Source organism: Ciconia boyciana, chromosome 5 (assembly GCF_034638445.1).
Source record: "Ciconia boyciana chromosome 5, ASM3463844v1, whole genome shotgun sequence".
Taxonomy (NCBI): Eukaryota; Metazoa; Chordata; class Aves; order Ciconiiformes; family Ciconiidae; genus Ciconia; species Ciconia boyciana.
Genome location: NC_132938.1, coordinates 40,146,849 through 40,218,937, shown reverse-complemented (window position 1 = coordinate 40,218,937; position 72,089 = coordinate 40,146,849). Strand labels below are relative to the sequence as shown.

General features: G+C 38.0%; 1 protein-coding gene and 1 long non-coding RNA gene across 5 annotated transcripts; one reads left to right on the top strand and one right to left on the bottom strand.

Annotated features, from left to right (window-relative positions):
• Positions 1-24,536: 24,536 nt before the first annotated feature.
• On the bottom strand, positions 24,537-35,623 carry LOC140651606 (uncharacterized). The gene is made up of 3 exons (XR_012042454.1): positions 35,497-35,623; positions 35,284-35,380; positions 24,537-24,639 (listed from the first exon to the last, which is right to left on the bottom strand). It is a non-coding gene; the product is annotated as an uncharacterized lncRNA (long non-coding RNA).
• A 53-nt stretch (positions 35,624-35,676) lies between these two features.
• Positions 35,677-61,546, top strand: NEIL3 (nei like DNA glycosylase 3). 4 transcript variants are annotated; one of them, XM_072862858.1, is made up of 11 exons: positions 38,730-38,861; positions 39,239-39,354; positions 42,881-42,903; positions 44,333-44,467; positions 45,550-45,763; positions 46,962-47,036; positions 49,407-49,573; positions 52,678-52,847; positions 55,956-56,358; positions 58,245-58,419; positions 59,271-61,546. In XM_072862858.1, the coding sequence occupies exons 4-11, from the start codon at positions 44,346-44,348 to the stop codon at positions 59,445-59,447; spliced, it is 1,503 nt and encodes a 500-aa protein (XP_072718959.1). In that variant the 5' UTR covers positions 38,730-38,861; positions 39,239-39,354; positions 42,881-42,903; positions 44,333-44,345; the 3' UTR covers positions 59,448-61,546. The 4 variants fall into 4 exon arrangements, with proteins under 4 accessions (XP_072718956.1, XP_072718958.1, XP_072718959.1 ...); XM_072862855.1 differs by lacking the exons at positions 38,730-38,861; positions 42,881-42,903 and adding an exon at positions 35,677-35,876 and having other exon boundaries at positions 59,271-61,539; XM_072862856.1 differs by lacking the exon at positions 42,881-42,903 and having other exon boundaries at positions 59,271-61,543.
• Positions 61,547-72,089: the final 10,543 nt, after the last annotated feature.

Here is a 72,089-nt window from a genome sequence, read left to right as displayed (position 1 = left end):
CGTGATCTTCTGACTAGTTATTTTCCCATCAGTGTCTTGTGGTTTGGATGAACTTTGGTCAGTTACAATAATTTATTTTTTTGTGTTCACTTTCAGAGAAGATTTGCATAAACAATCTCTTAGGTAGAAAGCAATTTCATGGAGCTATCACCACTATTTCTATCAGTAGATATTAAATGAACATGCACAGTATCAATGGTGAGAATATGCAAGCATTTATCAAGTAAGGAAACCAAGCTAGTTCTAATAGTGTGTAAATAATATGCAATATTTGTAGAGCTTCATGATTTTGAACTAAATGGAATAAATCAATAGGAAAATACTGTCAGTTGCTTTTAAATACAATATGATAAATAAAAGTTTACATTTCCATACATTTTATTACAATTAGATCTACATATAAAGTTACTATTTAGGTTTTAAAAACCAGCTTCCCTATTTTTTAATGAAAGGTACATTTCAAATTGAAATACAGATATATGTGAATACAAGCAACAGAAGTAACCTTATTTGGGACATTACTCAAAGCCTCTGTTTGCTAGGAAATGGGCAAGAGAACCTGAAGATTTATTACTCTATTGTCTAAATGAAGGTGCCTGTGCACTATTAACAATCTCTGTGCCATTCAGTCACCAAACAGTTTGAGGACATACGCTTTCATGCCTGGAATGCCAAAAGTACGAGAACTTAGTACAAAATGTGCTATATTAAATAAGTGAACGTATAAAGCTATTTCTAGCTAAAACTAGTCTATCATGATAAGAAAGTAACAATCCTACAAAAAATATTTTTCTTCTGATGTTTCAGAACGCCATACTTCATTGCTGTGAAAATGTATGCAATAGCAAAATATTTTCTGTTTTATCATACTTTTTAAAATGGAAGGATAAATATTTTTATATTACTACCATCTCCTTCTCTCCAGTCATTCTTCCACCCTTCTCTCCCCTCAATGTATGTTTTTCTTTCTATCACCAATTTGAATCACTCTCAGAAATAATTCAGAGGTATCCTCTGATTGAAAATTCTGCCTCAGACTACATATCTAGTCAGTATACGTGTATATAAATGAGTCTCAGACATGAAAGCTAGGGAGAGGGCTGTTACATTATTCATTTCATTTCTCAGTCACAAAGATGATGCTTTGAAGAAAACTCCATGGATGCTGAGAGTGTGCAAACTACTATGCACAGTAACATGCCCTCATGAGTCCAATAAAACATTATTAGGCGAGTTAAAGTGGACTGTTAGTTTAAGTGCTTTTTATATTGTAAAATCCATTTTTCACAATATAAAAATGTTTCTTAGAAGAAAGCTTGCATGCGCAAGGGAGTTTTTATATCAAAATGTTTCCATCAGGAATATGCCTACTGTCAAAGAGAAATAGTGAGAGGTAAGCCTCCATACAGGGTGCCTATGGGCTTTCTGGAACAGAATCTGTTGTCTCTTCTGAGAGCCTCTCCCACTCAGAAGAATGTGAAGAAAAATCAAAACTAGTATCCCCTCTGTGGGAGTAGCTGCTTAGATGTCCAGTTATGCTCTCATCACCTACAACAATCAAGCTCACAGGAACACTGGCAATCACACACTTCTCTGGATTTAATACTGGCCTCCCTTTGTTCAGTTAATTCAGTTCTCTTCTTCCATCTGAGCTTCAAACAAAGGTTTGGGAAACAAGAGCGAAAGCCAAAACCAAATTGAGTCCAAAGAGATAATAATCTCTCTTTCTTCATGTTAACTCTGATGGATGTGACAAAGTTCCTTTCTCAGCCCTCGCAAAGTCAATAAAAGATTCCACTGACTAGAACTAATCAAGCTTTACTAAAAATCGGCAGTTAATTAGACCCTGAGTTTTTCTTCTAGTTCAGACTGGTTTTGCATTTTATTACAAAGAAGTCAGAAGATACAAGGCCAATTGTGCTTAATCACTGCAAGAAGGACGAGGCTGGTGTATCACTTTATGTCAATATGTTTCTTTGTTATTGGGTGATTAAAAACCCTGAAATGTGGTATTGACACTTGCTGCTCAGTCCATCAGCTCTGAATTAGTACTTCCTTGGCATTCTCAGAAATTTATCTGGAAGTTAATATGCAGATTGCATATTTGAATGCATGCACACTGCATAAAAAATAATCTTGACCTCACTAAATCTGATGTTGATCTGGGGGTAATACTAGTCATATAAAGCAGAGTTTGCTTACATACTTGTTCTGTAAAAGGAAAAAAATGGCATTTTCCTCCCATGGAAATCAATCAGCTTGTTTTCTGTTGCAAAGTAGTATATGTAGGCCAAGATCTGAATAAAGATAAACAAACCTGTGTAAATCTATGCCTAGACCTCTATAGCATGCACATTATTTCCTATAAGAATAATTATATTTATCCAGGAACGCAAATCTTACTATTGACCTTCTATTTTACATTTTATTGTGTTTAGAAAGGCCCAACTGTGCCTATAAAATCATGTAACTCACACAGACCTTAGCTGAAGTTGCAGCACATTTGTTAGTAGAATGGAAAGTTTTCTACCTGTTCCAATGTATATTTTGCTAAATCTTTAGAGGTCACCTTTAGGGTAAGCTTTTAGTAAAGTCCAGCAGCTGAAAATCAGCTGTTCTCTTTTAAGATGTTTATTTTTCTGGATCAAGCATAATTTTCATGTCCAGTGCAACGTGACATGCACCAAGGCAGGTATGTTTCTGGGGGTATTCATGTTGGCTTAATGCTTTCCAGCATTTACATGCCAACAAAGAAAACAAAGGTTTTTTACATTTACAAAGCAAACAAAAGGACTACCTAATTTCACTTCATTTTGAAATATGGCCTTTGAATACAGAGAGTAATCTGGGATTTTTTTAAACCTGTTGCTCAGCTTGGGTTGGCAGCAAGTAACTGTCAAAAAATCAAGGTTGTCTTCTGTAGAATGTACTCTTTTGCTACTTTAGTTCTGGAATGTTTTTTCCTTGTACTATTGGAGAAACGCATACATTGCTATGACTTTTTATTGACTGTGCTTATGGAGATAAGGAGAATGCTTAAAGAGATGTATGAAAGTGTTAGTTCTCATATTTAATTTAATCACAAAGAAAGTAATGTATCATTCAGAACCAAAATTGACATGATACGTTAGATAGTAAGATACTACAACCAATACATTTAGTCCTAGACATGAAGAAATAATTTCAAGACAAATGTTTTTCATGTTTGAGCTGCAGCCTTTGCAAAATAAAGAATACCTTGGTTGGAATATTGGATCACTGGAATGACAGTATGGAATATCAGATCAAAGGTAGGTTCTGTTACTATTAGTAAGGAACCATACTTTACAGATATTCTTATTGCTCCCATAAGCAGAATATTACTTTGCATGAATAAGCTTATTAGCAATATCATCTTTCATCAAGTTGAATATTCATTATTCTTCTTCCTCTCTCTCCCCATATACATGCTTGAGGGTGAGGTTTTGATACTTGCTAGCCAAAGTACTTGGCCATTTAAACAACAGCAAGTAATCTGCTCCATACAAACCAGTGGGGTAGTCCCACAGTCCCACACAACGGGAAGGGAAAAGCACAAGAGAAATTGTGTTTCTGAGTCATAATTCATTTCCTGGTGTGCTCATGGACTGCACAGCTTCTCATTACCTCCTTGCACAGGGTGGATCTGAGAAATACAATTTAGACAACAAAGATTAGATCTTAAAATGTGATCGAATGAGTGGGAGTCAGTTCTAACTGAAACAAATGCAGCCTTCTGCATACAAGTTTAAAGTCCACTCTTTGAACTCCACAGAGGAAAATCCTACAAACATTTGCTTTAGATTTTTCTAAATCATCAAATGAAAAGCACCTGGTGGAAACACTTGACAAACTTCCGACAGAACCATGCTTGCTCAGAAACCTCTGGTTTCTAATCAAAGTTATACAAATTGTTCTCCATTAGCCCTCAGCACAAAAATCCCTAGGCTTCCTAAATCCATGGATTCAGAGATGCCCATTTGTGGACTACATGGGAAGACAAAAGTGAAGTCTTCCAGGGTCCTGAAGAATTTGCAGAAACGCACAGTTTGAATTAAAGGTGAGAGCATTTGGGCTTTTGGGTCCTGTATTTCTTAAGTATGACTCTAGGAACCCTAAAATGACTGATTTTTTGTCCCAGAGGAGGGTCTGGTTTTTTTACTAATAATTTAGATAGTTTCATTTAGGACTAGAAGGATATCAAATTTTGAAATCTCAAGCAAATGGAATTACCTTTCTCTAAACAAAACAAAATTCCTATTGTAGAAAGACTTTTTCTATTAGTTGGCAGTGAGTAGTTATGAAATTGCACACCCTGCTGATATGTTTCTAATAAGGGATTATGTCCTTCAGTTCAAAGTAGATAATTGCTAGATTGAAAGTGGTTTACATGGATGAGACATACTAGCTGGTATTGAAATTGTTCCAAATTATTATTTAAATTTTTTAAAAGGAAAAGGTTTAGTAAGTAGTCTTAAAGGTTTCAACTTCAACATTTCCTAAGAAAGAAGACATGTTGAAAGCATCTTTTTAGCTGGATCAGATTTGACTGTGGTTGAACAACCAAAGAATAAAGGCAAAATTACTGCAAAATATCAACTTACAATAAAACTGAATATTATCATAATAAATTCTGCTATCAAATATCTTTCATTTTACCTAGTATTCCATCACAGATTATGGTATCTGGAAGGTATTATGACCTATTAAGTTGTGAATGAGACTTTACTACAAAGTTTAGAGCAAGGAGGAAATACAGGTAATTAATTAAAGAGAACCAGCAAGTGGTTTTTTGCAATTATTAAGTGAAGGTCAAGTTAAAATAGTTTGGTTGGTAAGAGACCAGTACATAAGATATCACAATCAAAGCAGAATTCTATTCAAAATTCAGCATTACTAGGATATAATAAAAATTAACTTATCTGGGTTTTTTATGTCATCATTGTATCCTAGTATAGAAAGAATCCCAGAAGACAGTTGTATGCTATCATAGTAAAATAGTACATATGAAAAGACAAGATCAGGCCAGACAAGAAAACTCATCAGGCAAGCAAAGTTGTAAAGTCATGTTCGACATGGTACATTTTTAACTCTACAAGCTCCAGGAAACTGTGATGAGATTCCAGATTGTAGAGGCCAGACCGCCAATCTTCCCAAAGGACACAGGATATCTTATTTCTATACTGAGTGCGATTCAAAAAAACTTGCAGTGTTAAATGCAAGTTATCATATTCTAATGCAGGATCAGGCAAAAAAGAGAAGACTTATACAGCCTATTCTTACACAGGATTATCATCAGGTACATAAAGGAACAAGGGCACTTCAGCTCCATCTTTGGAGTTCTCCCCTGTTAGTAGCACCAGTTCTGCATGTCAGTGGATGCCGTAATTCCTTGCCAAATACTGTCACGTGAACTAGACAACAAACTAAGACAGCTTGGATTGAAAATTCTACTCGTCATACAAAGGTGACATGCTTGCAATCTTGTGACAAATTTTCCTATATTCAACTCATGTCTATAGATGGTCGGGTTTGAGAATGCTTTAAAGGCCAGGTTACTTTTTGACTAGTACCTTGACTTAATGCTCTTGCTGAGTAAAATCCAGTTCTTTGTCAACTGCACTAGCAGTTCCATTTCAGTACCGGATATCTGTACAATACACATAGTATTTATACTCTAAAAAGAGAAGTCTCAAAACAAAGGAATGCTGACAAATAGAAGATTAATGACATATTTTTTTCCTGGCAACATAATTCTTTGTTTTGCTAAAAATATTTTAAAAGATTAATGTATTTTTTTGTTATATCCATATGATTTTCTACAGAGAAGAGAAAACAGAAATGTCAAGGAACAGGAATTACTCGTGCTGAATGAATATGTCATATAAAAAAAGTCAGATATCATTTTAATATATATACATGTGATTCAGATCAGTCCACAAAAAGTGTTTTTGAATATATTAGTCCTAAACCTCATGTAATAAGTCAGTTGAAATGTACTTTTTAAATAAGAATTTAACAAAAAAAACCAGTATTTTTCATTTTTAAAGAGATTTACAAAATTTGCAGGAAGCATTTGGAAGAGAAACAAAAAAAGTAATTTCAAACAAAACAGTTTAAGTCTACAGAAAAAATTATTCTGATATGATGAAATAATAGGTTCTGCTTTCAGTTAGAGTCACCAGAGCAATACTGAATTTGCTGAGCTATGAACGATATGGCATTCAGGAACAAAGTTGTTATACTCAGTAACAAGCCAGTTTTTGCCTTACATAGGGTTTTTGGAGAAAAGATTTACATGTTCTAATTATCTCTGAACACTCATGAGAAAGCAGAGAGCAAGCAGACTGTCCCCACAGTTTACATGAGGAAAAGGTTTCTGTTTATCATAATGATCTCTTGAATCTTTTTAATCCTCTGTTAAAAAGAGCAAGACAGCTGCATTTGAAGCCCTCCTTCCAGCTGTGTATTGCTCAGTTGTTGCTTTTCCATGGAATTTGGGGATTGGTGTAATTAGACTGAAGGGAGTTGGGTCATGCTTAACAATTAACTCTGCTAATATAGCTGATGTGTCCAAATGTTCCTTTTGGGTATCTGTGTAAGCATTTTCTCTTGATAATTCTCTACTCTCCACTTCTTACAATAATGAATTGGCAGCTCCTTCCACTATCTACAGGCTATGCTTATCAACTTTTAAGTTAAATATATGAGAATGCAATTTCTTTGTTAATAAGCAGAGCAAATAATGATATTAGAAGAGTTGGATAAGGTGACCTCAGAAAGCAGATTATGAACTTACATTAGTGCAGACATCAACATTTCTAATGATTCATCAAGAAAGATTAAGAATTCTACACTGCTGAATACTTCTACAATTGCAACTTGATCGACTTGTCAGTGAAATGTAATTCAACTGTTGTATTACAGTCTTTAATTCAGATCATTTATGTTGCAGTTAGACAAGGTTTGATCCTGGAAGAAGCTAAGGCTTGAGTTAGTAGAGTTAACGGAACTCAGTACTTTACAGAATCAGGCCAGAGACAGCAAACTTTGTAGTTGCCAAAGAGGTAAGCACAAAAAGGGCCAGAAGTTGTTAGAAGAATGAAGTATATTTGAAAACAAGTTACCTTGCAAAAAAGGTAGCAAAAAATATACACAGAAGTTAAACAATTAAATGATGCATCATGATACCATCACCATCACACAGCACCAGTGAAGGGAATAAACAATTCTATTACAAAGCACAGCAACATAGGGTCAAGTGCCATTAGACTAATGAGACAAACGTTCTTTTCCTTGTTCTACTACTGAAACAAGATAAGGCTTTTCACCTCTTCTCTTTTTCTTCTGCCTTTCTGATATTATATCCTTCAGAGCTCTGTCCCTCATTATATTTTGTACAGTGCTTAACAGGACAGCTCTTTAATCATTATTATAATCACCAGGAACGCTTCTAATACAAAACCACCAAATATATGTGTTAGTTATGAATTCCATTCTTCTTGAGAAAGAGATATAAGCACACAGGAATAACCAAAATGTCTAGATTAAAAATCACAATAAAAATCTGTTGCTGCCAAACACCGGAAGTGCCTGACTCACTGAGCACTGCCCTGCTTGACCTATGCAGATAGCATTTCTATGGTAGGCTCTTGTTCAAACCCAGAACTGATATGCTTGGCAGAGATTAGCTCCTAATTTCCATGTAAGCCCGGTATCATTCAGGAAACAAGCACCATGCAAATTCAGAGTCCAGATCTAGCAGGCGTTTTCAGATCACACCTAGCACACACTGACAGGAGTAACCTACTTCCAAGCTTCAGCTGTGACTGCTTTTTGTCTGTGGAGAGAAACAACGAATGCAGTCACAGCCCTCATATAAGGAGTGAGGAAATCAGAGCCTGCAACTTCAATTGTCCAACTTGTGATTCTCTGAGATCTCTGCCTCCTCCCTGACCCCCACTTTGGAATTTCACCTGTCTCTGTAACACCACCAAGTTATTCTTCATAGGGCATATCTGCATTCAGGTTTTAGTTTAGACCTGTAGTACACTGTTCATGTGAACTTCCCTGTCAGCCCTACTTATTGTACCTTGGATCAGATCACAGAATTTCTTTCCTTTCAGAGGATGCCCAACTGGAAGATTCAGTCCCATTGTCATCAAATGTGCTTTGTGGTAGGTTCTTATGGGAAGCAACTACCACTGGCAAAAGAATCACCACTCTTTCCCTCTCTGTTTCTTACCTCTTGTTTTGTAAATTTACTTAGTTCCAGGGAAAATCAAAACACACAACAAAAGGCACAATAAAGTTGATAATAGTTATTTAAATATTCAGTAAACATTATTCGATAACATATCAACCTATCAGAGTGCAACATTTGTATCTATTTAGCATACTCCAGTCATTGCTAATAGCATCAGAAACAAGAAGTACTAGTAGGGAGTTTGAGCAAATTCTCATGAAAAGTGTACAGTACTAGAGGAACAGCATGGTGTAAAATTGTCATGGTCATCATCTTCATCCTTCATCACCTGCTGCACACTTTTTCTCTTGAATTAGCTCCCCCCATTAAAGGTGATGTATGCCTTCAGCTATAGACCCCACTAAGGAACCTTTGTGCCTGTCTCTGTAACATCCTCTTTGCAACAGTGTCCTCTCTTCCTGACAGCCCTACCTTTCCCATTGCTTTCTGCTGCTTTCTTTCCACCTACTAAGATACAGAGGAGTGTCCTGATTTAAAAAAAAAATTAACAAGAGGGAAAAAAAAAAGACAAGGCACCAGTGAAATCTTCTTGCTCTGCTAAAGCAAGATCTTACAATTCATCTCTATCAATGAATGCAGTTGTACATATTGATTAAGGACAAAAAATCCTTTCCTGCTATTAGCTTGTAATGAAGGAGGCCCTTCCCATCTACAGTGTTCTCATAGTGCATGGGATTTTCTTCAGCTCTTGAATCTTTCTAGACATGCTGTGAATAGCTTTTTGTCTTCATGAACTAGAGGACAGAACTGTGACATGGAAGAGGAAGATAAGGCTCCTCTGGAATAGCTCAGATTCTGCCTGTCTGGCCCATAAAAGTCTAGGAACATTTGTACTTCCTTTCCCATGGTCATAAACTCTGGAGAGAATGTGGAACTTGTGTCAAAGGGGAAGAGTACTTATTTAATGAGTTATGTTGCTTATCCTTATCCTTATTTAAGAATTTGTCTGAATCAGACAATTGCTATCAGAAACATCCTCCTCTGCTAAGAACCGTGGGGGTATTTTTGTCTTGTAGGCCTTGTTTGAGATGGGGAAAATCCTAATTTAAGACTTCCTGGACTCCTTTTCTTCTTTGTCTCCCATATACAATCTTGGCTCTGGACAGTTGTGATAAGGGTTCATATTTCAGTGCTCAAAAGGACCAAATTTAAACTGAGCTGTGTAATGATATTCCAAATAAGATGATAAAGAGTTCTAAGTTACAGCAAAACCAAATGAACAGTGAGAAACTCACTGCTGGACAGAAAGGACAATATAAAAGCAAACTAGAAAATAAGGTAGCGTAACAGAGGAGTAGAGAGTTAACACTTGCTCTGACTGATTCTTCTGTCTCTGCCTCTGAAACCTCAATTAGCAAGACAGTCCTCTCTCCGGGTCCATTGATTGCCACTAAACCACAATAAAATATGAAGAAAAAGCAATTCAACTTACCAAAGTTGGTTGTACAAACATTCTCTTCCCCTCTGTTCCTGGGAAAGTAGCTATTATGGATGGCAATGTACGGGTCACTACTCCCTTAGGGACACTGAATACTAGCAAGAGAGACTGGTTTTATACTGGCAGTATACTGGCAGTATTTAGCATTTGTCTGCATTTGGATAGATTCCAGTCATTGTTCAGTTTTGAATAAGTAAGTGTTAGGGCATTGGGTATGTAACAGATTATTTTTATAATATCTTTTTATGAATATGAGCTACTTTTTTGGATTTATATATATTTTAATTTTTTACTGACTGTAAAAGTTGCATCAATTTACAAAATGTACGTCAATGAAAATTAAATTCAGCACATAATGCAAAATTATACAAAGTTTTACAATTAGGTTCACTAAATCCAAGCATAGTGACAATATTTTCATGTGACTTTGTTAACTTGTTATTATTAGTTATAGAAAAGTAGCTCAAATTATCACTCTTTTTCATCTGCAACAAGTTTGCATGACATAATTCATTGGCTATTCTGAACGAATGTCATAAGAAATGCCTGCTTCATGCCAAGAACTCTCATGAAAGTGTGATTTGCCATCAGCTATTTCTGATTTTTTCAAGACCCAGAACTGCAGTGCAACTTGATCAGCAGTGATTAAAAGTTATGCTTCAGAAGTAGCATTTCTCTAGCATGATCCTTTCTATCCCTTTTCTAGACCCAGGAACATTCTTATTTCACTTGCCACTCTCAGCATGAATTTCTGTTTCAAATCTTTTGGGCTTTGCTACTCTGAGGAGTATATATGCACCAAATAAGGCAGCATTTACCAAAATATTCTGTATACATAACTGGAATTTTAAACAAAAGGAAAGCAGTACCTTGGGATAATCAGAAATATCTCAATCCCACATTTTGTGTTTTATTCTTTATGCAAACCAGTAAATTCAAGACAGAACATTCAAAAGCTGGAACAAAAACTGAGTCAAGTCAGAGTGAAGACTCATGGTATACACAAGTAACTCAATGACTACTGTAATTATCTCCAAACAGGCACTGTAAATGCAAGCATTTAAAAGGTTACACTGTTAATGCAGAAACATTGTAACACATACATATATATGTATATGTCTATATTCAAGACTCATTTATCAGTAAGAGTATGTAGAAAAATATGAGTTTTCTCTCATCTGGGATCAAACATTGTGGATTGCATGATTATAAAATGTCATTACTATAGGACAGAGTTGCAGTTTTTTTGATTGCTTAGCCAGGCAAATCAGTGACCATTGGTCAAGGAACATAATCTCTTAGATCTTCAAGTTCAAGAAAACATCCCTTTTTTCCTCCAGGAATAATGTTGTTGTTATTAGTACTATTCTCTACAAACTATTATTATTTTCTTACAGTAATACATAAAGGCTGCACTCAGGGAAACTCGATTTACGGCACATAGTAGCAAAAATGAAGGACAGACTATAAGCTTACTAGATAATAAATATGATATAAACAAATCAAAGGACAACCTTGTATTTTTTTCAGAAGTAAAAGAATTTTAGTACTGACACTCTAGAAATTTATCCATGTTGACGACAAGTGTCTATGCATATCAGCGTAGGGCTGTAAATTATACTGGCTACAGTTCTTCAATTTTTCTTTTAGTGGTATTTTGATAAAGGGGGTTTTTTTTGACAGATCACCCAGCCCACAATAATACAAAAGCTTACTGCAAACTCACTGCAAAATGTAAAGACCGTTTGGAAAACAGCATGTTTGGATTCAGCTAAACTCAGAAATTTTGTAGCATTGGTTGAAATGTTGCTGAACATTTTACTAACCGGAAATTTCATTGTGACAAAAAAGAAAAATTGCAAGAAAGCTTTCATTTTTTATTACTCCTTTTGCCTTCCACTTTTGAAATTTACCAAAAAAGAAATCCCACATTTTCCAAGAATCCCATTTAACAGGTTACTTTTCTTATAATATTTTTCAGGGATAATACAACATAGAAGAAGTACTGTAATTTTATCCCTGGTATTTTTCCCTTTAGTTGGTGATAAAGATTATGTCCACACCATTCCCAAGGGTCATTCTAGTATAAGCATCCCTATAAGCACCTCTCCATAAAGTGTCCTTCCGGCATTCACACAGCAGACCTTTTAGGATTTGTTCCAGTTCCAACTTTTCCACACCACAGCTATTCTACAACCTTATTATACAGTACTACATAAGGAGCTCTACCTTACCCCACCTGTGTCTTGCAGCAAAAGTGGTGGAAATCTTGGGCCAGGGCAGTACATCTGCATTAGCAGACATCTACACTGTCCTCCCAGGACCCTTCTACATTCTGGAAGCTAACAGCTTTCATGAGGTAGAGTGTCCTGTATCTGTCTTCATAGGGCTGGCCTGCTGGAATATCTGCATCAAACAGGACATTGTTTCCTGTCCCCATCCCAAGCTGACCCATGTCCTGCAGAGGTAAGGCACACCAGAATGCCTCACATGCAGGCTCTCTTCATCACCTGACAGGTTGTACAAGCCTGTGCCTTAAAGAGAATCTACAACCCTAACCTGGACTCTACAGAGCTTAACACCACAGCGGTACAGAGCAGACCACCTGCAAGGAACAAGTAGGAAGAAATCCTTCTTTAGTTTATGTAAGAGGGGAAGAGCAGTAGAATCTGGGGACCAAGTCAGGAGATACACATTTTATTCCTGCTAAAAGCCAGGAATATGCTGTACTGTTTCCCAGGCCAAAATATCCTTCCTCAGTGTTTACACAGAACAGGACCTTATAAACAGCCTCCAAAGAATTGCTTTCCAAGGGCCACAATATACTGCAGTCCTCCAACAAAAAGCAAACAAGGAACTGGATGAGGTGACCCTGTCTCCCTGTCCTGGGATACTCTGAAATTAGGTGGCCCAGGAGTATTGGGCTCTTGTTCCCAAAAGATGAAGACACTTTCTCAGACAAGCAACGTCAAAAGGAGCCTCTTCAGCAATCAGCAATCAGTGAACAGCATTTGACCTTCAGCAACATTGATTCCTACCACTGATTCTGCTTTACTGATGCTGCTGGATCAGTAAAAGCTTCAGATTGTGTCTATTACAGTAAACACCTACTTGCAGACCCATAAAATATTTTAAAGAGATATGCAAGTGCAGACATCTTTATTGTAAACTTATGTAAACATGTAAAGTAGTGAATCTACTTCCTAGGAGTTTCAAAACCATCCACATGACAAAAAATTCTGCTGTCTAAAGTATTTCGAAAGATTTTGTAACAAACCTTCACCTCTATAGACAAGAGCTTCATTGACCTTACTGAAATTATCTTAATTTATTCTAGATGTGTGTTAAATCCTTCATGCTCTACAGATTTATCGGAATAACTCACACAGGGAGAATGGCGATGTGAGAGAATGCTACACACCTGCACCTCAAAACACAGCTAGCAGAACTCACTAGAGCATCTGTCTGAGCAGTGAGCTTATTTAGCCCTTCATGGCTGATGGTCAGCCAGTTCACATAACTATTCTAGCTTATCGGACAAAAAACCAGCATATTGAATTGTAAAGAATGTCAAAGCTTGTAGATATTATACAATATTATTTTATAAGCTATGCTGTGTTTGGCAGGTGTCATTTTCTTAAAAAACTGCTGCGTAACCAACAACTTTTAAAAATACTTCTTTGTCTACCTTGTAGACTGTAAACAACTGTAAGATGAATACAATGCCAGGTAGAAAATTGATACATAAGAGAGGTCAGCTACTTTTAGAAAATCACACCCATAAGAGTATTTGTTTTTTAGTACACGCAGCCTAAGATTCTGGTTCAAGTTTCTCTTTTCCTTGCACAGAACTCTGTCTGCCACTCTAAGGGCCTATGAAACATGTTCCCCTCTCTGATTCCCTAGGAAAGAAAATGCTTTCACATATCTGTGATAAAAATGAATTTTAAAGTTCCCATATAAGTAACAGGGAAGGAAACCTCATTCTTTCTAGTGTTTGTTTAGCAGCTAGACTTCAAACATTCTCTGAAAAGCAAACAACTCCAGGAAAAGGCAAATTGAAACACAACAAGCACACTGAACAGATGAAAGGTTTTGAACTGCATCTGCAGATTAAATAACAGGTTAACAATGATGGGAACCAAACAAATAGTTGCAAATCCAAGATAAAGGGAGGAACCAAACTACACTAGGTTCATGACAAGTATTAATTCTTCTGCTGATAATTTTGTATGTTTACTGTTCTTATTTTATACATACTAGAAGGAGAAATTTCTTCTTTGAGCAATGGGGGATCATGAAGCTTCAATGTCACACAGAGTTTATTATTTTAACTTCTGTATATGAAACAAATAGCAGCTGAAAACACCTGCATTTTAAGGAAAATGAATTATTCTGTATCAGATAAATGAGAAAGTTAGAAAATGCTACAATATTGTTGGGTGCTATTGCTTTAACCTATTACAAATAATCTTCATCCTGACTCAGAACGTGTCATTGCCCAGAAATATTTATTGCATTACTGCATTGGAAAAACGAAGCAAGAGCTCCCTCTATGTAACTCCAGATGCATTACTTTGTTGTACTGTGTTACAGACACCTTTGTTTTATATTTTGCAAGTCTTACTGTGAATGTGAATGATGCAAACTGGCAACATTATTCAAAAAAATCAGAGTTCTCAGCAATAGACTGAAAAATTTTTTTTTCAGTAAAATTATAGAGAGTAATTACAGGCTAAAAAATGCAAGATGGTTATACTAAATGAGTTGGTAGTAAAGGCCCATTGAAGGTACAGGGCTAGAATTTCAGATGAAGCGTGCCTAGTTTCTGACACACAAACACTTCTGCTTGAAAATAAGTTAAACCAGACTAATAAGAAACATCTGAGGAGGCTCATTATTATTGCTACAGTCAGATGACAGTAGAATTTACCATTGTCGGCTGTCTTCCCTGCCTCTCTGTTGAAAGGTTCTGCTCCCACAGCAGGAACAACTCCTGAACCATCACAGATGGTTCACCATCTCACCCCATTCACCATACCAAATTATACTGATGCTGCTTAGGGTTTACTTTAATATCCTGGGTAGTAAACAGCAGTTGTTCAGAACTTGTTTCATGTGTGGTTTCTCTTGCTGCAGAAGCAATAATCTCCGAGAGAATGCCAGGCAGACAAACACTAATTGCTTCAGCCAAATGAACTACAATCACTTGTGTTTGTAAATTAAAATTCTGAACACAATGGTGATTCTTTAGTGATGCATTGTAGAAATGGGAACTGTTACAATATTTCCAGCCTATCTTTGCAAGGATACTCCTGCCTTATGTAAACAATTCCTAGAGCTATTTGTAATTTTTCACAGAATGTTGGCAGACGACTCCGCAACTAAGGGGAAAAAAAATGCCTTTCTTCATGAAAAATAATCAATAATGCATGATGGTATTGAGCATTGTTAACATATAGTCACTGTAGATATTACTTCCTTGAAGCTGTATAAAATGATTCCGAATTTTATTGCACTTTCTAAATAAGACAAAGCCATCCCTTACCCATCCTTTCCTTTCAGAAACAAAACTTTTGCAAGCACATTTCAAATTTAAGGTGGAAAATTACCTTCTATCTTGAAACTTGTGTCAGTTCTATTTTAAATTTAACAAGTCCTGGGATTTATGTGATTAGTGTCATAGGTAACTAACATGTTAACAGTATGAAAGTCTTACTGTTTATTTTGAGGTTTCCTGCCCTTCTCCTCAGTGGCTAGGCTGACAAGCATTTTGCACAGAGAAAGGAGAACAATGAATGTTGGTAGCACACTGACTTCACAAATTCCTTCCTCATACCCTGAGGAAAGAACAAATTTTCCTTAACTTCAGAATCACTGGTTATCTAGCAGAAATACTTAATGCCTCTACACCAAAACTTCCATCAAAATGCATCACTTTGACCAGGGCACTGTTTTCTTGTCAACTTGAGCCGTTGAGACAATTGCGACCTGATTGCTGAAAAGATCCTCCAAGACTACTCTAAGGACTTTTGGACACAGGGCATCCTAAGAAGGCTGCTTCAGGAATCTTAGGATTTAATCGTAAGAATGACGGTAACTAGCCTGGATCATTTGATTACAGACTTTTCCATGCTTGCATTTTGTACAGCATATTCCTCTCCCCAAAAAAACAGATTGTGAGAGGCTACGTGCTTTTAGAATTAACAAATGTCTTATCCAGATCTTCACAGCAGCAGTTCATTGCTGGGGTATTAATATGTCTCTGGTTTATACTCCAGCTTTGTGGAACTCTTCGTGTTGACACATCCCCAGTACTGAATGTTGGTTCAATAACTGCTCATCTGAATAACCTACTGTAAAATACCAATGTAGTGGGTTTTCTGGATAACTAGAAATGTGTCATAAGAACTCAGACATTATGGCATGGAAGATACTTCTCTAGACAGTACTGACGACTCCGGAGTCGTAACACTAATAAATTAGATTCCAAATAGAGAGTTGTAAGGCACGATCCAGGTATGATTACAAGACAGGTGGGCATACTTCTGATAACTATAATCTGCCCAGTATTAGTAATTTGCTGGCAATCACAATATCAGACCTCTGGCAATTCCGTGCACGCTTTCTGGCTGCTTGAGCTTGTGCAGTAGTATCTTCACTGCCTTTGTGAGACTAACTAATTACACTAAATTTACCTGTGATGTGATCACACAGTTATTTGGGCTGACAGGCCTAACAAAATGATATCAATCTTCCTGCCCAATGGCAGAAGCAGCATGGGGAGGGACAGCCAACATAGCTGAATCTTCTTTGGCTGCCAGAATGGTGGGAAGTAGGCCACTGGCACCTGCTGCCTGTTAGAGGAAGTAGGCTTTCATTTTGAGTAAAAGATTAAGTATTTACTCCAGGATCTAAAAGTGTATACTGAGAAATTCTACTCAATAATGAAACTTTTAGAAGAAGTATATTGTGTTGATTTGTCTCTACTGAAAAAGAACATCTTAATACTGAATTGTATCTTTTGTTAATATTTAAATATGGGTCAGGCAACACCACTGTGAATTTGCATTCATAATTCCTTTCTGAAAAGATAATTTGACATGCTCTCCTTTTTCACTTTGCTGTGTATTCAGCTTTAGTTGCAAAGATCATTTACTGTGCTAATGCCTTTCCCCTTCAAAAATGTCTGTGCATGCCATGTCTCATGATGAATACCCATTTGTAAACAAAGTAGTGATTCATTATTATAGCTGAAGGGCATCGTTTTACCTGGATGTAAATTCATCATTTCTTAATGCCTCACAGCTTGATGCTTGAAATCTCATCAAGCACTCTGAAAGCTTCGTTGACACAGATTGATGATCCAAACAATTAACTTAATAATGGCATCAGCAACTGGAGGTTAGTATCAACCGGAGAAAGAGTGAGCCAAGTTCATCCCTAGTGTATGCCTAATAAAGTCAAAGGAGGTACGCTTGGGATCTATTTATTGCAAACAATATATTTGACCCCTTTTTTCCTTTTCTGAGCTAATTTTATAAGTCTAGCTGTACTGCATTAAGTACTCTGTGGACAACAAATTGAAGCATTTCTTTTTAACAGGTTAGGTACTGTTGAACATGATAAATACCACTCGTTTCTCAGAATGGCTTCAGGAAAGCTAATAATCTGTGAATATTCTGTTAGAGCTCAGCTGGAGATAGCCACTTCTCAACTGTAAATTACTACACCTCACCTGAGATATGGACATGTGGTAACTGCCCATGTACGTACTTCTGGTCTGCTCTAATGCATAGTAAAATAGCATTCAGTAAAACCCTCACTCTTTGTTGTTTTTCTAGCTTGTCTAGCTAGAAAAGCTTTCTTGTTTTTCTAGCATTGTCTATCTCAATGCATCTCTACATGACCTAGGAATCCACTGATGAACGTATAGCATCATTTGAATTCAGGCTGAACAAATCATAATTGTCTTAAGATCTTCTGCTACGGACTTTGATGGATTCTAGATCGCAACCTTTACAACCACCTCATTATTGTACCCTTTGCTATCAATCTTCCTGCAATATTAACCTCGGCATTTAAAGAAATCCAAAGTACTAACTCTTAAAACTAGGGAACTTAGTTCTTCCCTAGAACTCTGATGGTTTAACAGTGAGCCTAATGTCTTGTGCCAACTGACGTAATTGTACCTGGCAAACAGTGCCTGGGAACTGCCGGTTTCAAGCTGGAGACTGACAGATGAATAGCTTTTCTTTCTGAAGAGAGCCAGGTGCTTGGAGTTAGATGTAAAGGGCTTAGGTATTGCCTTGAAGCTAAGCTGTTTCATCCTCTCTTTGATAGTAATAAATGGGAGAAATTCATGAGTCAGATGACTATAAAAGTACTGCAGATCCAAAGATGACACCTGCCACTGTCTGCCTCTTTTTTCTTTTTTTTGAAGTTTTTGTCATTTTTATAATATCGATAATTTCTACACCCTCGTCACTCTCTTCTTCTACCAGAGTTATTTTAACTCAGATTTGGAACAAATTCTTCAGATATTTCACAGCAGTTGATATGTCTTTAATGGTACAGCTAGGGTTCCCATGTTAACACTAATCCTTTTCCACTTGTACATCTGGCACCACAGAAAAAGCGTGAGTGCTTAGCTAAGTAATTTTCCCACCTGTAAGAATTCAGGCACAGACAGCTACTTGTATTTGCCAGGTCCATTGCATGGATCAGGGACTTTGCAGTTGCAATTTAGTTGCAGGAGCAACAAAACCTTACGTGTTAGATATGAAGATACTGTTCATTACTTTAGGAATACTGATTTTAGTACAGTTATTAACAAAGTAAGACAAGCACTGTGTAACTGTACTGAACTTCCCTGTATTAAGATGCTGAGTATGTTCAATATGGGGTTGTTTGTGAGAGAAGCAGAAGTCAGATTAAAGTCATTCTAAAGAAACAGACCATTAGAGACAACACAGCATACAAATAAAGATGATGATACTCCATACCTAGTCAAAAGCATGTATTTGTTTGCTAAAGTCTAATGCATAAAAAATAATTACTGAGGAATGCAGGATGGTGACCTGTAGAGAGCAGAGACAAAAAGAAGATGAAGTATCAGGGAGTTACATACACCCAGATCAAATGGAGGTCTAGTCATGCTCCTAAAGTATGATAAGCTGTAGGGAAGACAAGAATGCATACACATGCATATATTTTAAATTCATTTCTCCGAAATCTTTCAGTTCTACATGAAATTCTTTGCTACTGCTCATAATTTCTGAAAAACAATGAATCTAAGTTGAATCTGAACAGGTAAATGTGAACATCTATTTATCCTCTTTCATAATATAAGAGCAAGGAGCCATTCAAGAAAACTGAAAGACAACAGGCTTGAAGTTAAAAGAGAATATTATTACAAAGCACATAATTAATGTGTTGAACTATCCACCACAAGATAACAATGATGTGATAGCAGCAGACAGAAAAAGCATATAATGAAAATATCGTTACACTAAACAGAACACTAAAATGCATTTTCATAGATGTAAAGCAGTTAGAGTATTGCTAGATACATCAGATGTTATGACAAACCAATAAAAGCAAGGAAATGAAAGCAAAATACTACTCTATATCCCTTTATTCAAACTTCACTGTTATCACAACAGTTATACAAAACACATCATGCGCCACAACTCAAATTCTGATGACTTTAACTTTTATCACGCATCTCTCAGTGAAGATCTCCCCCTCCCTTCATCCTATTCCTTTTCTAAGAAAAATATGTACACTTGGGGTTTTTTTGTTCAGTTTTGCTGTGTGTATTAGTCTGAAGATTTGTAAATAGAGAATGGATAAGAGAAAGTGGTGTCCTTGACAGGCAAAATTAATGTTGTGGTGCATGGTCTATAATGCACAACTGTTCTGAACTCCAAAAAAGTATTTTCTTCAAACATTGCTTAAATTGGATGAAACAGAACCATAGTGGCTAAATATTTTGTCCACCAGCATCTGCACATGAATCTTTCCCTTTTGTTTGATGAAAATTAGTAGTTCCCTATAAAGAAGATTAAGTGTGTATGTACGTGTGTGCCCAGCCCTCATTCAGCAGATTGGCACAGCCCAAGCACCACCAGCCAAGAGGGTACGCTTTACAGGCTTTACTGTAAAGCATCTCCTTTGTCCATGAGGTTTGTGTAGAAAATTGTAGATTACTTTAAAATGACGTAAAGGTAAAGTGACCTCAAATTCATTACAAAAAATAATAAATTATCCATGTATTATGCTTAAGCCTGAGTTTTCTAGCACTGATACCTTCAAAGAGATATCAGGCAATGTGAAAAGGTAATTTCAGCCTCAGCCTAACTGAAAAATCTTTCTTCTGATTTTTGTTTTTTTTAAACGGATGCCCCCACTGCACAATCTGTTTCAACTCTGCTGGAGTATTTGATGCTGGCCATTGTCAGTTCCTTTAAAATAATAGATAAATAGACTATTTATTTGGCTTGGCATACTAATTCCCATGACAGGCTAGCCTATTTTACCTCTGTAGTTTTCTCTTCTAAGATTAGTGTAGGTGTGATTATCAGGTTCTTAATAGATGCTCATTAGGCAATCTGTCTTTTCTATGTACAGGCTAAAGAAAAACAAGTACATGTAACGGTACATCTACTTCTAGAGTAACACAGTGAAGGACATAGCTACTTCTTCATTTCTGAAGTAACTAGGTCTTAATTTTAAAGCAGAGCTAGATGTGTAGCTCACAGATTAGATATAGGTTATTTTCATACTCAGTGATTTATCTTAGCACAGAAATTGATATTTCCAATATAGGACTATGCAGTTGAAAAGCATTAAATTATTCTATTTTATATATTGTTTCAACTTCTAACAAGAAGTTGGAACTAAAATATCTGCTATTAGTTTGCACTGAGAATACAGAAAAGACTGGTAGTACAAAACATATTATGCCATTTTATAGACACAGCAATAATGAAAACATTGCTAAAGCAATGAGATTTGCCAACTACTGATGAGACTCAGGAGAAATTCTTTAACAGATGTTTCCTACATCAAATAGATACTTAGCCCTCTCTGATTACCATGATCTTGAGAATTCATGACTTGATTCAATGATCAACACCTCTTCGGTAGTCCCATAAAAAACAAATTCTTGCAATAGGTTTTCATTCCACACAACAGCTGGTAAAATATATTTATGGCCTTGAGTCCCTTATGGTGAACTTGTATTACAGTATTCTTGTGTTCATGACATAATTAAGGTTCTGTCAGCACATCAGTCATACACTGATGAATGCACATCCCATTTTCTTTGCCATTTTAAAAGATATTAACCTCATAGTGACCAGTGACGACTGTACTACAAGCTGACCTGACCACTTGCTTACTTACTGAAAATTTCAACTGCTGTGCTCCAAGATTATTTATTATTATTTACTGCAAACTTACTTCAACAAGCTTCCTTTGACAGCTGTTATTTATTATTTTTAAATGCCCCCTAATATACAATGCACTGAATACTATTCCCTCTGGACAACTTCTTTCCTTAGCTTCAAGTTTCATCATTCAACATTATTTAGGCACCTTTCAAGAAGAGATACCAAACTCGTTCTAGAGTAAGAAGTCACCACCTAAAGTGAGAGCTTCAGCAGCTTATGCCTAGGACTGTGATTAGCAAGAAAATAATAGTTTGAGATACTAGATAAGCCTGGAAATATGGATGTTCAAATGAACATTGTTTTAACACAATACCCAGATCTATTTGTTTCATCTTCTTCAATTTATTTTTAGAAGTCTTCAAACCTAGGTCATGCTAATAATATTTTATACCTATAACATATGCGTCACCCCAAGAATACTTGCTGAAAGTATACATTGCACATATAACACAAATGAAGTACACTCATTTTTGCAAAAAAATACCTTGAAACAAACTGCAGCGGACAGACACTGAAAAGAAATTCTTGCCAAGGAAATGTGAGAAAGCCCTTGATTTTTCACATTATTAGATTTTTAGAGTTATATTGTAGCTTTTTGTCAAAGTTTATACCTCTTCAATTTTCACTGATTTTCATAACGAAAATACCACAGCTCAATTTAAATTTTCTGTTGCTTTTCATTTCCTTTAATATTTATCCTGTTAGTATGATTAATAACTCAGGAACCTGGAATGGCATGATTTATTTTTGCTATCCAGCACATGTTAAAGTTTCTTACGAGTAGGATGAAAATAACAGGCATCTTGGGCCAGGACAAATGACATCTTTTAAAAAATATATCTTTATAATAAGTATTTTTAATTCAGTTAAACTTTTTTACTTTTAATAGGGTAAGTCAGGAGTAATAATTCAATGGAAACTAATGGACCTTTTTTAGCATATAACTGGCATAAGAAAAACAAAACCTTTGATTCTCAGTAAATATTTCTTAATAGCAAGTCATCTCATTTGGACGGGAACACAAGAGCTAGCAAATCACTGAATAACCGAGTAATTCCAGCAACACAGTTTTTATAATTATATCCCGAACAACAGTGAAATTGAACATCTGAACTTAGCCTAGCAGCTTAAAACTAACACTTCAAAAAACATCACCTTGCCTACTTCTTGCACATAAATCATAGAGTGCTACCTTGCTTTTGCAGCCCTTACCTTCTCAGCTGCTAAAAATTGCTGGCATCATTAACTCACTTCATATTATGCTATTTCTCTTTCTGCCCAACCTGTCACCACCTCATTTTCTCCTGCATCCCCTGGTTTGACAGATGCTCTTGGAGTAATACTTTTCTAGTTTTTGACTTATTCAGATTCTGCTATATTGCCAGCTTCCTCCTGAGAGCGCTGCTGTATCAGGAGCCTGCTTCCTGCACTTGCAAGCAGAACTGAAGTAGACTTCCAGGCACCACAAGAACTGCAATATTGTGTCCTACAGATATGCTGCTTATTTCCAACTTAACCCATGCTGTGCGAATTTATCCACGATTTACAGAAACAACTGACTTTTCCAAGGCAAATGCATGCAGCCCACATTACTGTGGCCTAGACAGCTCTGTCTCTCTGACACAGGTAGGGAACACACTATTTGTACGCAGTCTATACAGAACACAACACATGAAATACATTCACAACTTCTGCAAAATCAAGCAGATTTGTATTCTGTGTTGTTTGATTGTACGTGCCTGATTTTGAGAGTTGCTGATCATAGTTATTCTTTTGTGTACTTTACAAGACCTAGTATAAAATTGGCATATAATAAATAATGAGTTTCATTTTTCTTTTAAAAATAAATTTTAAAAGGGAAACTAGACTATAGTAGTGATTGCAGCATGGACAGACTGATATGGAACCCTACCAAAATCATGAAACTGCTGATACAACATCAGTTCAGTAAGGAATTAAAGGAGAATTAATTCCAAAAAAACATTATTTCTAGACAATCTTATAATCGAACAAGTTTGGTGACATTATTAGACCACATGCAATTCTGACTAAAAGCTACTTGTAAAAATATAAAGTAAGTTAAACCACCTGAAAGATCTAAAAGAGTAAAGTTACAAGTATCAAGTTGGGGTGTCTGTAGAGGGGTCTATCAAGTGCTACTCTTAGCCTTGTTCACTTCAATGTTTTAGGAATGCTCAAAATTACTGTATGGATGAAAGGTATGCTGATATTGATAGGTAAGCATGCAGGGTAGACATGATCACTTAAACTTTGTCTAAAGATTCGCTGTAGTGAACTCTTTTGATCAAGTAAGAAACCAAAACATACTGTTTCTACTACCTTACGCCCTTATCCCTGCTAAAAACACGAAAACCCTGTATCTTATGTAGGTATTACTTCTCTCAAGCTGCTGAGTGTTTAATTGTAAAATAAACAGTGTTTAAATGTACAGATGATACAAATGTACATGCAATCACGGTTTGTAAAATGACCCAGATCGTGCCGCAGGCAAAGAGAAAATGTTTTCCCAAATTACTCTTATTTTCTTAATACAAGTCTTTGTTTTGAGTCTGCCTTTGCTTCTAGTCTAGCTGGGATCTTAGAATTATCTCTGTGTAATATATGCCAGTTTAATTAATGGTCTGCCTACTCCCTCTTCCAGATCATTAATGAAGATGTTAAATAAGACCGGTTCTAACACTAATCCCAGGGTGCCTTGGCAGACACCACTGCTCACAACATAATTCATCATACCCTTTGTTTGGAGATCGTTTGGATGATACAGCTGATGTAAAAGGAGGCTGCCCACCTGCTTGGCTATGTTAACCACAGGGAACATATTACACCAATTACTGAAAAACTTCACTGACTTTATTTGCTTCTTGCTGCAAGCCAGAAAATGAAGAGTATTGACAAGGTTCTAGAGAAGAGCTCTAAGCCTTTTGGTTCCTGACACTGGAGAGACAGTTCAGCAACCAAATCACTGTAAATGCTCTAGATGACAGACAATTCATAGAAGCAAATCCCTACTTTTTGAAAAGAAGCCCTACTGAATTAACTGAGATAGAGAGATATAAACTCAGTTAAAAAAAAAAAAAAGACTCAAAAACTTCAAGTCCTAGAAGAAAGCAACCAATTTTTCTTAAAGTGCTCCCAAACCAGAGCATATTGGGCTGAAAGTGACTTATGAGACGTCAGCTTCCTCTGCATCTTTGAGGGCAAAATCTATTTAGCAGTAGCTGAACTATATTTAAGTTACTTTGGACAGAAACTTCTACAGATGGAGGATTCTCAAGATAATTTTTTCCCCCAGATAATGATCTAGTTAATGTTGTTCTTACCTACATGGTATCACCGACTCTTTTTTAGTGGTTTGCATCCCTTCTTCTGTCACAGCTTGTTGGTGTAGTTTTCCTTTCTGGTAAATCAGCCTACAGATGGTCAAAGCAAGGTCTTTCCCCCTTTGAAAAAACAAATATAAAATAAGACATTTAATGGTCACTGTGAGTTTCAACAGTTTTTATTATATTTGTGTAAATATTTTATATAATCTCTTGTGAGCCATAGTGGAAGCTTCCCACTGTTTAAAAAAAGAGTCCAGGGGCCCTACTTTTCAAGACAGCAGTCTGCTCAAACCCAAGACTATTGTAGTTGGTTATGTCTTTGGACAGCTTCTTACTGTATACTTTCATGATTCAGATATTATTCATGTTGTTTGTAGATATAAATCCTATAAATCCTCATCTACTGTGCTTCTGAAGTCCAGTTAGAGGCCATCTTTGGTTTATTTTATGCAGTTCTTTCAGATATTTTTTTCCTCACCAGATTCTACATAGTAGTAACCAATGTCTATCTTTCCCTACTTACTCCAGTATCTAAAACCTTTTACAGTGCTGACACTTTCATTCACTGTTTTACACAGCTTCTCTTTTCCTTAGATCTGACTTAAGATGGGTAGTAGAACAGGCACAGTTTGCAACTACTTTCTCAACAACCCTCCTTAGCCTGTGATGGGCCACGCTCTATTAATACAAAATTCTCACCATTTATGAAGTCTGCATAAGGCAACTGAAGGCAAAGTTTGAAAAACAGTAAAGAGCGTTCAAAATATCTGAAGGCAAAAGGAATAAATCATTCCCAGTACTGCAGTGTTGCCAACCCTTAAATTGAAAAAGTGCATCCAAAACCAAGGGTTTTGTCCTTTCTGAACTTTCCCATACTCCTGTCAAACATCTTCCTCATCAGCTTCTATCAAGTTATACCCTGCCAAATAATGTTGCTGCCAAATCAACATTCTCCCCACTTCACAAATCATGAGAAACTTTATTGCACAGCAGCCCACCTCTTACTGCTATAGCAGTTTAATCAGCAACCCCTTATTGACAGTCCTCTGCCAACACCTCTTAGATACAGTATTTCATTATCAGAAGGGGAAAAAATAAATAAGGGCTGCAGCATGTGCAAAGTACAATTTTAAATTTGTTTAAGTAACATGAAGAATTTCACAGAGAATTCAAAAACACAGCAAGAGAAATCTGGCTGACGAACAGTGTGGATCTCAGACTCACAGAAACATGCAGATTGGAAGAGACCTCTGCTGTTCACATAGTCCAATGTCTCACTCAAAGCAAGGCAATATTCAAAGTGAGATCAGGTTCCCCAGGGTTTTCCCCAGGAATGTTCTCCAAGGGTGGAAATTTCACATGCACCCTGGACAACCTACTCCTGTGCTTAACCCCTCTTCGTGAATTTTTGTTTTTCTTATATAGTAAAAATTTCCTTTCCGGAATGTGTTGCATTGCCACTTGTCCTTTCACTGTGCACCTCTGAGAAGAGCTTCTGCATCCTTAACAACTTCACCTTTCCTTAAGCAGGTGAAGACAGCAATCAGAGAAGTGTAGAAAGCCTTGCCCTTTTCTGCTAAGCAATCACTGCTCTCTCAGCTTCTCGCTGTCCGTCATGTGCTCCAGCTCCTTAAACATCCTGGTGGAGCTCGGCTGGCCTCTCTCTAGTTTGCCAATGTCCTCCTGTGCTGAGGAATCCACAACTACACACAGGAGTCTGGATGTGGCTTCACGTGTGCTAACTGAAGAGAAATAATCCCTTCCCTTGACTTGATGGCTATATACCATCTGAAGTAGGGCTGAATGCGGTTAGCCCTCATTGCCACAAGGGTGCACTGCTGACTCATTTTCCATTTGACAACAGGCTGCCTGCAGATCCGCCCTGCAGCGCTGCTTCTCCCCCAGTCAGTGCCTAGGCCAGCATTTGTTGCATGGGGTTATTCCACTCCAGTAGCTGGACTTTGAAAAGGAAGCATCTTCTTGCTTCTGTACAAGCCCAGGCTTCTTTGTTTCTGAGTTCCCTCACATCTACAAAATACACTACAAATATACACTCTGAAACCCAGCAAGTCATTAACCAATCTTTGAGTTATGCAGGTCTTTGAGGCCCACATTTGTTTTCTTTTTTACTTCCTTCTGCTCCCTAGTACTTCTTAGCCCTGGAGGAAAAAAAAATCTTGGCAGGTTCTTCTCCTCTTTCCAAAGCTCTCCCTGTCTTGAAAGCCAGGAATGAAACGAAAACCTCAGCTGCAGTACTGATACGCTGCTTCCTTCCATCCAGGAGGAAAAATCTTTTTCCATTTTCCACAAGGAAAGGCAGAAATTCATAAAGAGCTAAAGCTTTGTATCCTACTTCAAAACTGTCTCTAGCCTTTCCCAAACTCAGCAAGGTCTATCCTTTCCTTCCAATCTGTTACCCTTGACTGAGGTTCAAGAATAAAGTAGTGATCGTAAGCTCTTTGGGCCAGTGCTTGTATCGCTTCATCAGGAAGCTGGATGCCATTTTTGGGCAAAATGAGTATTTTAGAAAATGAAAATAGAAATAAAGTTAATAAAAAGGGACATTCACATTACTTTCACTAGCCAATTTGAATTCTGTTATTGCATTCTTACATGACTTGCTGATAGGAGTACAAGTAAATGTATGTATGGAAGGCATCCAGTTTTGTTCAATTTAGCAGCATTGTTTGAGGAGCTATGAATCATGTCAGAGATTTAAAGGGATTACTGATAGAGAAGAGTGTAACCTTTCTTCCAATACAACAGCTGTTCTGAAAAATTTCCATAATAACAGTTGCTTTTAATTATATAAAGAACTGCAAAGCCTTTTTAGTTTCATATCAATAATGCAGCTTTGATTCAAAAGTTGCTAAAGAGATAATCCTCAGCCTTTTTTTGCCAAGGCCAGTTTGTGAATAGCAATGATTTAAATCCCAATGTCATAAATTTTTTCAGTGGAAGTAAAGAATAGTCTTTATTTCCCTGGAACTAGGACTGAAAAATTATAAACAATGCTTGGAAAATATTATTCTCATAAGAGTCCTTCAAGAAATGCTACTGATGTCTAAACAAATACATTTAAAATAAAAAAATCAGAAATACTGCACAGACATGAGAAAAAAATTATCCTAAAATATCTAGTCCAACACTACTGATAAGAATAAAACAAAAATCTCTATAGCTAGAAATGCTGTGTTTTACTAAAGAAGGATCTTTAGTAATTTTCAAGGCCCAGAAAAGTAAGTGAAAATTGCATTTCTTTATCTTCCACTCTTCCTGCTTCTCTCTGTGATTGAATACTGGCCTCTGACTGCCTAATGCTTATTCATTCCTCATTTTCTGGGCAGATCACTAGTTTGTGAAGATAATTAGAGACCCCTGCTATTCCTTCTAAGTCTTGAATCTTGAGGCTAATTAAAATGGAGTGCTGCATATACATATGCAGCTGATAAAGGCTTGCAGCAAGGTACTAGGAATCGTACTATTTGTGTAACAGAGAAGTAAAAACTGGTTGCATCTGCTAGGACAGTTTTTGTTATGGCCCTCATTGTATTTTGCCCAGCAAACCTCATTTCGTTCTGTTATTAGTGCTTCATGGATCTTATAATACGGTCTATGCTTTTAAACAAATATTATCCTAATGTTTTTCAGGACAGCATTAAAGTACAACATCTAAACCTGAAGGAAAGACGGCAAGTTCTTCATCCCAAGATCATATTCTCCTATATCCTATTATTTTTCCTTGAGGTGTTAATCTTAAATGTAAAACATCCAGGGTAAGAGAATATACCTCAGAGCACTATATGTATAAATACAATATTGGCAAGAAGGCTATAAAGAATATTTCTGCCTCTCTCCAGGTAACAATTTTCTCCTTTTTCCTTTCATCTGTTTTAGCATGTTGATAGCCTAGAGGCACCGCTGGACACTTTTTCTTAAATAACTTCAAGGCTTTACCCTTTGAATAAAGTACTGCAAATTTTAAATATTTTCCTTTTCTCCTCTAGACAAATGTAGAAACTTCTACTTAATTTGGGAGGAGCCAACATCCATCAACAAAACAAGGAAAAGTACTGGCACTGAACTGTGTCTCAAGATGCAGTAAAGTTATGAGCGTGGTTCATAAGTTGCTAGGTAGGTTGTCTGTACTTATCCCATGAATATCCAGCTTCAGTAAGATCAGCTTTTCCCACCCTGAGGCAGTTGCACATTGCTGTCAAACTTATTTCTCCAAATGAAGTTAAACTACGACGGTAAATTAGGTTATGCTGTTGTGAATGGGTAGAGACACCTATGCTGATGGATCTCAGTATCTAAAAGCAAGCAGAGGATTTAACTGGGAAGGGAACAAGAGCCTTCAAGGAGCCTATAACTTTCAGTACAAATTTATAAAATAACTTTGTTTTTTTCAATTATTTTCCAAACATTTTATTTCTGAATTTAGGCTGAGTCTTAGTCAATTTTTCTCCAATATTACTCTATAATTTAAGAACTGCAAAATATGTTTTCTCCTTTGTGCATAATATTTTAGAAAGAAACATTCAGTGAAGAAACTTGATATTGCTTGATATGGTTATAGAACTTTGAAATGTCGCAATTTATGTACTACACTGAACATTTCTGAAGGAATACATATATTTTCAGATCTTTCTTTTTCTCCAGTTTTGCTTTCTAACACACACACACAAAATGTAATACTTAGTCTGTAATAGTTTGATCTCAGAAGTCTGATACCGAGACATAAATAGTCAAAAACTAGGGCTTCCCACATTCAACATCAGTGCTACCTAGCTTTCAACATACCTATGTTACCAGGAAGCTAAGTTTCGCTGTAGCCAATTTTCTGCCCCTAGGATGTGCACAAGCATCAAGACTTGAAGATACCAGTTTCTTTATACCTCATATATAGATGGAATTGACTATCTATCTCTACATATCTTGCTTTCTGAGTCTGCTCCAAGAGCTGTAGTTTCTTGTAATGTTTACCAGGTCAACTCTTGAACAGAAACATGGTGAGGAGAATATTGTAGTGGTCTCCGCAACTCTCTCTCCTGCTGGCTTAAAATAGTCACACAAGGAATAATGCAGCTATGTTCAAAGCACTCAATCTGATTTGGAGCAGTGTGTGGACTGTTGATCTCCTGCCGCCAAAGGAACTGCCATTATCACTGGGTTATTAGGTACTCTGATGGAGAAAGGAAGAGGAATCTCTTTAGTAGTAAAGCATTTCCCTTCAATAATAAAAAAAAATTAATGGGTGTAGATGGATACTGAATACTTAATAACATAACTTAATAACTACACCATTAAGATGCAGATTCACTTCCAACAAGCCAAAATTAAATTCATACTCTCAAAAGTTCCTGTTACAATTAACAGCAAGATCACAGCCTAAGATCAGAATATCTTTCCAGAGGTAGTTATATTACAAAATATGAAGTATGAGGTGGCTATGTTCAGCAGTCAGATGCTGAAAATTAGATTTGATAATTCCAGGCTAATCTAAACGACCCTGGTTCCAGTCATTGCTCTAGTTAAAAACAAAGTACGTTATGCAAAGTAAAAGCACTCTGATAAGAGTTAGCCTCAGTTCAGAACACAGTCTATTCTAGTCTCCTGCATACTTTCACAGGAGTTAGAAACTCTAGGATCAATTGCTCTCCACTTCCCAGGGGAAGGATGCACCATTGATTATCCAGGTATCAACAGATTGCTATAGCAGCTTAAAGAAGCTGCCACATTCTTTTTTTTGAAAAAATTGCTTTGCTTGGATATCTAACCAAATGAGGTGGTTCACTGCTGTGAATCCAGACTGCAGAGAGGCATCTAGGCAACTCTATGGCACTTCCAGACAGTACCCGGCTCAGCATACAAGTGAATCATGTTCTCAGACATAACTCTCCTCTTACACTGCATAAGGAAAATAGGTGACTGCTTGAAGTTATGCAGCAGGGTATCCAATAGCAGGAACTGACATTGTTCCCTGTGTGGCTAATGGAGAGAAAGACCTAATGAGGCCTCTGCCCTAAATCACTGTCTGGTGAGGTGCCTACCTTTTGCCATTGATTAGATAGGGAGTTCAGAGTTTCCATTACCTTACAAATATAGTATAGTTGATGGACCTCAATTATTACTGAATTTTAGGGGGTGTGAATAGCTTGCCTCTCTCCTTTTAAGTCTAATGCCCTCTTGTGGATTTAACCCTTTGGTCTGAACAGAAGAAAAATTCAGATTTAAGATAGATTAGTTCTACGGTTTTTTTTCCCCCAGCAAAGGCCAAGAGATAATACAGTACAAAGGCCTCTTACAAAAGAAGTATGATTTTCAGTGTTTGAAAGCAATCCACATCTAATTCTTGATTGAAAATGGCAAAATTACTCTGCTGAAAACTAACATGTCAAACTAGCCAAGATTTTCAAAGATTATTATTTTTTTTCACCTCTAGGAAAATCAAGAATTGATACAGAGATAAGAAGCTATTTTTTCTAAAAGAGTGGTGACTTGCTTACAGCCGAACAGTCATTGACAGGTGAATCTGTCATACTGTTAATCACTACTCAGGGAAATCCTGGTAATATTGTGACAATATCAAAATATTAGTAATTTTTTTAAATATAATTGCACACATAATTAAGTGGTTTGGGGTTTTTGCATCCTCTATCTGTCTTACTCTAACTCATGTCCTGTTTTGGCAACCTAAAATACAATGTATTAAACTTATTTATAAGAAATTTACCTTCTTGTTTAGTATATGAATTGGAACCCTAGGAATATGCTTATGTGTGACCAGTTTTCAACTGGTATAAATTAGGATGGTACTATTAAGTTTCAACTATCCCTTTTACTTCCAATCCATTTAAGCCATTAATTAGAAGTATTTTCAACATATACTCCATGTTCAGTGAGAATAGTACGTAAGTTATAGCATTTTATTGTGGCTGCAACAATGAAATAAATGCAAGAAACTCCCATACTAAAGCTGCTATTCACAACTTAGTTCACAATTTTATATTGATACTGTACTGCAATTTCCAAAGAACCTCCTTTGTCTCTATCTTTACAATAACTGCAGCTGTGAAAAACAGTTACAATAGTATGTTTTCTGTAATGGAAAGTAAGAACTTTCCACCAATAAAAAGAATCCAGCACTCAAGGCTTTATTTATTTTGAGATAACTGACAAAAAAATAATTTAACTATGCATCCATATCAACTATGCATGACCTTCAAAAATCACTGGCAGACCAGGAATTCATAACCAGAACACATTCCCTGAACAGTGCAACTATTTGGATTAATTGCATTAACAGACCTAATTTAGAAGGATTTGGGAATGTTTTTATGAGGTTTAGGAGGGATTTAGTTAGGATTTGTCCTGGTTTTGGCTGGGATAGAGTTAATTTTCTTCCTAGTAGCTGGTATAGTGCTATGCTTGGGATTTTAGTATGAGAATAATGTTGATAACACACTGATGTTTGAGTTGTTGCTAAGTAGTGCTTATACCAGTCAAGGACTTTTCATCTTCCCATGCTCTGCCAGGTGCACAAGAAACTGAGAGGGGGCACAGCCAAGATAGTTGATCCAAACTGGCCAAAGGGCTATTCCATCCCATATGACATAATGCTCAGTATAGAAACTGGGGGGAGTTGGCCAGGGGGCAGCGATCGCTGCTTCCGGACTGGCTGGGCATCGATCGGTGGGTGGTAAGCAATTGCATTGTGTATCACTTATTTTGTATATACTTTTATCATCATGATTATTATTATTTTCCTTTCCTTTTCTTTCCTATTAAACTGTCGTTATCTGAACCCATGAATTTTACATTTTTTCCCCGATTCTCTCTCCCATCCCACTGCAGAGGGAGTGAGTGAACGGCTGTGTGGTGTTTAGCTGCCTGCCGGGTTAAACCACAACAGATTACATGATGAGCAATTTTGAGTGTGCTTAACAGTTCACATTAACTCTCTAGGCAACCATGAAACAGATCAGTCACCCACTGCTTATTAATTCTTATCCAAGATTTTGTCACCATGAAGGGAGTATCTTTGTAGTTCACTGTAGACTTCAACTGGCCAGAAGAAAAAAACTATGTCTTAGCAAGAATCTCAATGCTGACATTGTTTTTCAGACCGTTGGATTAGAAGAACAGGGTATGCTTGTATTCTGCATATTCCTGTTGCCTTCAGAGCAATGTAACTTTACTATTTGGTCTAAAATGATATTCCATTTAAATTAGTCTATATTTGCCATATGATAATATTCCTTGCCAACATCTTTTTTTAAAGCTTTGTTAATGCAAATTTAACTTATGTATTTAAACTGCGCACCAATGTTCTAAGACTAACACATTAATCCAAGGGAGAAAATGCACATAAAACAAAGAGTTTGAGCAACTGGATGCTGGTAGCTCTACTCCTGCAAATTAACCACATCAGTCTTATGCCAAATGTCTTGCAACATGAACTGGTACAACAAGGCAGGGAATCGGGGCTTCTGTATAAATTCTGGAAAATAGAATAAAAAATAAAGGATTGTATACTTTTCATAATTCTGGGAAATCTGAAATTTTTGAAAGAAATGTACTTTTTTTTTTCTAATGAGATCACAACTGCAATAATATACCAGCTATGTCAGCAGAAATATGAGTGTCCAGTTCTGAGAACACTGTTCTATTGTATGCTTTTATCTGAATGTAAATATTGCAAATGCAAAAACAAATCAAGAAATGGTGCCTGAGAACACCACTGGGAAAAATAACAGAGGCAGCTGTGCACACAGCTACAACAATAGGGGACAAATTTATGAGCATATGTAGATTTACTCAATTTCTGTTTTAAAAATAGATTTTACCTTTCACTGCAGGTGACTTGCCATTATTTGCTATATCATTTATCATAGTACAGTAGAATGCTATGATTTTGTTGATGTAACAGCAGATAGGAAGTAAAAAATAGTTAATGTTAAACTTATACTCAAGTGAGATTTATTTGCTTGTTTGTTCTTGAAATTTGCACATTTAATTACCTGTGGGAGAGATTATTTCTTGTGGACATTGGGGTTTTCAAAGTCAAAATAAGGTGTGAACAACTATTGATGGAATTACCTGCCAAGAAATGTTATATTCTAATAAAGAATCCTGAAATAAATTTAATGAAAGCTTTTATTTTGTAAGCAATCCATCAGCCTCCTTTTAAAACTTGCATCTTACAAAATATGTTCCCTTGTAGCCTGGAAACTGCAGTGTTGAAACTAAATAGCAGCAACTGAGATTTCCTGACTCAAGGAATTACTATTACAAAAGCAGCTAAGATTATTCTACTTGGAATGCTGTAAAACACAAAGTTATATATTTCTGTCTTGGCTGCACTAAGTCATTAAAAAAACTGTATCAGCCATAATTTTGCCCAACAACTGTTCTTCATTCAGCTGCTGTCATTTAGGTACTTTTGCCTAAAAAACATCCTGATTTAGAGTTCAGCATTGGGCATTTGTTTCAAACTATAAAACTGTCAGACTGTATCTCTTACAGTGCTATAACCTCTCTTCCCTTTGTTGCAAACATATTCTTAAACACTTCTCTTAAAGCAAAGAAACTCTCAAATGTTTACCAACCACCACCAAACACTTTCATATAAAGGTCACCAACAATAGTTTGTACATACCTGGACTTCAACTTTTAGTTGAATAAAAAGCACATGCAAAAGGTGAGTTAGTGCAGAATCTCTAGTTAAAATTCATTGTTTACATGAGTGGAAAAAGGGGTAAAGAACCTTAATAAATGGTTAGTATTGCTGCTTCTGATGCACCTGCAGAATTAAATGTGGAATTGAAAACCCAATCTGCTGTAACACACTGCACAAACCATCTACTGAAAAATATCCAGTTATAAAAACCCCTATCATGAAAAACATTATATTTGATAGCCAAGTAACAGGAATTGTTATTGTCTGTACTTTTAAGGTGCTTACATATGAATATAGAAACCTGAGTTATGTATCGATCTGTAACTGCCTTGGAAGAACAGTAAGGCAGGACTCAAGGGCAGCAGAAAAATCAGTTTGAATTTCATATACCATTTTGGAACATTGGTGATTTCTGCTCTCTGACTAGCGAGCTTAATTCTCTGGCTAACAATTGCCTTATTGTTTTAATTTAGAATGATCACAGCAAAAACGTCACTGTGAAAAAGAAAAAAGAATACATTTGCAACAAAGGATAGCATACCCTAACTTTAGTAGCAGACCTGAATTCACAGTTTTATTTCAGCAAACATAATTACTTTAACCTGATTTACTCACTTCCTGTCAGAAAAAAACCCCCATCTTTTTAGGAATAACACACATTTTTACTGAACCCAGAGAAAAGACTGGATATGGACTCTTTCTGTAAGAAATATTAACTGAGAGATTTCAACCAGTGTGAATATGCTTCATGAGGTAGACATCAGGAAATGGTGTCTCATGTTCTACCTTCAAATGCAACTTCCCTCAATTTTCTTAAAGCTCATGGAGTTTATTACACCCATTCTTACTTCAAATGCAGCAGGGAAAGGCACATTTTCTTTGTGTAAACTTGGACTGACTGCAAAAACATATTGACTTTTTAAAGGCTGAAATTAACTTCCAATTGCACATTAAGTAAGTCTTAAAAGAAGATGTACTTTCAAGGCTGTTTTAGACAATACCAGGAAGCCTGTGACAGCTAATTGGGTATTTGAGGACATTAGAAGTTCACACTTAAGAACAAAACAAATAGGATATACCGTGTTTTCCCTGAAGGGTCTCACAAAACAAAGATTTTTGATCAACGTTCCCGTTCATGCACAAGGTAGTCTAAGCTTAAACACCTGTTGGCCGGGACTGGAAAAGAAACAAGAAGTGGGTTAGGCCAGGCCCGCCTCTGCGGCCTCCTCCAGGGCGGCGGCGGCCGCCCCTCCCTGCCGCCGGACACCCCTCACCCAGCCCCGCGGCTGGACCTCGCCTGCCCGCGGAGCCGTGAGGGGCAGACCAAGAGCGCCCGCGGGGTTTCTTTCCATCAGTCTCGGCCTGAACTCCGGCAGGGCCCGCGGGCGTGCCCCGGCAGCCATGACACCCCGCAGTAACGGCCCGGCTCTCACCAGGCCGGCCGGCCGGGCGGAGGCGGGGCGACCCCCGGCGCGGCAGCACCGCCCCCAAGCGAGCGGCAGATTTGAAGGGAAGAGGCGGGCGGGCGCGGAGCGCTCAGCCGCGCTTCGCGGCCATGGTGGAGGGCCCGGGCTGCGCGCTCTACGGAGAGAGGCTGCGGGCGCGGGTGCGGCGGGGCCAGGCGGTGCGGAGCGCGCGGGGCAGTGCCCCGCCAGCCGGAGCCGGCGGCGCGGTGAGGGGCCGGGGCGGCGGAGAGGCGCCTTGGCGGCCGTTGGCGGGGCGGGGCAGGGCAGCGCAGCGCAGCCGCCTCTCCTCAGGGGCAGCGCAGGACCGGGCCGGGCGGCGCAGAGCTTGAGCCCGCGGGTGTGCGCGGTGGTAAACGCCGCCAGGTTTGGGGGAGAGGAAATGAATCTCGGAGCCGTCAGGAGTCGCTGGGGTGCGGGGCCACGGGGCTGGCGGGCCTGAGCACAGAGCAGGATGGTTAGTGCGGTCGACATGGCCTCCCCCTCCCGCGCCCCGGCTGCGGCAGAGCTCCTGCGCCGCTGCCGTCGTCTGGGGTGGGTCCGTGGATACTGTCTTTATTCTTCCTTTAAATTATAAAATATTCTTGTCATCAAGATAATAAATAAGCCTTAGGAGGTCGGATGTGTAAAGAGGTGCTGAAGCTGTAGAAACATAGGGGGTTTTGGAAATAATGAGTGAAAGCGAATCACTCTTGTTCACTTGGGGTAAATTGTAATATCTTTAGCTTCAGGAAACCTACAATACAAGAAAAATTACACTAGCAGTTCCTTACTTTAATTTTTTCGTAATCTCATAAGTTTTCACAAGTCTGAATGAAACATGGTGAGAGAAAGGTACACACTGGCCTGCAGAAAAGGAGCTTTTAATTCTGTAACGTTTTTTTTTAAATCATTTTAATTAGACCAACTATTTAAATAAATAAAGAACGTGGCATCTGCTCTCAGTGTACACAGTATGTAATTTTTCTACTAGTTTTTATGCTTTCTGTTGGCAGCATAAAATACTTCACCAATATAAAACTCTGCTGGGGCTCATGAGCCCTTCTGGTAGAAGGAGAAGTTAGGATGTCAGTAAGCAGGCCTAGCTGATGAGCTGTGAAGATACGGTCCTCTGGTTTTGATTACAGAGGTGGCTAGGGTATTTTTTTTTCATGCCTGGTTTTGCTCAACTGTGAGAAATTGTGCATTACTTGTGTCCCAAATAAGTATATTGGATGCCTCCAGACAGAAAGTTGGGGAATTCTTCCCCACCTTCAGTGTATAAAGGACAGTGTAGGAGAGTTTGTGATTAAGGCTCAATAAGATAGTACTTCAATGAAAGAACAATTTAAGGAAGAATGTAGTTCAAGATATGTCTAAGATAGGCAGTCAACAGTCTTTTTATAGGTTTGTATCTTTCAGGACTAAGCTTTTTGAAGTAAGGATTTATGCTCCTATGGTTTCAAAAAGAAATTTAATTCCCTCGAATATACCGACATTCATAACTTTGTGCAGTAAAAGTCACCTCAGGGCAGACTCTATTCATTGGCAAATGACCATCATAAGGGTCTTGGCTTTTTAGATCATGGCTGCTAACCATGGCGAAAGCCTTGGCCGCTGCTGAAGACTACACTGTTTAAGAGAGTTCGTACTGTGATAACTGTAAGGGCTCACCTGATACCAAAGTGGTACGAATTTAACTTAAAATATTTTGAAAAAACTAGTTGGTTTTCCATCTCGGTCACTTCTTACTCTGGTTTAGTTTAAACAAACCTGAGTGGCTTATAACTAAAATGAACCTTGTTGCACACCAACTTACTTTAATACTTTAATTGGAAGAGATGAACTGTTTATGTGAGAGCAAAATTTTTCTTTCTTCCTATTTTGATAATAGGCAAAGTAAATTATGTTGGTGTTATGCAAAAAATATTTTAATTTTTCTACTTGGCAGAATAATAACCATAAAATGCTCTAAATATATATCATTTCAAGGTAGTAATACAGTGGCAGATTTTACAGAGAGTAGCTCTGAAATTTCTCTAACTAGCTGAAGCCTTGCTGATTTGCCAGGGTCGCTTTAATGCGTATTTGCTTTGCAATTGAGTGTTGTGATTGAAGCACTGGTACACATATCTGTGCCTTGCAGTTAGGGCTCTGATGACAGTGAATATACTGCTTGCAGGTTTCAGCAGGTTCTGGGGAACTTGAGATGCTGGTCAGGGGGACCTTGACAGGCTGAGAAAAATGGGCTGGCAGAAACTTAAGTTCAGCATTTGCCAGACTTGCAGAGTCCTGCACTTGGAACAGAATAATGTCATGCAATGGCACAGACCTGGCTGCTGGTCAGGTGGAAAATGCCTCCACAGAAAAAAAGGACCAAGGTCCTATACCAGCTGAGTCCAAGTCACCAGCGTGCCCTTCCAAGGGAGAGGGCCAGCCCCATGCTGGGCTGTGCTAACAACAGTGTAGCCAGCAGGCTGAGAGTGATTCTTACCTCTGTTCAGCACTTGCAAGGCTGCATCTGGATTACAGTGTCCAGTTTTCAGTTCCCCAGTAGGAAAAAGATAATGACATATTAGAGTGAGTCCCCTGGTATGATTAGCAGGCTGAAGCACGTGATGCACAAGGAGAAGCTGATAGAAATGGCTTTTTATTGCTCTCTTCAGCTACCTAAAAGGAAGGTATGGAGGAGACAGAGCTAGACTCTTGTCAGAGGTGTGCAGTAGGATGAGAGGCAGCAGATGCAGGTGACAATAGGAGAAATTCTAATTAGGTATTAGGAAAATTTTTCCATCGTGACAATAGTGAAGCAATAGTGAACAAGGGCCCAGAGAGACGAGAGTCTCCATCCCTGGAGCTACTCTGAAGTTGACTGGAGGAGGCCCTGGGATGCCTGATCTAAGTCAGTCCTGCTTTGAGCAGGTGTTTGGACCAGATAACCTGTAGAGGTCCCTTCTTATTTCAGTGGAGTTTCATGTTCTAAGCAAGAAAAAATTATTGCTTCAATCTCACAATTATCTTTTTCTTGTCTTCTAGTAGTGTCCCGCCTGCTGTTCAACATCTTTCGAGATTAGACTTTCAATGAGTAGGAAGAGAGAAATATCTCTGTGGGCTCGGTGGAGGCTTTTCTGTAACACACAATGCTCTATGTGAAACACTGAAAGCATATTATTAACTTGGATAGAAACTCCAGCAAGAGGCATTTGGAGAAGGATGTAGGTGCAAATGGCAGAATTGACACTCTGACAAGTATTTAATATTCAAACTATACCTGTCTAGTTTACATCAGCCTGAAACTGTTATTGTGAATTCATGACTTGAAGGAAAAGGCATAAAATACCCTTATTAAAAAAGATGTATTGTTTCAATTCAGAAAAGAATGAAGAAGGTTATGATAGCATTAGCAATAGTGACTCTGCTTCCTAGGTTGATAGTCTCATTGGTTTTGATAGAGCTGCTTAAGGAGAAAAGGTTTAATATTGTCCAAGTTGGAAAATTAGTTCATACAGTTACTTGCTGAATGTGTCCTGATGCTAGAATCAAAGTAGTATAAATTCTGTTTTAATCTTTGTGTGTGTGTGCTCATTTTCAGACTGCTGCAAGTGAAGAGAGAGCCTCTGGTTACGATTTCCTTGTTGGACATGTTTACAGGGGTGTGGAGACACTGGGAAAGGAACTTTTTATGTATTTTGATCAGAAAGCTTTGAGGTAAGAGGTGAGAAAAAGGCTTCCTATGCATTCAGACTGTATGCGGGGTGTCATCTTGTTCTTGCTAATGTTGGTTTCAGAGATTTGAAAGTTAGTGTTATAGAGAAACTTCTCAGCAGCCTCTCTGCAGTGCTGGAAATACTGGATATAGTCACTTACATTTTCAGATAATTTATTGCTTTATTCTTGGTCTAAGATTCCATGTAAAGGTATCTGAAAAGGACAGTTATTCATTGAAATGCTTTGTTTCAAATAGGAAATTGCATTTTCTAGGGACAAAACTCAGAAGTGCATGCAGGTACAGTTACTTAATATCTTCCACTGCAAACTGTACTTGCAATTTCTTTCAACTTTCCTTAAGAAATTTAGACTGAAATTCTGTACTTAATCTTTAATGATTCAATTGCTCTGATAATAAACTTGTGTGAAAAAATTGCCAAACTTAAAATTCTGTGTGTATACATTTATGCTGCCTTTCTTTCTTTCTTTAAACAATATTAACAACTCCTTGGTTTGGAAGTATGAAATTGGTTTGAAATTTGGCAGATGAATGGTTTGGGTATCATAACTGTAACTCTTAACTTTCTAGTGAAACCGTGTCTCCTAGACAAATGGTAAAACTGACAAATCATCATTTGTTCATGCTTTGCAGAGTTTATTAGGGGTTTGTTGGCATGTTTAGGATTTTGTCATTTGCTTTAACCCTTTGGACATCATCTTGTACGAGCCACCAAGGTTGTATTTGGAATCTAGTTTACTTTTTCTGGTTCAGTATGCTTCTGTACTGCAAAGTCAACTAAAAAGAAATCTAACCAAATGCAGTGTAATGGATTATTAAAAAAAATCCCCTCTCATTCTTTAAGGTAATTAGTATAGACTACATAAGTGAGACCCTTATATTTAATAGGCAAGGCTTGCATTTTAATGCTTTTCTTTTACCCTTCCACTTGCAACATAATTCTAATCTTCCTAAATATTTAAAAGGGAAAACAACATCACTTCTACGTTCAGCATAGTCTTTGTCACCTAGTGACTGATGTTGAACAAAGGTGTAAGGTCATGATTTTTGTTCATTTAAAACTGGTAATATCAACAAATACCTTACAATTCTGTGACACAATATTTTGCCAGTGGCACTGCTTTTATAGGAGGGAGATAGAACTGAAAATGCTTGGCTGTGAGTACAACAGTTTGCAGTGGTTGCGTGCTGGATAAATAAAGGCAGTGATATATTAGTAGTTACCTGGGGTGATGCGTAGACTGATCTTTGGTAGCAGGGGCCTGCTGGTTTTCGGATATAGTGCTATATGCTTATTTCACCTAGTGTTAGAGAAATGCAACTAGTCTTACAAGCACATAGCAGTCTTTACATGACAATCATACAAGTAACTAGTAGGACAGGACTGCATATGTGTTTAAAGCTACCCATATTTGTGAAGGATAGGATTATGGTCCTAATCAGTTTATCTTGCTTTGTATTGTGCTTTATTAAATAGAAACAGAGAAGAAAAAGCAGCTTTAAAAAAGAAAAAGATAAGTCAGTTATAAAGGAAGATTAAAAAAAAAGGCAGGGGAGGTAACTGATACAGATGTTAGCCTTTTTTAAATGACTATTGCACGTATTACAAATTGATTCAATAAGCAAAGGAGTAAATTATACAATAAGGAAGCATTGTTTCAACAGACTGAATTATCAGAAGAAAAAAGCTATTACTAAGGAATGTAAGTAAGCATTTTGCAAAAGTTCTCAACGAGAAAGAAAATGTGGCCAAGTTCTAGTGTGGAAAATATAATCCTTTGACCCTGAAAGATTTTAAATAATTCTTAAGCTTTCTAGCCAATGCATTAACTTACTGTACTTAATGAAAATAACCTTCAGTTATTGTTTGATAATAAGCTTAAAAGATTCATCAATTTATCAGTTATTGTAGCTCTAGAAAGTGTATTTAAGAAGTCCCTTTAGTCATGTCACTTATTTGATTGGAAACATTGTAGAAGTTAGGTACGGGAAAGGTCTCCTCTACGCAGGAGGCAGAAGTTACTTATCTGATAATGAAGATCGTCATTCTCTTGTTTTAAAAATGTATGTTGTACGTCTTAAAGATGTTGAGGGGAGGTAGAGGAAGGCTTCGGAAAATGCATCTTACAGCAGTCTAAGATTGGCTGCCAGGATTGTTACTGGGAGAGGAAATAAGGAATATGCCTTCAGAGAATGTATTATTTCTTTATTAAAGTTAACTCTCAAATATAGGACTTTCTTGTCATGAGGAGTGTTACTGATATACATATTCTGTGTCTGTACATAGTTTCTCAACATAACAAAAACAGCTTTTCTCATCTGCTAAGATTACCTGTAAAAAGCTGGTAGTCATGTTGGAATAATGTTAGTCAGACATGCCTTGTGAAAGACTGGGCCATGAAGGGTTATTAACTCATTTTATGCTCTTGGGTTTTCTCAAGTGGGGAATGACTGCCTGGTGGGAGAAGATAACCTGGCCATGAAATTGTTTTATACAGTTTGGCTACTGCTTGCCTGACTTGCAAATGAAGAGGATACTTCTGAAGTGTTGCCATGTTGTGGATAGCAATTAGCAAACGAAGTTCAGTTCAGTATATTTGCAATCCATGGTGGACAGTAGAAGCTTTTTTAAGAGTACAAATGAGCAATTACACCTTCTGAAGAAATTAGTACTTCTACTTTTTGATGTCCATTTAAACAAGGACATTAAAGGCACTGAAGAAGGTCAAGACTTTTTGGAAAATCTGAGTTGTTGGGGTTTTTTTTTCAGTTTTGTCTTGAAAGTTGCTTAAATAATCAATGAAAGTTGGAAAAAAATTCTCTGATACTTGTGAGTTGTGCAGGAGAGACTTGCATGTACTGCGTGTTTTGCCATGGAAATGATACAGTTATGTGAGAGGGGTTGTCCTGGGTTTAGTTTCTGTAGTGTGCTATTAATGTAGATTTGGAGTGATAAATGGTTTAGAAAAGTTTCTGAAAATTGATAATGCACATATGTTTTTGCATAACTGAAAATGGACAAAAATATTCTTAGGAAAGAGATAATTGTTGACTCCAAATCCCTTAAAGGAAAGACTTCCACTGTCTTGACTGGAAATTACATCTTGGCCCTTAGAACTTGATAATGTGAATTATCACTGTTTTTTACATCTCCATATAATAGTTTGACTGTGCTGCTACTAATCTTTTATTTTTATGGGGAAAAATGTTTTAAATAAAAGCAGATCCTTACAATATTGTGTAGCACTAAATAATTCTACAACCTCACCTTTTTACTTTAAAATAACAAAAAATAATCAACTCCTTACTACTAGCTATCATTGAATAACAGAGCCTAGGTTTAATTAGCATGGCTTTTCTAGTTGTAATTAAAATGAGAAGATTTCTGTTTTTCCCTATTTCAGGACATCAAAGGTAATGAAACACATTGGAGTAAAATTTTATAAATTTCTTAAGGCGTTTGAATGTAAATGTGTAGCGATTACTCCTTTTTTTTTTTTTTTCTAGTCATGAACTGACAAGTTCCTAAGGTAGGTAATAGTTGTAATTCTTAATGCTCCTTTTAAACAGTATACTGGGGCTTGGTAAATGAAACCATCAGCTATTAATGTGAATGCTATTTCTTTAAAAATAACTTTCTGGAAGCATTTAGTGCATTACCATTTGGTAGCAAGATGCAAGAGTTTGGTTTAAAAAGAACTTTGACTAGTTTTAAAAATAACTTTGACTAGTTAAGCCTGTGCAGTACTATTCATGGCACTTGAGAATTGGAAAGGGCTATTGAAAATAAAAGTGGCTGAAATAACTATATCACCTGAACTGACTTGTAAGAAGAGAAGAGAGTTTTGGAGAGACACGGGTTTTTAAAAATTGAAAAAAATTAATGAATAAATGCTATGAGGAAGTTACATAAAGAATTGACTTTAAGACTGTGCTTAATGAAATGTTGTCTTAACCTATCTGTAAATATTTAAAATGCCTATCCTTCCTGAAATGTAACAAAGAGGGGTTAAAAGGAAATATACACCTGATGTTGTGTTTCTTTGGTCATTTGTGTAGTTTAATCTCTTAAATCTTTTTGTAGCTACAAAATAATCCACCTTTTCTGATATAAAATGCATAGAAGTAGGACATTCCCTCTATCTTACAGTTTTTTAGGACTTGAATGTACCAGGTGAATTTATAATAAATAAAATGTATGAGACCATAGTCAAACTTGTCCTTTGCTCAAGTATACTAGCTCCCAGTAGAATATATTATAAAGTGTAAGACCTCTTAAAGCATTAGTGATCTGTAAAAGGAATGCTTGAAAGAGTCTGTTCCACTCCTTTGCCATCTGTGCATTTTTCAGTTTATTTCTTTTATTAATTTTTAATTGACCTGCAGGTTTTGGCTTGGTTGTAGGCAAAGAAAAGCAGAAAACAACATATGGCAGATGTTAATTACTTTGTTTATGGCGTTATTGGAAGTAGCTTTGATATGATAACTTTGTTGTCAATATGGAGACTGAAATCTTTCCTTTCATACCAGGTGACTTCTGCCTGATTTAACAGAAAATTGTCTGGTAAAGTAGCCTCATTTCTCTCAGCCTCCCTGAGGACTTAAGAACCTATGTAGGAAAACCAGCATGTCAAGTGAAAAAATTCTAAGTGTGATACACCAGAAAAGTGTGTTACTTAATGATAAGGTTTGACTTCTGTATAATGAATTATACTGCAAAACCACTGGAAAACTGCTATGTTTTGGAGTGGTTTTGACTTCGGCGGGTTCTTCTCTGGGAATTGAGCACTATGTAAACAAGTAGTTTGTTGCCATGTTACTCTTAATGACTAGAATTAATGTACATACATACTGACTTGGTTAGGTAAGAATAGTTCATAACTTCAAAAAATAGACTAGTGTAATGCTTGGAAACATTGTTAAGATAATATAACCATAAGAATTCTCTTTCTTTTCAAGGATTCACTTTGGTATGAATGGTTCCATACACGTTAATCCTGATGGAAGCAAAGACAGAGATGGAGCACTACCAGTTTTGGAGATAGAGCTTACAGAGGATACTGTTTGGTTTTTTGAGGTGACAGTAGAGTATAGGTAAAGCAGAAACTAACCAAATTAAACACAGTTTGGTTTCTTTCTTTTTATAACATTCTTTTAAGGACATAGTGAAAAATCACACAGAAATTGTTAAGTGCTTGGATGCCATCATAGGCACAAAGAAACAAAACAAAACTTTCTAAACATATCATATTTATTGGTATAGTAATTTAATTTTGTTACTTTTGTATCAGTTTACATAGAGTTAAAGTAGTTCTATGCCGTAGTCTCATTAGATAGTGTCAAGGCTGGGAATGAAAGCTGAATTTAATTCCATCCTTAGATCCGAATGCTGAGTCCCATTGCCCCTTTAATTTCCGCACAAGTCTTGCTTCCTTAACAAGAATAAGGACCTGTGATGATTACTGGTTTCAAATTTTTATGCTCCCAAGGTTGTGTTTTTATTTTTGTTTTCTTTTTGGAAGCAAATTGGTATAATTGTTCTAACTGACATTAAGTGGATGTTTTTGTCCATCAGCATTGTACTTCTCACTGCGAATAAAAATAACATAGCAAGCTTGATTTTTAAAGCATTTGAGGCTCTTGGGTGAAAGGGAGCATGTACATTCAAGTAACATATACCTGCATGTTTAATATTACAAAATGTAAAAGCTTACGTAAGCCTGAGACTTCTTGTACTGTATTATTTTCAAACAATTATGCTTAATCTAATGAAATCAAGGTTTAAGAAAATACATCTTTTATTGTCATGTTGTAACTACTGGACCATGTAACCATACAGTTAGTTATGTCTGATGGTCCAAACACATGGTCTTTCCATGTTGGAAGTAGTTTTAAAGCAAGGACGTGGCAATTATTTTTCAAACTAATATGAACAAAGTGAGGATGACTTCTTGTATGTTGGACCAGATGCATGTTCCGTGCATGTATCATTGGTCTGTTTTTGGGACGGGTGGTTAATGTGATTTCTGTGCCTCTTCCTGTCACTGGTATTTTCATGGTTTCTGTTATCTGCATATAATGTTCTATTATGCTTTCATGTGTTGTTTTTAAAACCATACTGCTATATAGCATATAATTAAAATAAAAATAAATCTTAATGTATTTTTCTCTTCCAGAAGTGCAGCTGAGAGTGAGCGGAAAGTGAGAATGATGGAAAGCTTGGATGTCTGTTCTCCAAAGTTTAGCTTCTTAAGAGCAGAAAGTGAGATTAAGCAGCAGAAAACCCGCATGTTGTGTGATGTGTTACTGGATCAAGCAGTATTACCTGGAGTGGGAAATATCATAAAAAATGAAGCACTATTTGACAGTGGTCTTCATCCAGCTGTTAAGGTAAGGGAAATGTCTCAAGATTGTTTTTAATGACACCAAAGCATTAAGAATGTAAATACATATTTATGTAACATTTTGTAATTTTCTTGCCTTTGTTTTATCATCTGTCATTTCTTAAGTTATTCTAAGACACTAAATTAATGTGTTATAAAGATAACTGGAGATATTTGTCATGGCATTCCTTGGAACCTGTTGCTGCTACTCCTGCCTCACAGAGTGGACATATTTTGTGGGGCTAAGCCTTCCCTCTTACAACTTGAAACCTCTCCTTAGTAGGGAATTCATTTAACTTTCAAATCCTGACTTCGTCTGGCATCTTGTTGTGCTACCATTAAATTGTCAGCCTATAAATAAAGTGAAGAGTGCTCAGGTTTTCTTTCTTCAATTACTACCCAAAATAGTTTATGTGGTAGAGTTGATTATTTTTGCAGCTGCTTCCACTTCCTGTCCTGCTAGCTGGCATCATTTGCTTTTCTACCATTGCTTACCATACTTTTTTTGGTTAAGTTCCTCAGGCATGCGTCTCCAAACTTTGGTTGAAAAGAAGTCTGATGTTTGCAAAACAGATTGAGATTACATAGAATGTAAAGGAAAGCTGGTGAAGATAGTAACTGAAAGGTTTTTTAAACATAATACTTCTGAAAGTTCTTCATAGGATCAGTCTGGATTTTAATTGTATCTGCAATGTGAGCTGGCAGAGGAAAGAAAAATGTGACTCAAAATTTTGAGTTCTTAACAAAAATGTGTTTGGTTGATACATCTCTCTGTGATGCCTTTGGCTCAGGTGTTCTTCCTGAAGATCTCTCACAGGAAAGAGCCTCTGATGATAGGTAGGTTGTATCATAATCCATGACGAAATTAAGAGGGAACCAGGAGTTGTTAACTCCACATGATTCCTGTGATCAGGAACCCTTAGGTCAATATAGAGGAAAACAACTGAAATTTCTGCCTAATGTTTTACACGGATGAGGCAAAGTACATTGGTATTCACACAATGAGTTTGTGTAGTATAGAATGTAAAAATGAACTGTTTTACTGAGATTATATATATATATAAAAATATGTCAGAGAATTATCGTAACAGGAAGCAATGCAATTCCATATCAGCTGAAAGTGTTCAAAGTGCCCCTGTGTTGTCTTTCTGCTGTTGTCCCTTAGCATCATAATATTCTAAAAAACATCCTTGTCGTCTTTACAGGTTTGCCAACTGACAGATGAGCATATACGTCACTTGGTGAAAATGACACGCGATTTCACCCTGCTTTTTTATAAGGTATTGGCACATGTTTCTGAGAAGCCTCCAAAACTTGAACTCTGGCACGTTAGCTGTATGTGATCATCTGGTGAAAACAGTAAAAAGATGCAACAGGACAAGTGTTTCCATGAATCTGAATGTTGGTTTGTGTGCTCTTTATTCATCGTGAATTGTCAAATGATGGAAAGGTGGGGGAGTCTAGACTGTAAGAATGTGCACAGCCTTGGCCCAGTTGCAGCAGCAGAGTTTGACAGATGCTGCCTGAGGGCCAGTACAGTTTTGCTGTGCATGCGCTGTAACATCACTCTGAACATGTCAGAATTGATGTTAGTTAAGCACACACTTATATGTAAGATAACTTAAAGGTCACTCTTCAAACTGGGAACTAGAAATTGCCCCAGGGAAGTATGAAGGTAATTCGTGTGGCTTCCTTTATGAAACTTGAAATAGCAAGTATATTTATTTGACTAAATAGATTGTAATTTCTAACAACTTTTTTTCCTAACTGCAACAACTTTTTTGGTTGATAAAGTGAAATAAAGTCAAGCTTCTCCCTGCTGCCACAACTTCACTAGGATTTCATTTCTTCTCCTGTATAGTCTAGAATTCCTGGTTGCTGTTTAACTTTCCAAAATAGAAAAAGAGAGAATTTGACCTAATTCTTGTATGTTTTTCTTCTTTAAGCTGCATGCAGAGAAATGAACAGCAGCAGTGAAATTCTTGTCTGTTTCTCTTGGTATTTATGAAAGGCAAGGAGCTAGTGCTGCTAAAAATCCTTTTTTTTGGTAAGCTAGGAGGAGGGCACCTAACTTTCCTAATACCATCGTTCAGTCATAAAGGCTAAAAATGTAATTTGTTTAATAGTCTGCTTAAATATCTGCTTTCCCCAGCCCACTGAAAAGTAGTTTAATCTGGGAAATATTTTAGGGAAATATTTTCATTCTCCAACCTTCATAGTGAAGTCTACCAGTAAAGAGATAGCATCCAGTTCTGCAACAACTATAATACTAGGAGATTTAAATGTGTCACAGGCTTTTAGACTGACAATGAACAAACAAGTTAAACTTTCTGTAGCTCAGTTTAGCCATTTTCAAAACTTTTATAATCTATACTTAGCAAGTATTCACCAGTCAAGTGCTTTTAAAGAAGAGCTAGCCCACCCCCCCCAAGTCTCTTTAAGATAAAAACATAACAAAAATAGGTTAATAAGAGGGGTAGTGCTTGATCATTTTTTATAGACTGCTATAGAACGTTTGTAGTAATCATACTATATCATTTGTAGTAACACCTTACAGATGCAAAGATGAGGAATCTTGTTCATGTAAAAAGCGGTTGCTTTTGTGTTTTTTTTTTTAAAAATACCTGGATGGGAGGAAACTACTAATAAGAAACTATCTGTAAACCTTGAGGAGAAATCTTGAGGAGAAAGCAAGCTGCTTGTGAATATTCATGCAATATATATTAGTAATTCCTTCTGACTGAATTACTAGATTGTACTGGCAAAAGCATTCTCATTCAGCGAGGCTGATGAATAAGAGCACAGCAGAAGCAAATATGCTGTCCTCAGACACCTGTATTTTGGGAAGACTCCAAGGGTCTTCATGCATTATGGAGCTAGAGCTATTGAACCCTGCCAGAGCTGGGCTGGTATTGCTGGGCCAGCTGTGGTATCGTTTGAACTGTGCCCAAGGAACTGCAATTGTAGTGCAGAAACTTGTGTGGCTCTGCAGACCTGGCTGCGTCTCTACTAGGCTTTCTTGTTTGTTTGTTTGGGTTTTTTTAATTTGTTTTTCTGCCAGTTTTAGCTGGGGTATGTCTATACTGACTCCATGTGAATTGTCTCATGAAATGTGCCTGCTTGCCAGCCCTCTGGAGGCTCTTTAGGTCACTGTGCCCTTTGGGCTTGTACTGTATTTAATATGACTTTCTGCCAGTATCTGGGGAGCTTACCATAGTGCCAAGTGGCTTTTCATGAGCCAGCTTGTCTGGCATGGCCAGTGCTAAGATGAAGCTGAGCAACTTTACTGGGCGCTACCCGACTCCTACAGAATCCCTGGAATATTTCTGCATCGCTCAGTTTTTTAGGTTTTGGGAAGGTTGATTAACCCAGACTGTAGTATAAGGTCTGAGCTGACTCTGCGGTGTGTTTTTGGTTCTTTTTGGGGTGAGGGAAGGTGATGTTGGTATCGTGTTTCATGTTTGTTTTATTTTTGTTTTCTATGCTGCATTGATTGGAATACAGATGATAGCCCTTAAATATCTTTATGTAGTTGTTGAGCTGTCAGTTTATGTAGGGGTTTTTATTTTAGCTTCAGTTGAACTGTAGAAGGACTGACATAAAATTTGTACTGGGTCTCTAACTCAGTTTTTAAACATGTTCTGTTTTAGTGCCGCAAAACTGGGTCTCCACTCTACAAACACTACAAAGTATACAAGCGCCTAACCTGTGGTCAGTGCAATGGGAAGATCACTCTGTGTCGTTTAGGAGAGAATAACAGGATGACTTACTTCTGCTCTCAATGTCAAAAGGCAGATCCCCAACTTGTCAATGTTAGGTATGATGGTAACTTTATAACACTTTTAAGCATTGCTGTCCTCAAAGTGCTGTTACAGTAAGAGGACATCACTTCTCAAGTAGAATGGATGCTTGTGCATTTTATATCTAAATTCACTTGACTTTTCAAAAGGAAAACGTTTTGGCCATTGGTATTTAAAAATGGTTAAAAGCTTTCATTCTTTGATACTATTTCTTTCAAAGGCCCCATCTGTTATGAAATAGCTATTACTCTAACCAAATGTCAGAATTGCAAAACAATTCAGAGTACTCAGAATTATTCAATGCTTCTGGAAAAATTGCCCCTTGTTCTTGGTGTTATCAATATAATCGGCTTGGATGTTTACACACAACTGAGTTGAATGGCATAAAGAAGGTAGGAATTTGTGTCTCTGTTTCTTTTCAGTAGCATAGCCCCTTCAGTCCTGGAATATCTAAATAGCTGTGCATCTATGCAATTTTGTTCTGGCTGTAGAGTTACACTGAGGGAAAACTAAAACTTCAGTAAATTCAGAGTGCAGCAAATATTGTAGGGCTTACAACTTTTTTTCTTCCTCCTTATCAGATTTGGAAAGTTTTACTACAGGTATGCCACAGACACGCTTTCGGTTCTATATAAATTGTGCTAGCAGCAGCTTTCCTCCTTTTATTTTAGAAAAGCACAGAATGCATTGGATATCACAAAGGGTCAAAAGGTAAAATTTCCAAAAGCACCTTATTCAAACTCTTACATAACTAAGTTATTCTGGAAAGTTTTCATCTGAGGTTTCAGAATCTTGCCTTTATATACTGATCTCTGTCAATCTGATAAAAGATACTGCTTCGCTTTGCAAACTTTCCCTTTGTTAGTGTATGTGTATATATATATTTTTAGATACAATTTACAGAACACACAAATCTCTCTCCCACCTCCAACCTTCTTTCAAGATTTGGATGGCTGAAGGGATTTCGGTTAAAGCTTAAAAATCACCTTTGAGTACAGATCAAATATATAAAATTCCAGCATGGAAGATAAATATTTAACATGCTGATAACCCCAATCTGCTGTATTTTCAGAAAGTAATAATGAGAAATATTTTGCAGAAGGGTAGGAAGACAGCAGTGTTTTGTTGAGTCAGATAACTGGAAAATGATGCAAGGAAGAAAAAAATATCTTTCTCTCTCTCTGTTCTAGAACAAATAGTGGTTTGGTTTTTTGTTGCTGTGTGGTTTAGGGTTTTTTTTTAAACAAGTAATTAAACGGTGGTATATTTCAGTGAAAAACACGGTAATGGTAGCTATAAAATAAAAAGGTTTCTTGTGCTGTCCTCATCGTAATGGTCAGGTCTTTGTGTTCTACTCTGTTTTCTATTATGCAGTAACTGTTGCCAAATAAAAGTATGTTGAACTCAAGTGGTTTATCTGCCATTCCAAGCTTTTCACATTTGAAGACTGAAAGGAGCCCCTGTGATCAGACTGACTTGCTATGGATCATAAACTGTAGAATTTAACCCAGTGGTTCTTGGGTCAAGTCAAGTAGCTTATGATTTTACTCAGCTGAAAAAATGAAGAAAATACCCATTATAAGCTACCTCATCAAATTCAAATGTACCTTGAATCTTAAAATACACTTTCCCCCCATATTTCATGTTCCAAAATGGGTGGAGGAGCGGCGGAATGGGGCCAGGGGACAATGACATGCAGACAGACCGGAGAGATGACAGAGAATTAAACTCCAAAACATGATGTGCTGAATATATTCAGTCTAGTAATGCATCTTTGATAGCTGAGTAGAACAACTGATCTAATAATGTGAAAATACCCATTTTTAACGTTTCCAGTTTGGCTGTTTTGTTATCTAGCCACAGTATTTTGGTGAAAGCTACTGTAATGTCTGTTCTACCTCTTGACAGCACAGGATCTCTGGTATGTCAGCAGTTCTCATTGTCCTCCTTAGTTTTCCTGTTGTGGAAGAGATGTGGTAGGTAATAGGTATCCCTATCATTATCTTAGAAATCTAGGCTGTTAAGGAGAGTGATAATTATGGAATAAGTGATAGGTCTAAGGAGTGTCACAACAGTTTCCAAGTACAGCATTTGCATTATTAATTGAAGTGCTTCAATTCTTAGGATTAAAAAAAGTCTCCAAAAAGTGCATAATTCCACAAAAACTGTGGAGACAAATGCTTGATGACTTATCAACCATAGTACGTAAAAATTTACATATATATCTTATTGAACAGGTAAGTTTAAGTTACATTTAACATGCTAACAAAGTTTGGATACTATGACAAAATTAGTCCTTGGTAACATGTAGTGACTGTAAAATAGTAACTATGATTCTAAATCAGTGTATCAACATAGGAGGTATTACAATTTACAGGAGAATAAATAAAATTAAATCTATAGAGGTGTCTGGAATACAGCTTTGGCTCACCAGTAACAGCTAGGACATTCCTGAATTCTTTCTGATGAGGAGAAAGAAAGCATGAGGAAAAAAAAAAGAAAAAGAAAATCTTCAATTCTGAACAGGCTCCTAAATGTTAAAAGGCTTTCCAGCAAATGGTGACACACAAGAAAGACTTTCTAACTTTTAAGATTTTGAGTTCTGGTGGCTGTTATGATAACAAAGTGGTCTAATGGGTACCATTTGAATGAGAGGAAAAAAATTTGTTTGCTAGATTGTGTGACTTTCTGTAGTTTGGCTTCTGAACAGCTCTTCATCCAGTAATGCATTTGTTAGCAAGCGTTCTGTACAAGTGATGGGGGAAAAGTACTGAAACAGTCTCCCTTTCTCGCCAAGTTTCTTGCTCCAGTACTTGAAAATGGTAGGGAGGCTGGGGCCTTGTGCTGGACAGTACATCAGTTAATAATTAACTTTCTATCCATTTTCGTTTAAATATTTTTATTTGTATTACTTCTGCAGCATTGGGAAAGATTTGCCCTTGAGGTAAAGAAAAAAAAAAAAATCAAACTCTAACCATGACATGCTGCCCAAGCTATGATAGGCAGGCATAACACTGTGTACTACTTGTTCTCTGGCCCTGTGCCTCCCTGCACGTAGTGGTATAAGGCAATTTGTAGAAGAAACGTCACAAAAGACTAACATCATTCTTTTGTTTCACAGCAAACTGCCAACTAGAAATAGCCTAATTGGCTGGGCATGTGGCAGGGGGTCATGTTCTAATGAACACACAGCTCAGAAATCTGAAGAGGAGTGGACGTGTATGCGCTGTACCCTAATAAATAAGCCTTCTGCTAAAATTTGTGATGCCTGTTTGACTTCAAGGCCTGAAGGTATTGAAAGGTTGTCTGGAACTTGTACTGGGAAAGCAGGGAGGATTGCAGTTTTCAGAGCTATAGAACTGTCTGTGAATTGTATTTACATAACTTTAGCTAACTTCAGGTCAGATTTTGGGGAAATCTTGCACACACAATCATGGAAACTGTCTTGTCTTAAACCCTAAAACTGTCTTGTCTTCCAGCTTTCTGTGCAGGTGGGATTCTATAGACAAGCTGCTGCAGTGACCCTTTGTTTTTACTGGGGCAAGGAGTGAAAGAAAAAGCCATTCTTTCAACTCTCCTTAAAATCGTTAGAAGCTTGCAGCGTATGTCTGGTATAGAAATCACCAGGGGGCAGAAAAGTAATTATTCTTTCATGTGAACAAAAGCAGTATACTTTGGTACCCTTTCCAAAAGGATGTTGGGTTTCTCAGGGGCTAGGTTTTTTTCCTCCAAGTTCAGAGTAAGGATGATTCTGGACTTCTTACCTAAATTTGTTGTTTGTCTCTTACTGGAGCTTTTAATGCTGCAATCTAGATTGGGTGGGCAGTGAATGAGAATGTGTGAATGAGACCTAGAAAGGGACAGGAAGATGTAATGAGTAACATGCTAGCTTCTCTCCAGATTTCTGTATAGAAATTTAGATATTAAGAGGGGGTGGGTGAGGTAAGGGACACACTTTCCACTGCGACCTGTTTTCTATGTGAAGAGGAGCTTTGTATACGTTTTCACTTTCTGTAGAAAAAGTGAGTAAATTACTCTGTGGAGGGATTTACAGGAAGTTGTTTGGATGAAGACTGTTGCTCAGAAACATTTTCAATTGCTACATATATTCCAAGAAACAAAGTCTAGAGGTATGCACGTGTATGGCTTTTTAGGGATAAAGCTAATTCTATAATAATTCCTTATTGAAAGTTTTCTACCTCAAAAACTAATACTCCACTTATTTCACATTGTGTAGTGAATTATTCAGTGAAGTGGCTGAAATCCGCATGCAACTTATTTCTTTATTTTTCTAGCTCCAGTGCTGCACACTTGCAAGAAAATGTATTTTTAAACAATATACAGGCTTTTTGTACCTGAGAAGAATGAATGTTTTTGTGGGCTCCAGGACCTATTGTTAAAAGTTCACTGAATTTAACTATATGACTCAAAAGTATAATGCTGAAATCGGAATTAAAGATCACATTCCCATAGCTTTGATGGTACTGCGAGCCATACTTTCCAAAGTGCCTCCAAATGTGACTTTATGGTATTGATCTCAGTTCTTATAAAATAAGGTCCAATGCTTTTTTAAAGTATTGTTTCATTCTAGTTATTCCTTTTATGAATGGAGTCATGTGTGTGGAACTCTTATCTTACACTAGCTAGAGTCCATTTCTTCAGGCCAAGAATCAATAAAAGTATGTCTTCGTGCCTTACATGATACTTGTTGCCAGCAGAGGCTAATCTTGCATAATTCTCCTGCAAAATCAGCACCAGAAACATGAAAGTTTTAATCTGTCCACAGACTCAGATTTACTAACTACCATTTATCCTGGAATTAATACTGTCAGCCAGACCTTAAAATGTATAACAGCATGTGCACAAATGCTTTATTTTAAGCTTTGTAACAAAATCCTGTTCCTTCTCCTGTACTTCTACGTTTCACTTGTTTAGCTATATGCCATTATTGAAAACAGGCCTGGAATTTGAAGATGTGTTAGACTTGGTGGAATACTGTTACAAAAATTATTTTTTAAAAAATAAGACTTATTTTTGCATCATAGGAGTGGTATTTGAGATTTTTCTTAAACATGGTTTTGCTTACCTCTCTCTTTTCAAACTTTAAGATTCCTCGCCTTCTTGCTTTGTTCATTTTTTGTCTTTTATTTTGTTTCTAAAATTAACTACTGTCAGCAGAAATGTTTGAATTTTTGAGGACAGAATACTTGGTATGTAAAGTTAGCTGCTGGCCATACAGCCGAAATAATTCAGTCTGTAGAGACAGATAACTATTTACCATTACATCTCAATTTCCTTGCTGCTTTGCTAAGTACAAGGTCAAGCTCCTTTCTTAAATCTGAATGCACTGGAAGCAGTATGTCTCACTGTGCAGCAGTCGCAAAATGGAAGCAGCCTGGAAACAAGTATTGTTGAGAGTAAGCTGTAGGGATTCTTACTTTGTTTCTGAGTGAGAATGCCTTTGGAGAGAGCGTGCCCTTGTGTATCCCTTATCTACCCATTTTTCTTCTGCTTAATTCCCTCTTCCTTGTATGGAGGGAAGATGTAGGAGGGAGAGACTTGCTGGAGGTGGTAGAAAAGAAAGGACTCTGTTCTTGAACTCTGTGGCTTCACAGCCACTTAACAAAGATTGCATATAGGGACCCCATAAAGTTTTTTTTTTTTTCACCCTTTTCTCAGGAAAGATTACCTACAGACTCCTTATTTATTAAACTGGCATTAATAAATTATGCCCACTCTTTTGGAATGATTATTGCCCACTAGGCAGGCCTCTCTTTCTGTAAAGAAACATACTGTTGTTCACATCAGGAAATAAATGCAAAGTAAATGTCTGAACTGCTTGCTTCTGAAGCCTCTTACAGTAAGGGATCAATAAGTTTGGATGTGCTCAATGTTTGGAAAGGGCGGGAACCCTGAAAGCACTAGAAAACCCGACAAATTAATATTCCTTTTTGTGTCAATAATAAAACAATACTTTAAAAATGGATAATGTACAGCTGCTGGAGGTACCATACCCTGCAATCTCCCAGTGCTGAGGTTATAAAAAGTTATTTTGAAAAATGTAAATATTTTAATCCCTGTATTTGGGCCAAATTCAGTTTTCTATGGTTAATTTTCCAATAGCTTTCATTTAGAGAGTACTATTCACATCTGGTCCTATTCAAGCAATAGTAATGTTATTTTGAAATGCATGTTGTATGTGACTCCAAAAGTGCATGAGCTTTTTTTATTGTAAGAAATTTGGAACTGTATCTAATATGTGACAGGTTTTGAGATCTTTCAAGATGATATGGTAAATTTACTCTTTCACTCCCTGTATGATGACTTACAAATACAATCAGAAATATGATGTATCACTCTACACAGATGGATTATAACCAATAACTTATTTTTCCTTAGTTCCAAAGGCAGAGAATGTTGAAGATTCTGCAGCCTTTAACATAAACTTAATGAAGTACCCTTGTAATGATTTCAGAAAACCAAGCACAGAAATAAAGATCAATAGGAAAGCCGCATTTGGAACTACAACTCTTGTCTTAACAGATCTTGGTAACAAAGCTGTTTTGAGAAATGATACCCAAATATCTGATGGACTATCTCAGTGTGTTGCTCCAAAAAGCAATTGTAATCAAACCCAAAACAACGTCTACCAGTCAGGGGGAAGCACAGACAAGGGTTGCTCAACACACGTAACTTCTGTGGCTTTGTCCTCCTGTCAACAACCTCTTGCTTTCAAACACGTACAGAAGAAACAGAAAACTGATCATCTCTCCTCTGTTCACCAATATAATATAGCGATAAGGTATGTATTCTAAAATGTAAAAAAGTCTTTTTATAATCCCATAAACCAACTTTATCCCTGAAGATTAATGGAATACTGTGCTGTTGGGTTCAGACACTGTTGTCTTTGGATTTCTGCCAGAGGTAACTTATTCTTGGGTAAACTAAAATTACACTCAGATTTCAAAAGCACTGAATGACCTAGGCTGTCACTGGAAAAGTCCTGATTTTGGCATCTGGCCAGTACTGCTGTTAACTAACCAGCTGTTCACAGTTCAGCTCTTCCCATGGAATAGGACAGTATAGCTTTAATAGGTCAATGAGCACAGTTCTACCTAAGGAGTTGTCTGAGCTTAGCACTGTAGTCTTGAAGTCATTGTGAAAGACGACAAAAGGAAAGTAGCTGAATGAATATATTCTAATTAAAGTTATTTGTCAACTAGCAATTTCCAACATTCTTCCATGATACAAAGCTCTGTACAGGTACCTCGATGAACCTCCCATCAGTATTTTCTCTTAACTTTCCTCCCCATCCTATATGTAACTGCTTCAACTCTCTACCGATCCTGAATTTTTATTTACGCAGCCCTATTCAGACACATCCATTGCCTAGTTAAGAGAAATGTGAGAACCTATTAGGGGTGTCGAGGAAAAATTGGGCAGACATACACAACAGTAATAGGAGTGCAAGGTAGATGTCACTTACAGTGGTAAATTATGCAGGGTGAATGTGAAAGATATTAATGATATGCTACAAAATTCTTGGTCATGTGTCTGTTCTGAAATATAGAAATTATTTCTTGCATTGTTGAAGCACCAGTTTTGAAACAGGATCTCACTGGCTAGCCAAGTTAGGCTGTATGAATATACTTTCTCTTTGCTGTCTCAGTGGAGGACTACAGAGAACTGAGGATGTAGGCAGGATAATTGAGAATACAGAGGAGTGCAAAGAAGAAATGAGACAGTATCAATCATCATAACAGGTAGTTATAGCAAGTAATCAACTTAACATTAAAAAAAAAAACTGAAACCCAACAAAACCCAAAACCAAACACTTCGTAGCAAAATCCAACAAAAAATTTGTTGGTTTTTCTTTCTTTTGTTTTAATGAGGTATTGGAAAAAATCTGCTGATGTCTGCAGGACAGCAATCTTCTAGACATAAGAGAACATAAAATTCCTAGGCTGATAACAAGAATGAATTAATTATTCCTTTTTTCACTATGGTTTCATCACTGCTTTTCTGCTCTATAAATATATTAGATACATTTTAGAGCATTAATCTTTTTCATGTTACCATTTTTAAATAAAGCCTTGTGTATTGAATTCAGATAATCTCTGACTATCTCAGTCATGAGGAAGAAAGAAAGAAAAACTTTATTCCATTCAGAGAACACTGTTCCACCCCCTCAGCTGGATTACTTCTTGATGGAATATGATTTGGAGCATTACTGTAACTTTTTAATAAAGAGGGTGGGAGACTTTTCTGTGAAGCATACAAATACATTCAACCTGGAGCAATTACTTGGTATTGGTCTATTTTCTCACTGAGAGCAGAATACTCTTTTAGAATACAATGGAATTTGGGGTGGGCAGTATAATAGTGGTGGTAATATTTATTTTGTTTTGCAGATTGAGTACTTTGAAATAATTTAAAACATGGGCTAATGCTGGGGAAAACTGGTATAATAACCTGCAAGAAAAGCACACAAATCTTGTCTATTCACTACTAGCAATCATTCAGCTTTAAAGCTGCAATAGGGTACATTAGAGAAGTTTGTTCTCTGGCTGTCATTGTGTGTAAAAGTACAGAGTGAGCTATTGTAATGGTAGGAGAGAGTTCTTTGGTTGTGGTGTTGGTAAGCCCTTTAACATTACACAGGAGTCATTTTGTAACCTGTCATTACAGCAAACCTCAAGCTACTACGTCAGATGATACTCGTATGTTAAGCATGGGCTATCCTCGCTGCAGTAAACACAGCCGTCTCTGCAGCCTCAGAGTTGTGAGAAAGGATGGAGAAAACAAGGGCAGGCAGTTTTTTACCTGTCCCCTACCCAGAGAAACTCGGTGTGACTACTTTCAAGTATGTATAAGACTTCAGGGCCTGTTTTCTAATAAGCACTTGTTCCTGCAGCCTCCTTGCCCCCATAATCTGTAATTGTGGACAGATATGATCCATTTTTATAAAATTTTATTAAATTTTATATTTGCTAATTTTAAATACTTTTGCACACTGAATTGAAATGAAGAGCATAATAGTAGTTATAAACTTACGGTTTTAGTTACTTCTCTTCCTGCTGAGAAGGCACCTGCTTGTGCAAATGTCCTTAATCTGCTTCCCTGTGATGTAAAACAGATGCATAGCAGAAATGTTGGTTTGAAGGGACTCGTGCAAGTCATTTAGTTCAGCCTCTTGCTTGAAGAAGGACTATGCCAAACTCTAGATCTAGACATCAGCCATGTTTCTGTCTAGCCAAAATCTTGAAAACCTCCAAGAATGAAGATTCTGTAATCTGCCTGGGCAACTGCTCCCACTGCTGCACTAACACTTACCCTCACCTGCCTAGCTGCAACTGGTGGCCATTGCTCCTTGCTGTGAGTGTATGTGACTGAGAAGAGTTTGATTCAGTCACCCACCACCAGGTAGTTAATAGATGAACTCAAGACAGTAATGACTGTAGTGCCTTAATTTGAAGAAAACTATGTGTTAACAGCAATTGAAGTTACACTAATTAAAATGTGTGCAGTTCCAATTAATGTTAAAGAAAAATCTAAAATCAGAGATAACAAAAGAGATCAAACTATCTTAACTACTAGGAAGAGTTTCTTCTAGGGCCACCCCTGTAGATCTGTTTCTATTGCTCATTTTAAAATAAGGAATTCATAGCCATCACGTATGCTAAACCTGTGCCTAAAACCCATTTCTTTTGGCAGTGGGCTGACTTGAATTTTCCATTTTGTAACCATGGCAAGCGATGTGTTATGAAGACTGTGTTGAAGATTGGTCCCAATAATGGAAAGAACTTTTTTGTGTGCCCTCTTGGGAAGGAAAAACAGTGTGGCTTTTTCCAATGGGCAGAAAATGGGCCAGGTATGCAGGTTATTCCTTGATTTTGATGTTCTAGTTCTGTAATCCTCAGGATGTCTTAAGTGCATACAACTTTTCTAGTAATTTCTGGTTTGGTTTGGTTTTGTTTTTTTCCCTGTTAGCTACTTAATTAGTAATATAGCTCCAACAACGTAAAGAACTGCAGATTTGGGAAGATTAATTTTACATAGTCCTATAAAAATTAAACACTGCTTGTCTGCTGCATACTATTTTGAAATAAATATCTAGCTTGCAATATAGTGGCATACTGTTATATTTCTAATAAAAAATGAACTGTTTTCCTTTTTTCATGTAATGTTGCTGAAGTTTGACAGCACTGCATACTTTCAAGCATATGTGATTTATAGAACAGATAACTTAATCTAAATTAGTATTTTAAATTGGTAGACTTTTTCATAAATGTAAACATGTATTTAATAAGTGAGTAAAAATTTTTTTAATACCACTTCATGCTTTATTTCCTCAGAGCTTAAAATGAAACAGCAACAGACTGTACACTTTGAATGTTACCATAGTTGAATGTGTGACCTTGCTTAGACTTGGAAAACAGACAAAAACTGCTCTAAAATTAATAACATGACTCTGCAGTTTTCTTAATTACATTTTTTTTAATCCAGGTCTTAACATTTTCTTCTAGTTGCTACTGACTTTTTTTCCCCAATCCATGTGTAATGCATAATAAAATCATACCTCTTAGGTGGTTAAAACTCAGTTTACATTTGCTTGTATTACCACTTTTTGATGAAGCATGGGGAAAAGTATCTAGAATATGCTAAGCTATCAAATGTGAAGTAAAGCAGAAACAGAATTCTTCAAATCTTTGGAGCATGTACTATAGATAACAAGAAGGATGAAACTAATGAAGATATGGCCATAGCTTCACAAATTACTGGAAGACAATCAGTTTTTAAAGAAAGTAATGGGAAGTAGCATTGCTTCCCACCAAAAATGTGTGAGATGAAACAGGTTTAAAAGCTTCTGTAAATGGTCCATCAGTCTATGTAAATACTTCAGAATTGTGTCATTTCTGAAAGCTAACTGCCTGGGTTTTTTTCTCCTTTTTTTTGTTGTTTTTGAGGGGAAGGACTACTTAATCTTCCTGAGAAAGTTGTGGAACTTCAGTCCAATTTAAATCTTCTATGACACGGTGCAAGTGAAACCAATTAATTCTTGTCCGAACCAACACAAATTCAGAGGCTTTTTTCTTCCTCTTTTCAGTAGCCTTTGATACCTTTCAAATCTTTTAAAACTTCCCTTATGTGAAGGAAATCTTCTCTAATCAGATTGTAGAAACTATAATCCTTATGTTGCTCAATGGACTCTTTCCAAATAATATATATCTTTCATGAAGCCTATTATTTAAAGTAGGGTACAGAACTCCACCTGAGAACAAAATAAGCTACTTCACATGAAGACTGACTTTCCATTGCCATCTTTTTCTATGATGCTTGTTACAAGGATATGTCACTGCTAGCTTGGTGCTTATACATCTAAATCTATAAAATTGCTATCTAACCAGTTCCTCACTTGCATTTGTACAATTGATACTGTGATAAAGCACCCGATTATTTTTAAATTGTACATGCTTTTGGATGTCTTGCACAAGGATAAATCTTCAGTCGTTCACCTAAACATGAAAAATTGAAAGAAATACAACCATTTTTGATCACTTGCCTTCAACAAACGTTAGGATCTCACTGAAGCTGGAAATAAAATGACTTTTTCAAACTTTGACACTTCAAAGATAACAGTTGGGCTGTTACGTCTTTTATCTCAGCAGCCAGACACGAAGTGAGTATCTGTTTACATATAACATACAAGTTTTAAAGGATTAACTACTTTTATTAGCTGCTGCAATCACTTTCCTTTTTTTGTTCTTATATTTTTAGAACATGTTGTATCTTTTTTTAAAAAAGTGCATAAGCAATATGGAAAGTTAACCTGGACAGTGGAGCAGTGATGTATAAAGTGCATTTACCCTCTGAGGGTGCAAAATCTGAGTTCTTTATTGAAATGAGTAGTATGTCCTGCTTAAACTAAGGACTAAACTAAGGAATAGTGGTTAAAATAAAATATTTTGTCCTGATCATTGGCTCATCTATTTCACAAGTAATTTCACCCAAAGTTTGAATAATTTAAAAGCATGAGAAATAACCTACATTAGAAAAATCTATTACAATAGAAGTTTTATCTTGAATAAAAATCGTGTTTTATTTTCAAAAAGTTACTTTCTGTATTACCTCATTTCTGCTACTTTCAGCCTAACTACAAATGTTAGCATGCAATAACTTATCTTTATCATCTCAAACATAATGTAATAGGCTAGCATAGGCTAGCCACTTGAAGTAACCAAAGCTGGCTGCATAAAAGTAGCTTGAAGAGCTGTACTTCACTATTTACCAGTGAGATTGCAAATTTAGAGATTTTATAAAGTCTCTGTGCATGAAGTTGCAATAAAACAGGTTAAGAATTCTCAGCATCTAAGTCTCTCTAAAGATGTTTCAGAATGGTTGTATCGCTTATTGATGATATTGTTTTGGACAAACAGTTATTTCAGGAAATGGACACTTAGATAAATTCAGGCAAGAGATGTCATCTAGCAGGTAGAATTCCTCTCAAACATTTTACATTTTGAAATGTATAAAAATAAATTTAAGAAGTTTAAACAGGAAATAAGGCAGCAGCCACAGGGCAAGGTATGGCTATTAAAGGAGTGCAACATGAAAGTTTTGTTTATGGAATACATGTTTATGGAGAAATGTTTATTTTATAAACAAAACTTTAGATTACTGCCTAACACTCAAATTAAACAATTTTGGGACTAGTACCTCTTCCCTAATCCTCATGAAAGTAGGGTACACTAATATCAAGGGGAACTTAACTGCTCTTTTATATTGCTAAGGCTATTATCCTATACATTAAATAACAAGATTATAAATTATTTAATTCTAATTTCCTGTCTCTCCTATAAATACCAACCATTTAAGCTATAAACTTCAGAAGTTTGTAAAGTGTGTTCCCTTGGGCATCTGTTTTGAAGGGGTGATATATCAGCCTCAATTTGCTTATGATATATCCTGGTTGTATAATTTCAAAAGGTGAGAAGAGGCAAAAATGGAAATAACAAAGGGCAAGAATACCCTGAGCTCATCACAGTGAACTAGGACCTGGAGGAATCTGACATGTTGGCACTCCCATGAAGTAAGAGACTAAGCAAGAGACAGTGAATTCTAATTCACCAGCTGCCTCTGCATAACTTACTGCTTTTGCAAACACTGCTTTTTAAATTATTTTTTTTTACCTTTTTTTTTTCCTCTTCCTCATGGAGAGGACAGCACTATGTAACTTGTTTAACAAGCTGTGCCTGATAGCTGGTTATAAAAGGTTTTGATAAAAAAAAGCTGGCAATAAAACTTACCTTGGAATGCATCCCTTTCAAAAAGAATCTGCAACCAAGGGTGCAAAACAGTAGACAGTTCTTGAAAGGATCTCGTGTTTGCTCAAAATGACAGTCCTGATTTTCAGCTTTTGTCTTAATAGTTTACAAATGTGTTTATTTTTTTCACATTGATTCATCTCTTAAATAAGTGTGTTCCATCACTTGCACTGTCAGATTCATATCTGGCTTACACATTTTAATGGCTTGTGTTGCATACAATCAACTTCGAAGGCTAAAGAGAATAACAAAGCCTAAGTTAAAAGAGGGAACTGTCTATCCCGATCATGTTCTGTCATTTATATTCCTCATGAAAGCCAATTCAAATAGGTTTTAAAAAAACACAGCCCTTTTTAAAGGCCTTAGGGTTCTGACGTAGAGTTGTTACTTTAACCTGTACCCATACACAGCTAAGAGAAATGGGATGTATTGCCAGTGTCTACAGGAAGCTGTTAGGACTGACAAGCTTACATAAGCTCCTTTGACTGGATGCAGTTCTGTAATAAAAAGGAGTCTTCCAGTAAAGCTGACTTCTAAGTACTCTTACTTACAATTTTTAGAGAGCTTTTTTAGGCATTAACATTACAAAGTGATAGCATGACTCATAACAGAAACCTGTCTTTAACCTTATGCAGAAAACACTTTTTCTGGTTTTATCTGCCACAAAGCTAACCTCACAGAGCTCTCTGAACTGAGCTGAGACGCTACATAATAGTTTTTAGAGGATCAAATCAAGGTCACACAAGTTGTGAAGTAAAAATTTTAAACCTAGAAAATGCTAATGCCATACCCAGTTTCTGCTTTATGGCAGCACTTTAGTTACTATTGGAGTTGAAGTAAGTTTAGGCAGAGTCTATCTTTCACTTTGAAAGTAATGTTTATTTTCCAATTTGTGACATTCCAGTTAGAATCAACAGATTTTATGCCCAGTTTCATGCTTTTATACCCTTATTTAAAGTACTTCCATAACCAGCTATTTGTTACAGACAGACATGCATTTTTCTTAATCTATACACGCACAACTACTCTTCGATGGCAATATGAATTCAGCAAATAGATTGAGGGCTATATTATACAAATACAACTATTTCTGCATCTACCTTCCTGTGTAAATCGGTGCTAGTTCTCACTTGTTTTTCTGGAATGGAAAACACAAATAAGAGTGGTTTAGCTTGATGGGGAAGGGGACTTTCAAAGCAGTGGAAGATGCCATCCTTTCCTTAATATCTGTATGAATGTTCATCATTAGCAGCTAAGTATCTTTCACATGCAATCAAAAGGTATTGCAAAGTCTTTCATGGACTTCACAGCAACTGTAGGCCCTCCTCTCTGAACAAAATCTCTAGAAGATTTAAAACTCTTTTCAACATCTTTTTTGTACCTTTCTGCACTGTGCAATTTAACTTGCTGTCAGCTACACTTGTATGGACATTTGCTGATGACAGCCAGAGTTCAGCATCTAGTGTAACTTAATATGCTGCATGTCTGTCTTTTTATTCCTCTAATGCCCGAAAGGCTGCTTATTATGTCAAATTTTTACTTGAATATTCAAAACATACATTCAAAATCCATTTAGGGAACCGTGGAAAAGTGCTATACTTTATTTTAGTGGAACAACAAAATAAAATCCAATCGAAGGAGAGAACCCAATGATAAAACTATTTTCCAGATAAAAGCTTACTAAAAATGCAACAAGCACACTTACAGGTGAGTAGAATTCAGAGCGTACACAGTATTATCTAAACATAGTCAGTGCTTTAGTTATTTAACTTATTGAATTGCCATTCCTATATATAGTGCAGGTCCCTCCAGAGTTTGCATGCTTTATGGGTTTTATTATAAAATCAGCTTCAAACAATGTGACTGTCTTCTAGCTATTAGTCATGTGGTATGATCATACTGTGAAAAGATCCTAACGCTTGGCTTCTTTTAATACTAAGGTTTCAGGTGAGACCTTAACCGGAAGTTGGCACAGTAAAGAAAGACCTCTCTGGAGGCACTGACAAGCAGCAGAGCCCAGCTTAAAGATGGGATGAAACTGTGTAGTTAGGAACACTGAAGGGAAAAGTGAAGCAAGAGTTGCTCTGTTCTGGCAGAAGGCCCGTTCGACTGGTTCGGCTACAGATGGAGCTGAAACCTAAGTCCTTCCTTCAGATATCATATAGCCTACGTGGTCTTTCACACCAACCTGTGTTACCTCCATCTGTATTTTAGATCAACTAAACAAATTAACTGCAATCCAAATGCTCTGTGCTCGGATTAAACAGGCTTTAATCTCAGAGTATGAGTAAATCCAACTGCACATTTCAGTAGATTAAAAACTTGCCTATGCATAAATTTTGCTGACAAGTCTGTGCTCCAGGCCGATTCCAGCCAGCTCCAAAAATACAGTACTCGAAGTGGGCCTTACCACAGCAGCTTGAGCATCACATCTTTGGATAAGAACTCACCTGTATTCCACTAGTTTGTAGTTTATGCACAGCAAATGCAGATTTTGAAGAAATCTGCATATACATCCTGCACTAGGCAGCAACTTGAATAGCAGTTGGCCTCATATTTTGATCATAGGATCCAGGAATACACATGGGGTAGAAGTTTCCTATAAACAAATTATATTGCACTTTTGACAGAATAATATTCCTTAGAGGGATCTCTTCACATATCTTTAAACCTAGAAAGGATTACAGTAATCATCTAGCCTACCCTTTTGCAGAAACCAGGTGGATTTATTATGCCCCTTTAATCAATTTAAGTGTATTAATGTCCACTTGTCTTCCTCCAGATGCACTTAATCTAGAAATTCTTTGTGGCTATTTCCTTCAAACATAACTTCTCTCTCTCGTTCTGACCCAGGAAATACTTGATCATAGTGACAGTGACAGTAATGATTTGACATGCAAAAAACCCCTCGTAATTTGTTAGAGGCCAGGACACTGTAGCATGGAAAAGGAAAAAAAAACAAAACCCACAAACACTTGAAATAGGAAAAACTGGGAAATGTGTTTTAAGCTTTATCCAGAGAACACAATGCAGCACCGCACAGGGATAACCAGCTTTGGTACCCCCAACCCAGTTAGGTAGCATTTGCAAGGCGCTTTCACTCCAGCTAGTTGACTGTTGAAGAGCAGAATATTGGCCTAAGCTAATATTATTTCAAACCTAAGGCAATGTCCATTAAGAACAACTAGAGAAAAAAACAATGTATAGTCCCTCATAAAAATAATTCTGACTACATTTCTCAAGGTATAAATAGTTCTATACCAGCAAAAAAATAAGGTTTTGATCAAAAAGAAACAAGTTAGATTAAAATTCAAGCATGCACTTAATAAATGTTCTAGAACTTCAGGATTATCTTAAATGTACAAATGAAAGTTTTGAAATGTCTTAAAAAACCCACTCAAATTGTAAAATATAAATGGAAGCTTAAATTTCAATTTCAATTTCAATTTTAAATCTAGACTACATTTGAAGAGCAAGTGTACAATATAGAATATAAACTCATTACTATAGCAGTGAAAGCGGAAGTGAAAAAACCATTTAGTGACAGTTGTGCTCTGAAGGCAAAGATGGTGGGTTGCACTTCTGAAGGAAGGCACTTCTGCATGAAGTGGTCTTGAAGGTAACAGTGTAACTTGCTTTGATTGCAACTGAGAAATAACATGTAATGCTGGGCTTTGTAGATGAACAGTATAACAGTAAAAAATGCACTCAATACCAGAATGCACAAGCAAGCTTAAAATCCATTTGTACAAAGAAGAAATTAGAAAAATAACACACTTACCAGCATTTTCTTTATCTTACCGTATACATAGAATATATAGTTTATCCTTTGCTTTCTCTGATAGCTCATGTTATTTGCACTGTATTTGCCACTTCTCAGCTCCTTTCCAAAGTTCAGTTATTACCTAGTATTGTAATACTACACATCTTCACCTAGAAACATGTGCAATGTCTCATGTGTCACAGAGGTACACTAAAACTCACTCAAATGAGGGACAAGCTCAAACAACTTTATTTCACAAAACAACCAAAACCACACGACAGAAACCAATGAGAAACAGGGATAAACCTAAATCAATCAACGCTACAGTGACATTTAACACATAGCAGGTTCGAGGTGTCAGTCGGGGTGTGGTTACTGCACGTCAGTACACACAAGAATGATGATCCGAAGTGCGCACACACACTCGCTTACCAAGGGGGAAACTCTCTCCCCCTTCTAGTGGGTACCCAGAAGAGAGAATCGCTCACCCGGGGCGGGGGGGCGAGGGCTCACGCACGGATCTATCCAGAAGGAACCCTCGCCACAGGAGGCGAGGGCACTCAGTCCCGGGAAGTTTCCTCAGGCGGCGTCCCAACCCGAGGGGAGAGGTGCCGGACACAGGCCCGCTGCTCCGAGAAGAGCACACTCCAAGGGGGTCTCCGCTGGCGCCCCACTTATACCCTGGGTCGGCTCTGAGCTGTGGTCATAACTGGTCATGATCTAGAAGCTTCTCCGAGCCCAGGCGCCCCACTGCCTGTGGACCCCGTCTGGCGACCGAGGGGTCCCGCCTCTGCTGCTCCCCTGCCGAGGTGTGTGCGTGCCTGGGGGCACGGCAGAGCACAAAAGGCACAAAAAGCTGGTTACCGAAGTTAGGTTCATCATCCGTGCAAATCCCAACATCTTTGCCACTGCGCTTCCATCCAGGTCCAAGCTGTTGCTGTATTAGTTGCTGTCGCCACTAGTAAGAGCAACAGAATGGTCCATCCCTCCATTGTCCTGTAAAAGACTACTAAAAAAAAAAATGGGCCTCGGTCCCCTGGGACCAGGCTTTTGGGTTAGAAGTCCGGGACTATCCACCAGGCACCAATACAGTGTGTTTTTCCATTTTCATCCAGGGTCTCCCAAGCATACAGGCCTCTAGGTTTTGCTAGCGTCATGGGCATGATGCCAATGGAAGGTAGTTTCACCATGACAGGCTGGCCTACCTGGGTTCTTAGTGGAAACTGGTCCTTTCTGTTACCTGGTAGAGTGTCATGGCCTGTTGGTGGCTCCTCAGGGCAGAATGCCCTGATTTTGGGGCTTCCATAACTCCTCCAATGGTTACTAATGATAAGGACTCCTTGTGTCAGTTCTGTGTCCCAACTGGGTCGTGAGACGTCAGCATGCTTTTTAGTCAGACCATTGGTCCGCTCAACAATCCCATTGGCCTGGGGATAATATGGTGTATGGAACACCCACTTTATACCTTCCTCTCTAGCCCAATCTTGAACCACTGTGGCCATAAAATGTGATCCATTGTCACCTTGAATGCTCTCAGGGATGGGTAAAACAATGAACCATTCACGCAACGCTTGCACCATTTGGTCCCCGGTGGCAGTGCTGACAGCTGTAGCCACTGACAGCCCCGAAACTACTTCCACCCCTACCAGAACAAACATCTTTCCACGGGACTGTTTTAATGGCCTGACATAGTCAACCTGCCAAGTGCTCCAAAGGGCTTTGCCCTTCCTGATGTGCTGGGCCGGGGCTTGGTTCGGGTGGTCACAGGACTGCTTCACATGTTGCCATAGACACTGGCCACCCGCAAGACCGGCACTCATCATACAGATCTGCCTTCCCAGCCTGGCCTCGTTTGATGTGTAGCCACGCAGCTAGCCCTTCCCACTCTTCCCGTACACCATCAACCACTCTGATTTGAGCTAACCGGTCAGCCTGTTGGTTCCACTTAGCAGCTGGAGTTCCACCTTTTGCATGCCCTTTCACCCAACCCACTCTCAAGGGGCATGACCTGCCTATTTCCAATAGCCTCTGCCGATCTTCAGCCCTCCAGACTCCAGTGCGACCCACTTCCCACCCGTTGGATTCCCATTCGCGTATCCACTCGGTGGCACCATTGTCAGTCGCAAAAGAATCGGTGCAAATTGTGGAGGCACCCCCTTCCGCAGCTAACATGAGAGCACGCAAGTCCCCTACCTGAGCGCTACCTTCCCCCTCCTCTGTCATTGCTGTTCCAGTGGCAATTTCCAGTGCTGCTGCCTTATTCTGCCACTTTAGCCCCACTCAACGGGCTGACATGTCAGTGAACGACACCCCTTGTGTGTCTGAATCTTGGGTTAGCTCAGGCATCTCTTTAATTGGAGAGGGCTTATAAGGTAAGCTCAGCAGGGCTGGGTCAGGTTTTATGGGTTGTTGAAACTTGGAAACTTTGGCAGGGCCACCTTTTAATGGTGACAATTACTGACTCCCTCCAAATAGGCATACCATTTTCGTATTGTGGCCTTCTGTGCCACTCCCTCAGGTGGGGGCGACCCCTTAAAGATTGAGTTTAATAGAGGGAAAGGGCCTTGCACAATAATGTCCTGTGATGTACACAATCACTCTGCCTCCTTAACTGCCCTGGTGAGTGAGAGAAGCCCCTTCTCCTACTCTGAGTATCACTGTTCGGTTTCCTTGAATGAGGTGGAAGAAAACAATAGAGGTCTGGCTGACCCTTACGGTCCCTTTTGGAATACGCCACAATAGGAGACATGCTCTGCAAACCCCCATTCCACCCTCAGCGGGTCTCGTGGGCATAGCGGGCCTAGTTTCTGGTAGGTTTTAAGTTCGTCCTTCAGGACGTTAAGGGCCTCTGTATGTCATGGGGTCCAATCCCATTCCCTCTTCTTTGAAAGCAAGTTGTATAGAGGGCAGGCAATTACCAAAAATCCTGGTATGTGTTTTCTCCAGTACCCCAATGTGCCCAATAGATGTTGCAATTCTGTTTTGCTATTCGGGGTCTCCCCCCGTCAATGGCCAATAGGACATCATCAGGTACCGTGATAGCTCCTGCTATCCACCAAGCCCCTAAGAATTTCCTGCCCAGGACCTTGGCATTTGGAAGGTGGAATATCTAACCCGTTTTCCATCACTAAGTGCCAGACGGCCTCTCGGCTACCTGTTGTGAGATACTGAAAGAGTTAACGTCTCAAACACTGTGGTGAGGTGAGGCATGGTTTGCATGGTGACGGCAGGGGTCGGGGAGAGCGGAGAGCGGGACGTGGAGAGCGCTTTGCCAGAGGATGCGCAGTTCTGGGTTCCGATGGACCTGACCGTATATGGCCAGAGGTCACACGGAGTTGATCTGGGGAAGGGGCTTGTGACCTCCCGAGAGACCCCTCGTGACCACCCCCCTCCCCCAGCGCCTGTGCAGAAGATTGAGAACTTTCTAGAACAGGAACCATATAAGGCCTCAAGGGGGCATAACCGGAGGCGGGGCCTAGAGTATAAAAGACACATCCCCAGGGAACCCGGTACGCGCCCATCACCGGAGGATTGCCACACCTGTCATTGTCATCACGGGATCCACGGGTGGTGATACCTTTCCTTTCTCTGTCCTCCTCTCTTCTCCTTTCCTTTTCTTGCTCCTCTCTTTCTCCACTCTTCCACTATATATTCAGGTATATAAGTTTTGGATAAATTGTGATGGGTTGCCAGGAAAATAGCTCCATTGCCAAATTGCCTCTGGGCTTGTTGGGCTTGCCAGTTTGTTAAGTTTGTCTGTTTATTGAATTCGCCAGTTAATAAAGTAGCTGGCCAGGCTGTTCCTCTGAGTCATTGCCGTGACTCTACCAGTCCCACGGTTCTGCCGAGCAGAGATCAGCCTTCGTGGGTACACAAATCCTCAGGAAATCAAAAAGATTCACCCATCTCGCAACTCACCGAGTGGGACAGGACACCTGCCCCACTTGTCCCTTATTGTCTCCCCCCACCAGTATTTAATCTATGTACTGGTATATGTGAAAGCCCGATGGCACTTTCACGGTGTCAAGGAGTGTAGCCAAGGCGTTATGGGCAGTAGCGGGAGAGTGTATCTTTGCAGAAGCCAGCTGAAGGGGTACTGGGTCCCCTCCCAGGTAAAGGCAAACTGGGATTTGTCCTCCTCCCTTAGGGGAATCATGAAGAACATGTCTTCAACATCTAAGGCAGCCATCCATGGATGGGCTGCTGCTTGTATTGCAGTCACCACCAAGGTTATGTTTGGAGCGGCAACCATTAGTGGTGGGGTATTACTGTTCAATTTCCAATAATCAACAGTTAGTCGCCACTGCCCGTCGGGCTTGCGAATGGGCCAGACTGGGGAGTTATAGGGAGAATGGGTGTGGCTGATTATTTGCCTTTTTCAAGATCATTGATGACTTCCATGATATCCCATTTCACTGCGCTTGGCAAGGGCTATTGGGAGACGCAGGTTACTTTGGATGGTGGCAGAGCAGGAGCAGACTGCAAGGTCCTAATGCGAGCAGCTCCCACCCCGCAGCTTCCAAAACTCCACAGGCCGCCATTGGGCAGGCGCCAGCGCTTTCCCGCCAAAATATCAAAGCCCGATAGATTTCCCTTATAAGGGCTCCAAGCGACCTCCACAGCCATCATCCGCTTCTCCCCAGGCAGGCAAAACTGGATTCGGGCTAAAGGACACCTCTCTGCTGCACTCATTACCCCTATTATATTGATGGCTTTTCTCGATGGTTTGATTCCGAGCTCATCTGCTTGCTGCTTGTTTAGAACACCAATTTGGGCTCCTGTGTCAATCAAAAACTCTTAAACTTACCTGCTTCAGACCAATGGAAATATGTACATAGGGTTCCTTAGCAGCAGACCATTGACAGGAACTTGCCAAGCAGGTTGGGTGGCCCAAACCCCAAACCACGACTTTTTAAGTTCACTTAATTCCCCTCACAAAGATGTGAAAGGGTTAGCTTCCGCCTCCCGTCTTGGGGAGCGGGAGCAGTTCTTGGCACCTTCTTTATGTTCCTGGTCTTTCCCTCCAGTAATTCCACTAGCTTCCGTATATGCGCGGTGGCCTGCCCACTTAACAGCGCTTGAGATAGTCCCAATGCTAATGCCTTCCGCCGCAAGTCGTTCTGCTCTGGTCCATGGGCTGGATCCAGCTTGCTTCGGAAGGGTTCAGGCTCCCCTGGGTGGGGGAGCTGTCCGGGACGAGGCTTGCGGCTGGCTTGCTGGACCCTTCTGGTCCTGTCTGCACCACCACCTAGACCCATCCACCCCATTTCACGCCCGTGGGTGACTATACTATGCAGTGTTTTGGCCCACATCAGTACATGCGCAGGCGGACCGAGGGGGTTCTGTTGATTGCATTCTATGGCCAAAAGGCTCGAAAATGAGGCGCGAAAAGCAGGTGATCGCCACGTTAAAAGCCCCGAGCTTTATCGGAGGGACGGGTGGCAG

Coding starts and splice junctions, on each gene's coding strand:
- NEIL3 (XM_072862855.1), top strand. CDS start 35,760: ATGGTGGAGGGCCCGGGCTGCGCGCTCTACGGAGAGAGGCTGCGGGCG. Junction 47,037..49,406: donor TCACCCTGCTTTTTTATAAG/GTATTGGCACAT, acceptor GTTCTGTTTTAG/TGCCGCAAAACTGGGTCTCC. Junction 58,420..59,270: donor CTCGGTGTGACTACTTTCAA/GTATGTATAAGA, acceptor TTCTTTTGGCAG/TGGGCTGACTTGAATTTTCC.